The sequence below is a fragment of the Acartia tonsa genome, chromosome 1 (assembly GCF_053477335.1).
Source record: "Acartia tonsa isolate MP-2025a chromosome 1, ASM5347733v1, whole genome shotgun sequence".
In the NCBI taxonomy this organism is placed as follows: Eukaryota; Metazoa; Arthropoda; class Copepoda; order Calanoida; family Acartiidae; genus Acartia; species Acartia tonsa.
This window is the reverse complement of record NC_137260.1, coordinates 19,314,133-19,386,221: the sequence shown is the minus strand read 5'-3', so window position 1 is coordinate 19,386,221 and position 72,089 is coordinate 19,314,133. Positions and strand designations below refer to the sequence as shown.

General features: G+C 33.6%; 3 protein-coding genes across 4 annotated transcripts; 1 reads left to right on the top strand and 2 right to left on the bottom strand.

The window, feature by feature from the left end:
- Positions 1-42,197: 42,197 nt before the first annotated feature.
- Positions 42,198-44,152, bottom strand: LOC145326783 (uncharacterized). The gene is made up of 3 exons (XM_080170193.1): positions 43,067-44,152; positions 42,787-42,861; positions 42,198-42,443 (listed from the first exon to the last, which is right to left on the bottom strand). Exons 1-3 carry the CDS (start codon positions 43,103-43,105, stop codon positions 42,198-42,200), a joined length of 360 nt encoding a protein of 119 aa, XP_080026319.1. The 5' UTR covers positions 43,106-44,152.
- A 2,333-nt stretch (positions 44,153-46,485) lies between these two features.
- LOC145326775 (uncharacterized) lies at positions 46,486-55,720 on the top strand. Its single transcript, XM_080170188.1, has 15 exons — positions 46,486-46,702; positions 47,035-47,050; positions 48,523-48,818; positions 49,037-49,122; positions 49,390-49,595; positions 50,139-50,349; positions 50,535-50,697; positions 50,927-50,980; positions 51,116-51,174; positions 51,257-51,382; positions 51,595-51,922; positions 52,049-52,188; positions 52,307-52,535; positions 52,761-53,312; positions 53,409-55,720. Exons 1-15 carry the CDS (start codon positions 46,486-46,488, stop codon positions 54,029-54,031), a joined length of 3,306 nt encoding a protein of 1,101 aa, XP_080026314.1. The 3' UTR covers positions 54,032-55,720.
- Positions 55,721-56,960: 1,240 nt separating this feature from the next.
- LOC145314497 (uncharacterized) lies at positions 56,961-62,015 on the bottom strand. Of its 2 annotated transcripts, XM_080154430.1 has the most exons (9): positions 61,904-62,015; positions 60,953-61,009; positions 60,592-60,660; positions 59,928-60,110; positions 59,559-59,680; positions 58,851-59,111; positions 58,367-58,473; positions 57,687-57,805; positions 56,961-57,101 (listed from the first exon to the last, which is right to left on the bottom strand). In XM_080154430.1, the coding sequence occupies exons 4-9, from the start codon at positions 60,105-60,107 to the stop codon at positions 57,087-57,089; spliced, it is 804 nt and encodes a 267-aa protein (XP_080010556.1). In that variant the 5' UTR covers positions 60,108-60,110; positions 60,592-60,660; positions 60,953-61,009; positions 61,904-62,015; the 3' UTR covers positions 56,961-57,086. The 2 variants fall into 2 exon arrangements, with proteins under 2 accessions (XP_080010556.1, XP_080010547.1); XM_080154421.1 differs by lacking the exon at positions 56,961-57,101 and having other exon boundaries at positions 57,618-57,805.
- Between the last annotated feature and the right edge of the window lie 10,074 nt (positions 62,016-72,089).

Below are 72,089 nucleotides of genomic sequence, written 5' to 3'. Positions count from 1 at the left end.
TTTTATTTTTGGGGGGGTTGGGGGTGTCCCACCCCCCAAGAAAATAGCCTAAAACCACCACAGGACCAGTAGGTATATTCCCTGAAGAGTAGAATCCGATCGGTTCAGTGGTTACCGAGATCTTAAGGGACAGACAGACAGACGGACAGACAGACGGACAGACGGACAGACGGACAGACATCAAGCTACTTTGTATTATAGATATGTCAGTCGGCTTATAACAACATTAAATTGAAATGTAACACCACCCCCCCCCCTTTACCCCACCCTTCCTGATTGATAACCTACCTAATGCAGAATTTAATAATTAGAGAGAACCTTTTCCTAAATCCCTCCTTCCAGCAAGCAAATGACATTTATTCTATTATGGACTTATAGAGACAAAATATACCAAATTGAAAATTATTGTAATGTTATTGTATATATGTAAAAAGAATTGAGGGGTCGAAAATGTTATAATAAAGTGTGCATATAAAATTGTAAAAAAATTTCGTAAAATTTACAGTACCTGGTACAAATAGTCTTACAAAATGTGTGGTAACAGAGAAGTTCGAATTAAATTAACTAAAAGAGATTTTTTGCATTGTTAATAACACTGATTTCGCATTCTTGGACAGCTCAGCTTCGGCTCCAGTGAAAAAAAAAACATTGACTCTGAATCCAATATTTATGTTAGAAGTTTATAGCTACCGTTTCTTATAATCTACTCCAGAGAAAACTAGATGGCTCCATTTCCAAGTTGTTGGTAACAAATGAATTGAAATACATTTGCAATATTTTTTGCTGTTTTTTTTTTCATCGAATCTTTTCCCTGCAAATGTATTCATGGGGTGGGTGGCAAAGGGAATGTGTGTGAAACGACAACCAAGTTTTAAGTACCTAATTTGGATTAATATTTAATCAAAGCCTCCAAGGGAGGGAGTCTTGTGTATTTCTGTTAACTTGCCATATATACATATGTAGGGGTGGGTTTTTAGGGTTTGGCAGGTTTTTCTTTGAAAGGTTTAATATTTTTTTTCAGTGAAACTACTCTATGTACTAGGTTAGTGGGGCATGATGCACATACTAGCGTTTTGAGTTACAAATTTTTCTTTAGGGTCTTTTTATAATTAGCTAGTGAAGAGACAAAATCATTTCCTTTTATGAATGTAAATCTAAAACATTAAAATAGGAGATAAAAGGAAATACGGAAAGTGTCATGTTTGACGTCATAAAAAATCAATCTCTTTTTTTGGGTGTTTCCTTTCCCCATTCTCCTGTCATCCTTCCTTTTAAGACGTATCTTTATTACGTAACACGTAACACTTGTCGTATCTCCAATTATAAAGGAATTAACTTAATATTTCTAAGGAATTTTGTTTTACATATTGGAAATGTTTATCCAGAAAGGCTTCCAAACAGATTAATATCCGCTTGATTAGAACCAGTTCTTGGCCACATTGTAAAATTACGTATAGCATTGTACAACAGACAATCTAATTAAATAGAAAACATAAAATTAATACCAGTTTTGTTAGCACAAGCCTTCGTTTTCTCGGGGCTACAAAAATGAATTTAGTTTTAAAATTTTTTTAAAAATATTCGTTGAAAGTTGTCTATGAAACGATATTAAAAGTTAATATATGAATTAATATATTACATACTAACCCTAGTAAAATATGAAATTAATGTATCACACTTGATATTTGATAGTTATAATCTATTATTCAGCTTTACAAATAGTCAAAACATTTCTGTAAGTGCAGCGACTCTATAACTCCAACTAGTGTCAGCCGACACGCTGAACAAACCTTTAGCTTTTCCATTTACAATTTTTTAAAAGAATTTTATTGTTCCTACGATATGTATAATAAAAACGATTAGTTATTGACTTTAGATATGTTAATGGTTAGTTTTTGTTATTACTATATCTTTCAGTGAAAATGATATTTTAACGTGGTAGTCATAGTAATACAAAAATAAATTGGTCTTTAAAAGGGATCTGTAGCCGCGCCGAAGCCTCAAATTTAAATACGTTTGGATTATTAGATTTTTGTTGTCAAAATATTAACTAATTTGGGTCAGGTTTAGACTTCCAGATTATTTTTAAAATTGATTTCTAGTAGGTTTACAGGCGGCTGACGCGCTGTTGCTTACCTTTGATATTTATCCAAAGAATTAATAATGGCACTATGACTTCAACAAAGCATTAAAAACAAACCAACTAAATATGATTGTAATTTGTAATAAATATTTTCTTGTTTCTAAATTCTATCTGTTCGCTTTATTTGAATCAATGTGCAATTTCTCAAATGCGCTGTAATATAAATAAAATATAAAATGAATGATTTAGTAATATAGAAAACTCTATAAATCAGAAGAAATATGAGCAATATGTATTATGTATGCAATATTATACCAATAAAATTTTCAATAATGTATAGAGGGTAATTTTTTATGTCTATTAGTGGAAAACTAACCCAATCCTATTCCTCTGTTATTTTTCATAATTCTGAAATTCTGAAAATTAACTAGCTGCAGGGCTCTTCTAGCCATTGTTTAACCTAACCTTTAAAGGCAGTGTAAACAATATAATCATTACGGTGTCTGAGACATTTCAGTGTCTCCGGAAAAGGAATAATATCACAAACACAATAAAAAAAAATTTAATTCTGACATATTTTGTAAATAAAACTGTTTGCTTTTGTACTACACTTTATATATGTACAATGTAAATTTCAGATTTACATTAAACTTAGTGGATTTTTACAGTACATTATGCTGAATTCTTTTGTCCATTTAATATTTGTATTTTACTATAAACAACCAAGCTAATTTTGCTTGATGCACTTCTACAAGAGACAAAATGAATTGAAAATGATTGTTAAAATCGAATTAAATCTTCATAAATAAAAAGGTTGAAAAAATTTAATATTTGTATTTTACTATAAACAACCAAGCTAATTTTGCTTGATTCACTTCTACAAGAGACAAAATGAATTGAAAATGATTGCTAAAAGGACTCTCCACAGAAAAAACAACTTTGGATTTTTGAAAATCTAACCTGAAACTATTATTCTCTGTTCAATTTTAGGCATTTTTTGTTTTTGTGGCATCGCGATCGAAGCCCTTTGAAAATTTTGTCCGCCGCCTATTTGTACTACCGCTATAACAATATATTCTACACTTTACCTCCACTCAATATATGTTCGCCGCTAAAGAACATTTTCTCCATTCCAGAGATTTAACTCGCCGACCCCTATTCATTCTCATACGCAATATTCTCTCCCCTCATTACAATTCATGCTACAAATGAAAAAATAAGACAACGTAGCTTGGAGAAGTAGAGAAAAGGCCTAGAACCTGTAAGAAGCTTCACTGCAAAGGGTAACCATATTGGTTCAGTTATTAGTAAGATACTTTATTACACATTGCACAGACAAACAACCTGATACTTTTATATAAGGATAGAAGTTTACAATGCTATTAAATCTACTCATCATATCAAGGATGACAACATCCATAAAAGTGAAGATCGAAAAGCAAAAGGATGGAAGGTCAAAAGAGCAATAACACTTGTAGAGTGTTAGAACTTGAACAGCAGGACAATGATTTCTAAGTCTAAACACAATTGTACATAAATTTGTTACAAAACTGCATAAATTTAGGAAACAGTAGGGACATTCTTTCATTTGGATTCATTAGGATTTGATTATAGAGACACCTCGCTTATAATACTGTGCCATGTTGTCATTATTCCAAAAACCAGATGAATAGGATAATCATACTATATAAAAAATGTCAAAATGTTAAAAATCAGCAGATTTTAAATGGACGTACACACTTTCTGATTATCGAGTTTCTATGCTTTCTAAATGATACCCAACTGTTAGAGGAATCACCAGGCAAAATCGATAGGACTATTCTAACATGTCTTTTTTCTTTTTTAATAATTAAATAATATCCAACAATGACAGAAATAAATAAATGTAGAAATAAATTGAAGAGTTTGGACAGGGATCTAATGTGATAAGATAATGGACGAAAAATGTATTACATCCCTAATGATAATAAATAAGATTAATCCTTCCAAAGATTAAAATTATTGGTTGAAAAATTTCTCAGTCCCCTTTCCAATGACAATAAAACAACAAGGATGACAATATTCATAAAATCGAAGCTCTGAAAGGGTAAGACAAACGAATATTAACACTTGTAACTGAATAATCAGAATATAAATGTATAAAATTATAAACAAAATTTAAGTAAATTTGTTGAAAAACTACGCTAATACAGGATGATATTTAAGGACATACTTACATTTTTAGGAATTGAGTATAGAAATGCTTTGCTTATAACAATGTACTTTGTTGTTCTAGGAATCAGTATTCCAAAAATTAGATCAATCGAATGATTCTACCATATGAAAACTTGTTGTTAAAAAAAGTTAAAATTCAACTTGTTTAAAATGGACGTACGGACAATCTAACGACTATAGAGTTGCTACGTAACTATCTACTACTAACTATCGTACCTAACTACTACAGGATTCACCATGCAAATCGATAGGACAATTCTAACATGCCAGACGGACGGACGGACCGACCCTAATTATAGAAAAGCTTATAGAAAAAACATAGTAGGCTAATAGTCATAAAATAAACAGTTTATCGCTACTGCTATACGCAACCATCTTAATTATACAAAATAGTTATTTATCGCGTCGTATTATAGACAGCTTTCCGTGGATATTAAAAGGACTGGCCTAACAATACGGGTATTATTTTTATGATATTCGTGGAAAATTGTCTGTAATACTTACATTTTTAGGACTTAAGTATAGTGATGCTTTGTTGTCCTAGAAATCAGTATTCGAAAAATCTGATCAATCGAATGATTTTATCATATAAAAACTTGTTGTTAAAAAGGTTAAATCAACATGTTTAAAATGGACGTACGGACTTTCTGGTAACGATTTTAGAGTTGTTACGCTTTCTAAATTGTACCTAACTACTACAGGAATCACCATGCAGAGTTTGAAATTGATAGGACAACTAGCATGCCTAAGTTAACGAAAAGAGCTAACCGTTATGGACTGACGGACGGACTTACTGACGGACTGACAGACCGTAATTATAGAATGGCTTCGCTTTAAAAAGATATTTATTAGATTAATACAAAATTTGTAAAAAAGGGGGGGGGGGATTAATGCAACCATCTCGTAATCAATATGTAAATGGCACTTGGAATTGAAATTTTGATCTGAAAATTTGCATGAGTAATCCCTGGTAGGTCTATTTTCCCTAAATTGAACAAAAAGTTGAAAAAGTAATGGCTAATGGCTAGCTGGCTGGCTCTGCCTTTTAGCTGTTTTTTTCTTATTTTCAGGATAAATTTATCATTAATTATGTAGGAATCAACTAGGGTAGCATGGGGTTATTCTGAGCTGGATCTTTAAAAGCATAGCTGTTGCCGTAGTCGTGGTCAGAGTTACAGCCACCAACCTAATAGCGATCTTTAAATCATATTAACCACGCGTTACCGTGGCCACAAAAAAAAATGCGATCTTTAAATCATATTGGCAACGCGTAGTCGTAGTCGTAGTCATGGTTGGCCACGCTAAAAGAAGCTACAGTCCATTAGTGTGGCTAAAGCGTTGCTAAAGCCACAAAGACAGCTACTTTTGATAATTTTAATGTAAAACCATTGAAAACGTAAATTATAATTGTTAAATGAATGTATAAATAATTGTATGGGCATGGAATATTTTATTTTAAAACTATCATAAAAATATATATGTGTATATTGATAAGAAACAGGCCAAATAGTGCTTAAAGGTTGCCTAATTCTGAGCTGTGATAACTATGACTTTCACCTTGAAAGTCAGAGGGCAAGCTCTGCTCCAATTAAAGGAAGTGTGTCTGTCAAGGTCAGCGTGTGTATCAAATTATTCATACACATAATTATGACTTACTTAATTTAATTGAGAGGGAAGCTTTTCTTTAAAAGTAGCGTTCACATGTTCAATTTATTTGAAACTTAGATGCGGCATCTACAATTTACCATGAATTAAACCAAGTTGTTACTTTTCCAAATTTTTGTTCAATTTAGGGAAAATAGACCTACCAAGGATTACTCATGCAAAATTTCAGATCAAAATTCGAATTCTAAGTGCAATTTACTCATTGATTACGAAGTTGTTGTATTAACCCCCTCCCCTTTATGCTTCGTTTTGTTATTTGTGAAACCGCAGAAATTACTTTAATACAAAATATTTGTTAAAAAAAGTTTGGACTTCGATAACTTGGAACCAACCATAAAAAAAATTCAATATATAAATATCCAAAGATTTAATGCTGACCAATGAGCGAGCGTAGTTATCAACGAGGGAGGGGACATTGGGTTGTTTATTACACTAATACCCAAAGGTTGATACCGTTTTCTTATTCGTAAGCTGAAAAACTTTGGACTTTGGGAAATTTAATTTTTTGATAGGATAGTTCAATTACTATAGTGTCCAAACATTTCAACCACTAACTGTAATCTACAAAATGGTAATTTTGTGTAGAATCATTTGGATGGACATAAATTTATCGGCTATTGTCTTACCTATACCTTTAGATCCCTGGTGATTAAAAACTTCAATAAAAAAAATGAAAGTTATGGGCAACCAGGGATAAGGGATAGGAAACCTGGCCATAAATTAGGTCTCGGCCTGGTTTTGAAAGGGATCATGCAACTTTTACCATTTGCCTAATTTAATGACCTTACTGGCGGACGGCTCATATTGGCTACCGCTCTAAACCAATAGTGTTCTGTGATTTGGGCTTGTTTTGTATCAACCAATCACCAATTGGCGGAGCCAATTGGTGATTGGTTGATACAAAACAAGCCCAAATCACAGATGGCGGAAATTTTAAAAGCAGACAATTCTAGAAAAAATAATGATTTCGTCTGCTACGAAAAAATAAATATAAATGGTGTTAGATCACATTAGTTTAATTATTAAATCTGCTTAGAGTTAAACATTAAAAAAGGGCCACATAGAAAAAACAAAAAGAACGGGATTATTTTTTTGGAAAGAAGGTAGCTACGAATTTTCATTTGGTAGTTTATAAATTAGATGTTGTATTTTGAATTTTAAAAATTTAGTACGGAACTGATACAACACCTTCACCCTAATTTTTGTACAATACAACACAGTACAGATATATCATTACATTATATCCAGATAGCCTGATATCTAGTTGCCGAATGTGTACGCAGTTTCCTGGGTGTTTCCTCATCCTCGCTCAATATTTACTACTAGCTACAAATCTTCAAACTTCCCTTAAAAAAATCAAAATTTGAATGTGTAAACGATTTATACAATATACATTATAAATTTGAATTTTTTAAATTTTGATTTTTTTTTTTTGAAGTTTGAAGCTTTTTTAGCTAGTAGTAAATATTGAGCTAGGATGAGGAAACACTCAGGAAACTGCGTACACATTCGGCAACTAGATATCAGGCTATCTATATCCAGTATAGTATCCAAAGAACTTGATAGAATGTTACCCAAGTGCATATTTATTTATTTATTTTGAATTTTAATTAGCAATGAAATTTTCAAATAAAATTTTTACTCATTAATAAAAATGCAAATAATACAAACTAAAATCTGTCTGAGGGAAACCCAACGATAGCTTTCTGACAGTTCAAATTACCAAAGTAAAAGATAAAAAATTTTGGGAGAGAAAAAACTTCATTTTAGCAAAAGCCATTAATATATAGGTTTATAAAAAGTTATGTTTTTTACTTTAAACTAGCTACCTGAATTTGATTCTATACTTTATCTACACACACACACACAGCTTTTTCATTAGCATTTTATACGAACCACTGCGCTATCCCAAAACTGGTTTATTAGGCTAGAAATAGGCCTAGGCTTGAAATAGGCCTGAAATAATATTTTCCTACGTTTCCCATCCCTTATCCCTGTGGGCAACAAATAAGAATGTAACTTTTTATATAATTCAGGGATAAGACAACGAAAGTTTACATCCACAATGATGATAATTAAAATTACCCCTATTGTGGATCAATATTATTGGTTGAATTTGAACCAATCAAAATTCAATAACACAAAGTTTTTAAGATGGCAGATTGTCGATATACATTATACAACTATAAAGACTAATGTCTCCTCACTCCCTGGGTATAATTGTAATTTACAGTTCAATGTTATCTCCTCCCTGGGTATAGAAGAGTTGTCTACAGGGATAGCACAATTGACGAAAAATGTTAACATGGGATAGATAAGAAATGCAGAGAGAGATGGGACAATGGGCTGTTTATTACACTATTCCCAGCAATGTTTTCTTATTCGTTGGATTAATTACTTTTGGGACTTCAATGAATTTTGATTGGTTGATTCCTTAAGTTGAGTGTTTGATTATTTCAACCACTATTTTTGATCTACAGAAATGGTAATTTTGATTTTCCACTTTTTTACAACAATTTTTATGTTATATAATCATCCTATTTATCTGTTTTTTTTTAACATCATCTAAAATTTCTATAATATTTTCAGGGAGGGAGGAGACATTGGACTGTACATTATACTGGTACCCAAAGTTGTATTGCCACATTATCTTATTAATTGGCCCAAAACTTTACCTGAAATTTGATTGGTTGGTTTCATACCAAAAACAGATGGGGTAATTTAGTAGGTAGCAACTGTAATACAGGTACCCTAAGTTTTACAAACACTATTTCTCAAAAACTAAAAAATCGTGATTGGTTGGTATAAACTACCACTTAGTTTTCCATGCACTGATAATCTAAATCTATAGATGGAATAATTTTGTTTCTAACCATGGGGAATAATTTTGTCTCTAACCATGGGGGATAATCAATTTAATCTCCATTGTCAAATCCCTGTATATTTTCTATCTTACAGGTCTGCAAATACCTGGTACCCCCCTCCCCTTCCCTCCCACCTATCACATTCCTGCCTTCCCTTTACTATGTCAACCTGTATCTTTACTCCAAAAAACTACACACACACAACGAGAATTTGTTGGTGTGCGCCGTGGACCGCTAAAAAACAAAACCGCGTTTCCGCGGACACCGCGGATATATTAACCACGTCATATACAGACCATACACAATCTAAGGTTTATAAATTTTGCCTCCACTCTACTCATGCTTCCTAACTGCTGGACAATATTGCCGCCACTTTTTTGTGTTAACCTCCGCCCAATATAACAGCAGTTGCCGCATTCATCGCCCTTCTCCGCCACTACTTCGCTATACAATGCTATACACTGCTTACGTCGCTATACACAACACCCCCCAGCCTCCACTCAATTTCTGAACAAGGGAGAGGGGAACATGTATTGAACCGCGACATACAGCAATGAATAGCGGAGTAGCGGCGGAGAAGGGCGATGAATGCGGCAACATAGAAGCTAAAAATCACTAAAGCAGCACAAATTGAATGGCGGGAGAATTCACTTAAGGGCGGTCAAAATTTTCAAAGGGCTTCGATCGCGATGCCACAAAAACAAAAAATGCCTAAAATTGAACAGAGAATAATAATTTCAGGTTAGATTTTCAAAAATCCAAAGTTGATTTTTCTGTGGAGAGTCCTTTTAAAATCGAATTAAATCTTCATAAATAAAAAGGTTGAAAAACATAATATCTTTAAAATACTATGAGTCTTGCAAAATAAAGCATGATGAATTTTATGAAAAAAAACCTAAAATAACACTGACAAGATAAAAGTTGCATAAAAGTTGACCGATATAATTCTGAGAATTATTTGCAGATTCTAAACTCTACTTAGAATTACTAGAAGCGAAGCTTTTCTTTATTTCTCTTAGAAATGCGGAGGAATCCACTCAAAAGATATCAAAATTAATTAGTTAATTCTTTATGTTACGGATACTGTGGTATCCGCCGAGGATAAATGGCAGACACCGGAGTTCAATTAGATTACGGCAGTGTGACAGACGTGGACACCTTACTATAGAGAAGCTACGCTTCTCTAGCATTCACCAAATAATAACCAACATCTATTTCAGTTGTCACTTTATTGCAGGTCTAAAGGGTACTAAAGCTATATACAACAAACAATAACTACACAGATAGGAATAAATAATCATAACATAAAAGCATTATAATACATACACAATAGTCAGTTTGGGCAATAATGATCCCCCATCCCTGGAAAGGGTGGGGGAGAATTAACAATACAGTTAACCATAATAAACTTGGCAGATTCGATCATTAATTTTAAGCATAGGGAGGGGGTCGTCAGACCCCTTCCCCAGGACTCGGGGGAGGGCCATTGACCCTCCACCGAACCCCGGTCAGGGGTGCCATAGGCATGGCTCACGGTTGCCGAATACCACAACTCTCCCCTCGGAAGGCTGGGAGAGGGTTTCCCTACCAGACTTCCGACAGTGGTTGAGGCCTTCGGTCCGCTCCTTAGGGCTAAGATATATACAAACGATAATGATTCAATGGAATCCTAGTGGTGAGTGTTTCTCAGGGTTGATGGGCTCCCAACGTGGGGTAGAAGGCAGAGGCTGGCTTTGGTTGGACATGTTGTTCAGCGCCGGCAGGTGTCAGGTTGGCGGGTGGCACAGTTGTTGCTGGGACAGTCAGCAGTGGGGCATGCTGGTTGTTGTTGGCAACGGCTGGGGCACTGGCTGCCAAGTTGACCGTCTGGGCGGCAGCCTGACCACCCGAGGGGCCGCGGGGTCTGCCAGAGGGCGGTCCTGGCCTGCCTGGGCGGTCATGCCCGCTATCGGCTGATTGCATGGACACCATTTCCTCGGCTGCTTCCCGGCCGATGGGAATGGCATCCCAGTCTACTGAAAAGTCCCGGGACTTGGCATGGGTGAGCCGGGCTCTGGCCAAGGCTTTCCTGTACAAAGTTGGATGGTACAGGAACACTTGTGACATCGCATTCAGGGCTGCCCGGACACCTCCTTGTGCTGCTGCCAGAGAAATGATGGTCAGATCCCCCAACAGTTTGAGGATTAACAACAGCAGACACAGTATGGCTGCGCCATCTCCCCACTCGTGAATAGCTTGTCTGAACCCAGCCCAGACATCCAGGGCGGCCTCTCCTTCCTCCGCCAGTCGGTCGATGTTGTAGGACACTATCCCATGGTCACCTGTGGCCGAACAGCTGCCTTGCTGAACGCATGAGCCATAGGACAGGCCGGTCAGCATGGCGCTTTTATATGCTGGGAACGCCAGCAGTTGCTGCCAGTCATTCAACTCAGCCTGCGAATACAAGCCCCCTGAACTGAAGTCATCCAGGGGTTCTGTCAACAGCTGCTTAGGCGTGTCCAGCGGAGGTGGCCTCTTCTTAGGAGCGGGGGTTAACTCTATCCAGCCTTCCTCCGCGTGCACAGTCAGGGGGTATGTGGATGAGCAGGGAATCTTGGTGGCGTGGCCGCTATACACTCGTGTCACGGCGTCTACAAACCCTGTGGGCTCTACTGGCACTTTGTCCCAACACTCCTTGTGTTCACGGACAACATATTTGTTGCGTTGGCAGGTAAGCTGGAGCAGGACATCTCCCCTCAGCACCGAGAACGTGCTCCCCTGGACACGCACCGGGTGGGCCGGGTCTAGTTGCTGGAGCTTCCAGCAGTTGGCCGCTACTTCTTCTGCTGCTGTGCTTTTCATGCAAGTCTCCAGAGTAAATCCAATATAACCTGCATGTATCTGGGCCTGCAGGGGGACATCAACATCCCTGGCCGATACTCTGGGTAGCGCTGCCGCGGCTGGGCCAGCTGCCACGAACAATGCTGGGTGGTTGGTGGCATGGGCCTCAAAGTCGCAGTTCACTATTGAGGTGGGGTTGGTCATGTTGATGAAAAACTGGGCCTGATGGTCAACCAGGAACGCATCCATCACTAGGCTGGGCTGGAGGCTGCGGATCAGCCTCAAGGGGCAATCTCTCCCCAGGTGATCCCACACGTAGGTGGCTTCCCCAGTGATGCAAGACAGCTCTGAATGGGGACACTCCAAGGTCAGGTGGTCAGATTGGGACTCCACCCGTCCATCCTCTACTACGTAGGTCTCTTCCTTAACCAGCAGCCGTCGCTCCTGGAGCACTAATTCATTGCGGTACAGCTGGCCCTCGAAGTGGACGTCCTCCCCTTCACAACCCACCCCCTGGGGGCTGTTGACGAGGGCGCCCACCATGTCGAGGGTGAAGAACAGGGGATGGTTCAACTGGAACGTCAGTGGCTGGGTCTTGCCTGGCAGCGTGTAGACTCAGTTCCTGGCCAGGTCTCGGCACGTTTCTGGATCTATCTTGGTTGGCCTCATGAGGGTGGGGACCGAGGTCACCTTGAGGTGACCCCATACCCCACACCTGAATGTCCACTGGGACACAGTGAGCTGGCAACTGTATCCTGTTGTTTCCCTCACCTTGACTTGCTGCAGGACGTGTACTTCATGGCCCAGGGGCACCTCCTGGTGTAGGGGTTCCGTGTTGCACATCTTTTCTTTATTGTAGGCTGTGACGTGGGTGGGGTTGGCGCAGTCCCATCCCACCAGGACGTAGCTGGTTGTAGGCCACACGGCTGCCAGCAGGAGGCCCCACAGGACCATCCACCAGTGAGAGAAGCTTCCAGGCAGCCATCTACCTCGCACACGCGGCTGGGGATCTTCGGGTCGGACCACGGCTGCTTCTTGGGGCTGGACACGGCTGGGCTGCTCCTGGCTAGATACAAGTTTCCATTGAGCGTTATCTTTGTGTGGCCGGGGCACCCCGATACCCTCCCCAATGACAGACTGGCAAGCGACTGGCACTTGCCTGGGTGTCGGCTCCCCTAGCCCCAAGTGGTCCCTTCCCTTGTCCAAGGCATGCCCAGTGGCATGGGGCTGAAGTGCGTGTGGCACAGGCTCGCCCTTACTCACGTCCCTCCCCTGCCCTAGGAACTCAGGTGCATGTGGCACAGGCAAGTCCTTATTTTCCCAAATTTCAATCTCCCCAGCCTCTGGTGCAGGGGGCACAGGCAAGGCTGGGGTTTTACAATGGCTTGGATACAACACATTTATCAAATTTAACTTATCCTGGCTCGACTGGGGTTGCTGGGCAGCTGGGTTCCTTCGGCTGGCAGGGGGCTCTGGCTGGCATGTAGTTGGGCTCTCCCTGCAGGCTGGTGGCGCTGGCTGGCTGGGGGTGACGGGTGTCACCCCTTCCTCTGGGACTGCTGGCTCGTTCCAGGATCCAGGTCTCTCGGTGGCGGCGACGGTTGTCGCCCCAGGCACCAGGTTGGAGGCTGGCTTGTTCCAGGATCCAGGTATCTCGGTGGCGGCGACGGTTGTCGCCCCAGGCACCAGGTGGGAGGCGCTGGATAGCACCCCCCAGTCATCACAGGTGGCGGCGCCGGTTGGCGCCCCATACATCGATGTTGATGCGCTGGCTAGCGCCTCCTGCCTCTCTCGTTCAGCGGCCGCCAGGGCCTCCCCGTACATCGTCTCAGTGACGCTGGGTAGCGCCCCTTCACTCTTGCTGGGTAGGCTCGGCCGAGCAGGCTCCATCATATTGAGGCTAAAAGGCTGGGGCCTCAGGGCTTCTGGCTCGGCGATGTTGTAGGGTTGCACCAGCTCCGGCCCCAGGTGGTTGAGACTGAAGCCCAGGCCAACCCGGTTGGGTTCAGCCGCGCCGCCCAGTACGTTGATCCTAGCTGGAACGGTCCCAAACTGCGGCATCCCGTCGGCTCGGTCCGCGGCTTTGGGGGCGGCTGCTTGCTGTGGTGGTGCTGGGGGCGCGCTCCCTTCCATGTGGGCCACTCTGCTGGGCTTCCCGGGAGGGGCACCCTTATCGGCGGTGCGCCTGCGGCTGGCTACCTGGGCCCAGTCAGCTCTGCAATCGGCCGCTGTGTGACCGTCGTAGTGGCAACGCTCGCACTTGGCAGAACGGTCACGGCGTGGCTGGGTGCGTCTCTCCTCTAGGCTAACTTCCATAGGCGTCGGACAGTCTCGAGCTCGGTGGCCTCTCCCCTGGCAGCGGAAGCAGCGACCTGGAACCTTGTCATCTGGAGCGACCCTCCCCATCTGGTGGAGACCCGGAGCCAAGGAGCCAATCTCCATAGGCTCCGACTCATCATATTGGGGCAACTGGATGCAGGCAGATCCAGTCAGCCCGTCGGTAGAGTCCACTAGGCACACACCCTCCTTCAACTGCTTGGTAATCATGGTGACGGTGAACATGGCTCTACGAGTGTACTCAGGTACACTCGTGATCTCATGTCCCATCATGACGCGTTTCACATTAGCGTTACGAATGCCACGATTTAATTCGTCCACCAACAACTCGAGATCCTCATGGCTGTAGGCGTCCCTATACAAGGCACACTTAGTTGATATGTATGCTTGTATAGGTTCTGTCGAGTGTTGCTTGTAATCCCTAAACGCTTGTTTAAGCGTTTGGGATTCAAAAGCAGGACGAAATAGCATTTCACACTCGGCCTTGACCTGTTCGTAGGTCAAGGCTTGGCCTGCCTCGCCAAACAGATGGGACGCCATTTCCGCCGCTTGCCCTACCAGTGACAGTAAAAGGGCGTTGCGGCGGTTGAGGGAGTCATGGGGTGGCACGCGGTAAGCCGCCCATGACATCTCGAGTCTGCGGATATGTGCACTCCAGGATTGCTTGGGCGGTCCTCTAAACTCCGGCAGGTTACTCAGCATCAGCTTGCGGTACTCGGCTGGAGCCGGCTGAGGGTCATCCTGGAGCCATCCTGGGGCTTGGTCGCCTCCTGGCGCTTGCGGCTGGTCCATCGGGTCAACGGTTCAACGGCGGGACGCAAAGTTATAAAATAATAGAATAAATGGTTTGTCACTTGAGGCTTTCTAGCCTAACAGCCAACACTGTTTTTATCACTAGGTTGGTAGTTTAGTTACAAAGATATAACTTAGCTGTGCTTATCACTAGTTGGATTCTGAGGTTGTAGAGTAGGCTGGTAGGGGTAGATAGATGTTGAGGGTCTGAACTGCTGTCAGGAACTGATTTGGTTTTCCTTTATCACACTATAGATAGGAGGAGGGAGCTTGTAATTCCTTATCTTCGAAAAATACCTCTGCTAGATGCTATTGAGTAGCTCCGCTCCGGTGTGTGTGTGTGTGCGTGAAATCTCCTGCCCTTGCAACGCGCTTACGCACCGTCAAATCCGCGCACACAGGTAAAACGCGCACTTATCCCTCAACTCGCTCTCTCATTGGTCCGCTTTGTCCGTTGAATTTTATGATATTTCCGCGCTCCGTTGCGTTATCCGTGAATGGCGCTCTGTGTTCCCGGTCACTAGCTCCACACCGCGGACGGACTTAGTCTGGTGTGGGTAGGAGGGGAGAAGCGCGTGAGGGGACGGGGGTAAATCCGTCCGTTCCCCCTGTGAGGAAGGGGGGGGTGCTGTGGGTTTGAGATAACTGTGTGGTGAGGTAATGATGCCTTTTCTCCTTAATCCTAGGCTTATCTATTATATCACCTTGATTGTATTTCCTTCAGTGGAGAGTGGGCTCCTCCCTTTCCTCTGGAATAAGGGGTGTATTGTTGTTGTGCTGTAGGCTTGAGGGGATTAGATTGTGTATCAGGGTCCTTGTTATATTACATCTAGCTTCTATTTTTGTCCTTATCACAATTACATAACAGATTTGTTTACCAACCCTGTTCTATTTTTAGTTGTTATCACAATACACAATAAATCCAAGCCTGTTCTATTTTTAGTTTTATCACAACACAACAAATTGTTTGCCAATCTTTGCTCATAAATCTATTGTTTAGCCATCACACCAGGGTGGTAATCCCTGCAATGTGATATAATATCTGTTTTTCTAGATGGGTGGCTGCGTTGTAGCCTCTCAGGATACTTGGAGTTGACGTAGTTTTCTCTGCTTTGGTGCACTACACTCGTATGTTGGCTCGCAGCTCGCAGCTATGTGGCGTGTTTCAGCCTATCGGCGGCAGGGAATGTCCCGTCCTGCTAGCGCCGCTGATCCAAAACCGGCTGATGGCGGCAGGGAATGTCCCGTCCTGCTAGCGCCACTGGTTCGGATCCTGCTATCTCTTGCAGTAAAATTGGCCTATTTTCAGCCGTTTACACTTATTTGGCTTGTTTCAGCCGGTCCGCAGGCCTGTTTCAGCCTTTTGAGCGCTCAATTCTCCGTTAGATGTCGGCGCTTCTCGCGGTTCTTCGTCAAGTTTCGCTGTGTCACTTCCACAACTGCCGGATGCAGAGTTAGACCTTGCTGTCCAGGGTGGGTAATTCAGGTTGCTTGTGTCAGTTTTGCCAGTTTCACTGCTGGGAGTACCTTAGCCTCAGCTGCGCGTCTGCTCTACACTTGTGGTTCGCCGTAATCTCACACAGCTGTCACCAAAAGTTGTGGTATCCGCCGAGGATAAATGGCAGACACCGGAGTTCAATTAGATTACGGCAGTGTGACAGACGTGGACACCTTACTATAGAGAAGCTACGCTTCTCTAGCATTCACCAAATAATAACCAACATCTATTTCAGTTGTCACTTTATTGCAGGTCTAAAGGGTACTAAAGCTATATACAACAAACAATAACTACACAGATAGGAATAAATAATCATAACATAAAAGCATTATAATACATACACAATAGTCAGTTTGGGCAATAATGATCCCCCATCCCTGGAAAGGGTGGGGGAGAATTAACAATACAGTTAACCATAATAAACTTGGCAGATTCGATCATTAATTTTAAGCATAGGGAGGGGGTCGTCAGACCCCTTCCCCAGGACTCGGGGGAGGGCCATTGACCCTCCACCGAACCCCGGTCAGGGGTGCCATAGGCATGGCTCACGGTTGCCGAATACCACAATACCTCTTAACGTTACGTTGAAGTCTCCCTGATATTAAGAAAATTTTCAATTTTTTTGTCATTTCTCTTGGTAGGGTGGTGGTGGTACCCTCCCCCAAAATAGTCAAAAACCTTCCCAGGACATATGAGAATCTACCCTGTTAAGGAGAACCCGATCGGTTCAGCGGTTAGCGAGATCCTTTGGTACAGACACACAGACAAACAAACATCCTGTTACTTTAGTATAAGTATTGTCATGTACGATTTGTCCAGACTGTTTCTTTACTTTAATTGCTACTAACATATATTAGTGGCTACAACAAAAGTAAAACTCAGAGAAGTGCAAAAATACCTAAAAATTGCGTAGATTTCATGACTTTTTAAATGTTTTAGGCTAACTGTTTGTGAATTTTTAGGGTTAGTTTTGAAATTTAGTCGCATTGTGCTATGTTCTGTCCTTTTTTTATCTTTGCAATTTCGAAGAAAATATGAAATATGCTTGTAACATGAATTTGCACATAGTTTTGCGAAGGTGAAAGTTTTTCATAGAAATCTTATTTTAATAATATAGCGTTACATGCATACAGAACAAAAGTCAGTCATTAAAACTCAAAATAAACTTTTCTGACATTAATTTATAAAAATGTAGATAGAAAGATTCAAGTAATTTTTGTTGTTTTAGGCTGTAACTAAAGGGAAGTGGATAAAAAGGGGGAGAGGAAAGAATTAATTTTTTTGTAATAATCCTGGTCCCTTGTCAATGGGTTTAATGAATTGTCATCAAAAATAAAATAAACAAAACTTATTTAGATTTTTAAAAAATATGTATGTATTTTTTTTTGTAAAATTTTCCGTGCCAATGTGCATTACAAAACAATTACATAAGCAGGTCTGACTTTCAAGATTTTAGGATTATTCAAAATTTTCTTGTTTTTGTTCAAAGTTCTAAAATATAACTAACTTGGAAACTTTTCCAGAACCTTTATTAGATTTGTATAGTTATGCTTAAAATATACTTTTCAAGTTTTCATGTATAAAAAACATAGGAATAATATGAAATTTAAGATGTAAGCTAAATTTTATATAAAAGAATTTGCACGTTTAAGAATTAAAATTTGTGTTACAAGTGAAATGTCACCGATTTTTCAATGTTTTCTACATTTCTTACAAATTCTTAGGTCAATGTCAGGGACAATTTGTTTTCCTGTAAATGCAATACATCAAGAATTAAGTGATAGTGGGTTTTCATAAAAAAAAATTGACATCTGATTATTCTGTAGACAAAACACAGGGAGAAAACGTATATTTCTAACATTTAAAGGTATTTCTATCATACAGTTTTCTAAATAAGACATAGAACTCTCCCTTTCTCATTTAAATTTTATTTTGAGTGTTCCTTTATTTCTCCTTTTTTAGACTTAGTTGGATTAAAGTTGCTGGACAAATTAATTTGGAGCAATATAACTTTATTTATATTATATAAAAAATGATATTCTACATTATATGATATCATATTATTCCCCCTTTGATATTATAAAGAAATATAAGAGAGCTATTTGTTATGAAAACAACAATAATCAAAGATACCATAACATTTAATATGTATAATAGTTGGGGATATGAATATTCTCTGATAAATTGCAATATTTTAATTAGGGACATAAGTGTTCCATATTATTCAATGATACTGCAAAAGATTTGTTATGTATAATTAGTCCAAGTAAAATAAAATTTGATTTTGATTAGATATCTTAGAAACTAAATGCAGCACAGTTTTCTCATTCATTTCAACCAAAATGTATCAAAAACATATGTTCTTATGTACATGAAAAACAATTTTTTAAAGCTATGTCAGTAATGTGCATGACCGGGTGCCATTTTATCTCCAAAAACTAAAATAAACCCCCCAATTCTTATTAAAAGTCCTTTCCATAAATACTGATTCATTATCTGTTTTTTTTCTGATTTCCCCAACTGTAAACATTGTTATACATAACATAAACATAAACACTGCAACTAAACAAATCAATTCTTTATTCATTTTCTTTATATCAAGTACATAATAATAATATACCATTACCCTTTATTTACTAATATAAATTACTGGTATATTTTACTATATTATTTTTATCAGGTGGCTCTGTTGATTTGTAAAATTTTGAAATGAAAAGACGATCAAATAAGAAATAATACAAATAGACTAAAAGTTTTGTGATGTATTTCTATGAAACTAGTTTATAGTAAAAGATAAAGGATGTCATATTGTAAGTTTCTAAAGAAGGAAGAAAAAGTCAGAAAATCCATCTACTCGAGAAATGAACCACTTAAACCCCCCTTTCTCATACTTAAAATTGTTAAAAATTGTTTCTTGCCCTATTAAGACATAACTTCACCTAACATAACGTTTAAGCAATTTACAAAAATTGGAGGTTAATGGGGGGGGGGGGGGAGGTTAATAATGTCTGCTCCACTTCAAATTGGAGGGATGTTGCTATAAAGTTTTATAAATCCTAAAAGATTGATGAAAACAAACTAGGTTATTTATACATAACGAAAAGTTTTTTGTCTTAAAAAATCTGTAACCACAAGTTTTTTAAAACATAAAACATTACCTCTCCATCAATTCTTTATTATTTTTTTTGTTGAGATGGTTTAAAGCTCTAAAAAGCATAATTCAAGGTATTTTTAACAACCTTCTTATAATTATGAATGTTTTATTATTTGCAGTTTTATAAGAACACAAAGACTTAATGTTTTATGACAAATATTATTGTTTAGGAGATTGCATATAATTTGGGACAATATTTGTTCAAATTGCGTCCTGCTCAAAGTTTTAAAGTACCTTGGTACTTCCACACAATGTGCCTATTGAGCACTGTAGTTTTTTTCTATGCTTTATCCTAGGCACCCTAACCCTGTGGTGCTACCCTGTACCTAAAATAACCTAAACTAATCTTACTTAAAGTTATAAACAAACACACTAAAAACTATTATCCCTCCTTATATCAAATCATTTCAAATACAAGGAGGAGAGGGGTATTGGTGCTCTACAGGGTATTTTGAGGGACAGCGCCAAAGTTTGGTACTAAAATACATAGTTTTAGCTTTTTAAATCATTATTTCACCTTTTTACAATAAACTCAATTAAGACGAATTATCCTGAATATTCTTCATCTGGTTCAGAATACAGGAAAAGTTATATCTTCTTTTAAGTAAAAGTTTTCTTTAGAAAAACTGCATTAGCTTTGCCTAAGTTAGTAATATTCTGGGAACAGGATAAGAATGGGTAATCATCAATTTTCTAAAACAAAATTTTGATTAGGGAAATGTTTACGTTTCAATGATCAATTTACAACCAAATTTGGAACTGTATATCTGCTGCCCAATTGCTGCATAGGTTACCAAGATCTTACGCTTCAGACTTTCAGACGGATATATACAAGCATCGATTGTTTGTAATATAGTTACACTTATATGTTTTTGCTTGTTATTATGAAATTGATTTTATATGTTTTATAAGTAAAAGATTGTATTGGCAGGTATCTTTTGTACATACTTATACAACAGACACACTTTTATTCCATAAAAGCAAAAATATTTTATAAAATAAAATCTATAAGTTTCAGGTAAAATATAAAAACCCAAACAAAATTTCAAAATTTTTAATTAAACTGTTAGTTTGACATAAGAGTAGCATTTGTTATTTTTTTACTGTTTTCAGTCTCTGAATGGAAAAAAACATTATGATTTATGATGGACCCAAGGATGTAACTATGAAATTGAATTAATCTTCTCCCAGGAATCTATGCATGATAAATTCTAGCCTTGATTTTTTTTACGGAAAAAGAGTAAAAAAAATTAAAAGCAAAATTGCATAGCGATTCTTTGAAGCTGTGATTCGATTGCACTAGGACACATTCTTCTATGAATATATGACCTTTGACCTATTTGGTCGTTTTAAATATTTCTTGTATCAGGAATGTTGCTTACAGTAAAGGGAAAATCTGTGCTAATTTAGTAATTGTTACGTAGTCTGCTAATAGTTACAAGTAGCCAAGTCTACAAATTAAGTTCATACAATACACAAAAAAAGAAACATAGCAAAATCATGACATTAGTGTAAAAAATGAAACGCTTGTATGCTGTAAGGAAGTGTCAGGTTCGAGTATGAATCACACCGTTTTTTATTATTGACTAAAGCATTAAATAACAAAGACTTATAGACAAATATCATCCAATTAATGTTATGTCATCATACTTAGAAGATCAACTAACAAAAAAACAAAAAAATAATCAAATTGAAATTTCTTTTGATATGTATTATAATATTCTATAATATTTTCGAAAGTCTAAAATTTTAGGACAAAATAATTTTGTCTAAGAAAAGTAATTTTCTGAAGTGTTTGTAAGTAAGAATGAACATGTCTCTTAATATCTCCAGAAACCAATTTATTAGTTCATTAATATTAATTTAATACACAGTTCTATTTATTAGCACAATTGGGTCATTCAATATAAAACAGAGGTGACAACATCTATATGGCGAAGATTTTAAATCAGAACAATAACTCCTGTAAACCTTAACTGCAGAACATTTATTTGTAAGTCTAAACAAAATTGTAAATTGTTGTAAAATTGCATAAATACAGTGTACAGTAAGGATTTAATCTCATTTTCAGGATTTGATTACAGAGGTGCCTCACTTATAAAATTGTACCTTGTTGTCCTAGAAGTTATTATTCCAAAAATCAGATGAATAGGTATTATATCATAGAAAAATTTGTTGTCAAACGGAAAGAAATAATTGATTAGAGTGTACTTTAGATAACGAAATACAGACAATATTAAATCAAGCCACTATTTAACCGTTTTCTTAAGTTTGGTTTGTTTGGAATTTTGTTTTATTTAATGAAAAATTTTCTTTATTTTATTTCTGCGAATTAAAAATTTTCAATAATTGAGATAAATGAAAACAACTCTGTTTTTTGTTTGTATTATGTAATTTCTTTTCTCTATTTCTCTTGAATAAGAATAGTCAATTATAAGATAAGATATAATAAATAAATAGGATGTTATACACAGATTAATAAATTGATTACAATAGATCCATAATCTACATTGAATGGTGGTTTTATTTGGTGTTTGATATTTTGATTTTACTATTATTTACGAAAAACAAAAACTATGTCTGTTTGTCAGTATCCTAAGATCCCGCTAACTGGTAGTAGGCATATTAGAAGTTTTATAAATATTTTGGGGGAGGCTACTCAAGAGAGATAGCCACTTAAAACAAGTATAGATTAGAATATCAGCTAAAATCTAACCTTTCTGAGGAGGATAGCAAGATTAAAGAAGCTTTATGCACTCTAAAACTCTATTATAAATGAGAGATTAATATATATTGTAATTTACTCTAAATAGCTAAATAGATGTAATTGTATTATGCTAATATTATTCTTTTCTCAATAGTTTGTCTCTGAATTATTAAACAACAAAATCCGAGAGGCGGGATCGTAGCTCCATATTAGCAAGAAATAGAAAATACAAGTTATTTATCGCATATCGTTTCATTGACAGCTGTCTGAGGATATTAAAATGAAAAAGACCCCTGCTAACAAAACTTTTATAAAATTTATGATTTTTTTTTACAATATTCGTGGAAAATTGTCTGTAATACAATGCTATATGTATGTTTTTTTCAGTATGTCTGAGAACCGTTTCACATCCAGCGGATATTAATCGATTTCGAAGCTATACTGAAAATAAGTTTCTTAATCTTTAAAACATAATTTTGTACCTGTAGCAATTAGGAATTTTTGTTCCTTACATACCAACAATATACCCAACTTAACCCATCCTAACCTATCTACGGTATCCAAGTATTTTCTAAAATGGGTGTAATTCCGTTACATAATTTGAAACATTTGTTATATAAGAATAAAAATTTTATGAATCTGGCTGACATACTATTTCTAATTAATCCCAGGAAAATAGACAAACATCCCCAACAGAAAACAAGTGAAATAATATCCAAAAGTAGAAGAGCTTTCTAAAAACAGAAGTAAAAATAAAATGGCAGTTTTAAACATGAAATTAAACAGAAAATTCCTTCTTTTTTTAGTATTTATTATAAAGTTGATTTAAATTTTGCAAGAAAGCACTATTGAAATAAAAAATAACTACGCAATTTTCTATTTTTTTTTAAAGAAAATTTATCTCCTTCTAATTAATTTGTTTTTGTCTAGCTTACTGTCTATCTAGAATTGTAACTATCTATCTACCTCGATGCTTCTATCTATCTATGATAAATTTGCCTGAAAATTTATGTGACATAGTTATTCTAATTAATTTCTTTTTGTCTGACCTCTATTTCTTACTTATATTACATTCGTTTAATAAATTTCCTTTCTTTTTTATAAATTTACTCTATGCCAGGTGCATGAAAATACAGGAGGAGTACCTAACAATATGCGAATCTCCTCATCGTGCCTACTTAGAGCCTTTAAATTTAAAAAATAAAGCTGTTCATAAAAACAAGGATGACAACATCCATAGAAGCTCTGAAAATGTAGGACATCAACATTTGTAGAGTGTAAGAATTAAATAAGCAGAATATGAACCTATAAGACTAAACTAAATTCTTAGTAAAATAGTTCCAAAATTGCTCAACTACCGTTAAAGGATATACTTTCCTTTTTAGGACTTGTTTACAGAGATTCTTCGCTTATAACATTGTTAGTTGTTGCATTAGGAATTATTATAAAAAATCAACATGTTTCAAATAGACGTACGGAAAATCTAGTGACTATTACATTCCTTCTAAGTCGATTATACTAATACAGTAATCACTGGCAAGTTTAAAATCGTTAGGACAATTCTTACATGACTAACGAAAAAGGCTATCTATTACGAATGGACAGACCGAACCTTATTTGTGAAATTGTGTCGCTTTTAAGAATATCGACAGAACACAATATTCTTTAATAGTTATTTCTCGCATCGTATTATAAACGGCTTTCCGCGGATATAGAATGTACAATTATAAGATAAAAACTAGTTTTTTTTTAGCCCCGAGGTGCCGAATTATATTCGTAGAAAGCTGGAATAATATAATGCTAGGCATAGTTTTTTCACCCACTGGATTCGAATGAATACGAGTTAAAGTGTTCCCTTTTTATCTTATGTATATTGTACAGTTTCAGAAGTGTAATCAAAACTTTTATGTTAACTACCCTATTAAGCTTAATATTTAATGAGTTGCCCAAGCTGAAAATATACAGGGTGACCAACGAAAAAGTTAAATGTGTACTACCCGATTGGGCTTGATATTAGACGTTAAGCTTTAAATCACCTTGCAATAAGATAAGGTTAAACTATATAATGTCTAAATCACAATGCCATTATTAAGATTTTCTTCTCAATTATTGGGACACCCAGTATTGTGTATAGCACATATCTAACCCCCTTCCTATGCTCTCTTCTTCATTAAGTTTTCATTCAAATTGACACGAGATTAGCAGTTTTGTTAGAAACAAGGAAAAGCATATTTATGGTAGCGTATCTAAGTTAGTTTTGTGAAAACAGGTAAACAAAAACGGGTAGAAAGAAGAGCAAAAATCTATAATTAAGGACTTAAGAAAATACAGTGAAAAATTTGTGTTATCACGTAAAAACTACAGATATCTCAACACGGGTGACTTGTAGAATAGCGTTTCATCATTTAAATGAGTCATATATGTAATAGCTAAAAAATAGTATAAAAGGGGGAATAAAAAATTAGCTATTGAAAGCTTCTCTTTAACAAAGATGATAAAAAAACATCAACATACTCTACATTCAAAATTCAATAATACATGCAATGTATAAAAAGTATTCGATCGATTTTAATGGCTTTTAATATATACTTATTTTATACAAAAACGAACGGCTTTACGTAGAGGGCAGCTTTCTAAAACTTATAATTAAATAAGCCTTTCAATGTCATAATATAGGTAAAATACGTTTTTGCTTGGTGTAAAGATTTTGAAGATTTCAATCTTTTTATCTTCATTTTCCTCTGGGATTATATCTTATTTAAAAACTGTATTACAATTTACTGTACCGCAGCCATAGCTTTTCTATGGCCCTTGAGGTGGGAGACGGGGAGGGTGGGTCGACCCTTTAATTTAAATTTAAGTTTTAAAAAGAAAAAGTAAAAAAAATTATGGAGGAAGAGTATTTTTTTAGGTTCGATTTCTGTTTAGAGGCCGGTGACATCATCCCCAAGAATAGTAATAAACCTTCTCCTTACCTATGAGAAGCTCTCCTATGAAGGAGGACCACAGTTAGACCCTTCGCTAAAAACCGACAGACATCCTTTTTTTAAATAAGAATTTGTTAATCTCTGAAACTGCTTTTTGTAAAAATGAAATTTACCGCAAATTATATTTGCTTCATTGGAGGAAACTATTCATCAACCAACCACAAAAATATTAACTTGCCTTTTTCTTCAACAAGGATGACAACATCCTTAAAAGAAAAGATAAACAAATCAGACATTATTAAATATTACATCATTTAGTAATGCATAAACAAAGAAATTGTTCTAAAATTCTTGAAATGAAGGTTTCATTTGAAAAAAAGGTACTTATGTATTGAAAATTAATTATACAACGGTAAAAATGAGAAATTATATGTAGGGGTATTTAAAGTAGTGTAAAAGATAAGGAGAAGTAGATTTACTTTTTGCAAATCGGTTTTGTTTTGCGGTTTCCAAATTATTTTTTGAATAAACCGTAACAGATCCTTTTTAAGTTTTGGCGGTTTGTTTGTCTTTTTACATGTTTGTCTGTGGGTCAATTTGTCTGTGTAATTATGAAAGAGAAGCTCCTCTGTGAGTTCCAATAATTTTACATGAATCGAATGAATTGATACATTAGTTTGTAGCTATAGGTTTAGAAGATTCTAATATATATAAGAAATCTTTTACAAAAGTAACATAATGCTTGTCTGAGTACTGTAGGATTTCACTAACCGCTAAATCCACCAACTGCAAATGAGTCTGTACTTATTCGTCGATAGGGGGGGGGGTGACTCAATTCTTTGCCCTTATGTGGTCACTAAAGGCCTCTAGAGGCATAACAACTAGTTTATAATTAAAGTTAAAACATTGCTTACAGAACTGCTATTTGCTCTTGTTTTGTTTACTTCCGACTAATTGTGGTTTGCAAATAAACCTAAATAAATTTACTTGGCATAACCCCTTATATTGTCATTGCTAGCAAAACTAAAAACCCAAAGGGCTAGTTGAACTCATACGCGTGCGTAAGTGAAGTTTTCATATCCAACTTGACATTTTATATCACCTCCCCTTCCTTTTCTTTGCCCCCCTTAAAGGTTTACACAACTCTGACAAAGACCTGTGCACGCGACTGAAACTTGTATTTGATGTCATATTTCTTTTATCAAAATATCTCTTAGGTGGTTTGACCTATACCCATTACTTTAATAGCATACAACCTGCACCTATCCAATAATAATCACCTTTCAAATTTATTGAACTTTCGGTTTCCGGGATTATTCCTGTCAGACACTTGGTCGCACATATTCAGCCACTATAACAAAAAAAAACATGTGGGTAATATTAGTTTCAATGGTAAAATAAGGGAATACAACATCTATCTTTACCTTATTTCTAAATAAATTTGTGTTTTTGTCAGTTAGACATAATTACATACTTTAAATTAATTGGATTTATCATTGTTTGTGATGGTCACACAGCAAATTACCTAAATGCGTACTACAAGTTGCCTTAGTTCAGGAAAAAGGCTTAAAACCATCAAAAGCCTCCAAGAAACCTATTTCTGAAGCAAAAAACGTACTACTTAATATTTTATCTTTTAATATTCCTGCTTTGAAATATTTGTAATCCAGACCACGCGAAGGAACAACATACAGACAGCACAACTTAAGAAGTAGAAAAAAATGTTTATTGAAGATATGTATTTAAAATATGTATTTGAAGTTTGAAGTTGAATTATAATTTGATGAGATACCTAAAATATTTAAATCTTAAAAACTGAATTTAGACGAAGTTAAAATTAGTAAAATTTTCAAGAATTTAAAACCAAAAATTTCACAAAGATGCTTCATTCCATGTTTATTTTTTTTACAAAATTTGTCTCTATCACAGCGTAGGTAAAAAAGAGTTGAAGGACAAGTTTATTATCTAAAATTAAGGAGGATTTTGTTTCAACTTTTTTATCACAATTTCTTATTCACCCAAATTGAAATTGGACACTTTTGTACACATCTTCAAATTTAAGAATACTTTTTTATTTTGCGAGTGTTTCCTTAAAAGCGAAGCTTTCTGTAATTTAAAGTGATCCGTAAACTGTTAGATCTGGTGGTAAAATGAGTCATGTTAGAGTTGTCTTAATCAATTCAAACCTTGAATAAAGATTCTCTTAAAGATTAGGTACATTTAGATAGCGTAGCTACTCTAAAGGATTAAGGAAAGTAAGTAGTCTCTTATATATGATTTATTTATTTTGTTATTGAATTTTGACATGATGGAATGTTTTTTTTAAACGGTGAATTCTATGAAGATTAGGCAAAGTTTGACATTTGATAGATTAATACTTTACAATTGTTACTATTTTTGTGTTCTATGTCTGATTAGTTGGGCTTTGTTTGTTTTCTGTGTGTCTACCACTAAAGTAAATAATATAGGTGTCAGGGTTTTTTTTCCACGGGGTGGGTTCCCCGTACTGAATTTCAATAGGGTCATTGATTGTCAGCCAGGCCCAATAGGATCGGAAATATTAATACAGCCAAGTCGCTACAAAAGACGAAAAAGGTCCACACAACTAGGTAGTTGTCTGGGTTATACATCTATACTTATATATTTTTTGCCTATTTTATGTTAGAAACCAACATACATTAAATAGGACTTTTTTACAGTGATCCATTAATTTTTAAAGTGCAACTATGTTAGATAATTAGGCACGGTTGTCGCACATATGATGAATGGCACACAACTAAAAGTAAAACATTAAAACTCTTTTTGCAATAAAATTTCTCTACAGAAAACAACAGGGTTTGAAATAATTACGCTGTTTTTGCAATTACAACTAATGATAATATGAATTGCAATTGTAAATTTTTCTAAAAGCGCTATTTTTAGTAACTTCTTCAAAAAAATTTTTTTAATAATTTGATAATTTTCAAAACCTGTAAAGTATAAAGTTTGATTAAATTTGCAATAATCAATCACTAGAACTTAATGCATATTTTGACTTCTAGTTAAAAACATTTGAGTTAAGATTTGATTTACATTTTCATATCAAATTTTACATTTCTAGAATTCTAAATTCGCTTTGAATCATAATAAAGTTTATTCAACAAGATCACTAAAATATTAAAGGTATAGATTAAAAGTTTTGTACTCTGTGTTTTAATATAATTTTGTAAACTAAAAAGTAATTTATTTTTGACTTTTTTTCGGGGGCTTGGGAGGAAGGATAGGTTGGATATGGATTTGAAGATAATTTTATGTTGCATTGTTTTCTCTCTTCCCTGTAAAATTATCATTTAAGCCCACGCCCAAACTTCTCAACAAAACTTTTTCAATCTATCTTTTACTATCAGATATGTAATCTATCCCATAATAATAGAATATACAGGTATAGATCCCAGGTTTAATAATTTTTGTTGGAGGAGGAATTTTTTTCGTGTCAATCTCCAAGAGGGGACTAGTCTCTTCTGCCACCCCCCCCCCTTCCAGCTTACTTTTCGCCCTCCAAAAAGCCAAAAACCTTCTCCTGGCACCAGAGTGAACTTTTCATAATATTGTGGAATAATCGGCTCAGCCTTTTACGACATCTATTCGGACATAAATACATATAGTCAGACATCCTGTTACTTTAGCATATAGGATAAGCTTAATTTCATCTTTATATTTCTGATTTAATATTTTTCATATTTCAATCAATCTTTTCTTTTTTTATAAAAGTTTGTCTTGATTTTATATAAGAACATGGATGAGAATAATTATGAAAGCGAAGCTAAACAATTGAGACAGCATTAAAAAATATAGAGTAGCAGCAGCTGCATTAATTTTGAAGAAACAGAAACTGAAACATTGTTTTTAGTTTGTGCATGTGTTATATCTCGTAAACGGCTGAGCCATTAATTATGCAATTTTAAATGGTATTAAGGCTAATGAACAGGAGTTAGAAACAAAGGGCCAACAAAACTGGTATTAATCTTTTGATTTTTGTTTTAATATTCGTGGAAAATTGTCTGTAATTTAATGCTATACATGGCTGAGAACAGGTTCTAATACAGTAGATATTAATCGGTTATAAATAAATCACTGCCCTACCAATATGGTAAGGTCCTCAGAAAACATTCCTTTAATTCCACAACCTTTATTTTGACCATGTAATAAAATTATTCCCCATATTTATGTGGTTGTTTTATAGTTGACTCAATTTACAAATGAAATCCAAGAGATTCAGACAAAACAACAAAAATATTTTAAGATATATTAGGATTTATTTTCTGTATTAAACCTATTTAATCAACTAGTAGATTCGCCTCTACCACCTGAGGCCTGAGAAACTCTTTAATTTTTTTTCATTTTAAAAGAAAGATAATGTTTCTCGGGGGGTTAAGGTTGTTGCACCCCACTACCCAATGACCTATATGGAGTGTACCAATAGAAAACTTCTCTAAACATTGTTGAACAATCTGTATTGTTGTCGTTTACGAGATCTTTACTGTAAGATATCGAAATCAAAAAAAATTATGAATAGTTTGAATAGATTTTATCAAGGAAGTCCAAGGGGGGGGGTAAAGGGGTGATTACCCCCCCCAAAATATTTTTCATTTTACCCCACCCCCCATTTAAAATTTACCCCTAAAAATAAAATTTACCCCTGCCAACAGATTAAGGGGGGGTAATTACCCCCCCCCCCCAAGCAAATTTTACCCCCGGGGTAAAAATTTTGAGGGGGGTCGCGCGACATTTCCTCCCGCCCCCCAATAACAAATTAACTCCCCCTTAAAAAAAATTTTAACCCCCCCCAAAAATATAGAAAGCTTGGACGTCCCTGGATTTTATTTATATTACTTGAGAATTGCACGTATGTTCGTCCTTTCGAATTTTATAAAAATGAGTGTTACACAACATTTGAGCAATTAAAATACTAAATAGTAAAAAAATCAATAACACTACTATTCATTTTTAACTTCATTATGAGACTACTTGTCTATAGTAGTAGTAGTAAAATTATATAAATACATACCACACTGCACAGTTTTTAAGCTACATAAAGTTCCCCAATTGATCACCAACAATTATTTCATATATATTTACATTGCACTTTTTCTATTGAAAACTAACTTTGAATGTAAAAATGTGGTTGATCAAACTTATTTTTAGGGGACTTTTACAGCCGATTTTGAAATCTTACTGTACACACACACACACACATTTCTTATTACTTTATAGTATAGTACTGTTGACTAATAAGATCAAAAATAAAAGTACAAGTTCTACAGTGCACAACTGCAAGAAATGAGTCTTGGCGGTTATATCCTACATAAAGTCGCAGTTTTATAATAGAGTAGAACTATTACTTTTGATGAGATGTAGTTAGACTATGGTCGCATAAAATTAGGGGAGATAAGAGAGTGGACAATTGAAAGATTATTTTTTATAAATATCGCCAAAAGCTAGGTAGCATGTGTTTTATGTGCTGTTATCATGTAAATAGAAGACTATAGTTAATCAACACAGTCATATTCATTATGTGTCGACAATTCTCAAATATGAAAACTCTGAACATTTTTATTTCAAGCTATTAAGTCAACATAAACATAAGGAACGTACATCGGTGAAACGCTTCTATTTTATAGTAATACTATACTAGTCTTCTAATCTCATACCTTTAGTCAAATCATATAAAATTTGGATATCTATTTCATAAGTTTATTACAATGTTAAATATGGAACATTTAATTATTATATGTTTGGAATATCTTTTCTTTATAGGGTCCAATCCTGTATCCCTTACAATTAAAATAATTAATCACAACTACATGAACCACTTTCTATTATTATTCTGAACAAGGATGACAACATTCACATGTAGCAAAGCAATAAGATAAAAACAAAGTAAAAGGAAAGACAATCGGAGCAAACTATAGAGTAAGTGGTCATTATTATAGAGATTCTTCAAAAAGTGTAAAGAGTTTTTTCCATAAACTGGAAGCTAGATAAAATACATTATTTGGACAGAAGACCCTCATCTAAATAATTTACTCTGGTTTAAAGCAGCTATGTAAATTATAATTCTCCTTCCAAGGCAACATGAACGGACGGATGGACGGACTGCATGGTTAATAATAGAATAGTTTTGCTGTTGATAAATACTTGGTATTAATATCTTCTATTCATGGAGTAATTGTACATTTAATTAACACACACATACAATTAGCATTCAAACAATAGATAGATAGATAGATAGATAGATAGAAGGACAGTAATAGATAGATAGATAGAAAGAAGGACAGTAATAGATTGATAGATAGATAGAAAGAAGGACAGTAATAGATAGATATGTAGATAGATAATACATCGATATAGATAGAATCAGAAAATCAGATCAACAGATTAAAAAAAGGAAGGAAGATAGATAGAAAAAAATACATATAAAAAAAAAGATTTACAGGTATAAATGATATAACCTGACCAATATAATTAAAAATCAAACAAAAGAAACCCATAAAGACAATAATTAATGATGTGCATTCACTTCCACACATGTTTTAAAGAAGTTGTAACAACTTTTTCACTTTTTATTTAAGATAGCTAGCCGGCTCTTTTAGTAATTATTAGATGTAAAATTTTTCATAGAATTCAGATATGCAATCGGTTTTTTTGTAGACCTCTTATTTTTTAAGTAATTTAAGTTTTTTAAAAAAATAATTAAGTCGGTTTTAAGGTACTAAAACGCAACAAAATAAAAGAAGAAAATGGCCAGTATGAACAAAAATAGTAAGATCTTTAATTTGACACCTTACTTTTAAAATTCTGTTAAGTAATTATTGAAAAAATCTATTTTGTTAACCTCGGATTAATCAAAACTTTGAGGATTAATCAAAACTCTCACAGTCATAAAAAGTATGTGTTCATATATACTTTTAGAATGAGAAAAATAATACAAATCCAGTCTAAGCAAAATTGAAAAACTTTTATAAAACTAAAGTAAAAAATATAAGTTTATTTTAAGAATCATAATTTTCGGCTTTAAAGGGTTAGCTTGAATAAAACCTGAACAAAACCTAAACAAAAGACAATGCAATGTAGCAGATATTTTTTAAACACAAGAAACAATAATGTATTTTTAACTGCATTGTTTTTAAGTTTATAAAAAGACTGATGCATATTTGTACATAATTTTTCATTCTTTACATGTTCTGTAATATCACTATATTTATTGTAGTATCTATTGTATATATTGTATGAACGTTCTCCTTTTTTTTTGGCAATTCTATTGGTTAACTTTATAGGTTAAGCTTTGCGATTCATCAATTTTCGCGATTTGTGATTGGCTAGTTTAGTAGTTACAATTCTTAAAATAAACTTTTTATTTTTTTTATTTTTTATTACAATTTTTTAAAACTTTTTCAATTTTGCTTAGAGTGGATTTGTAATATTTTTCTGATTCTAAAGGTATATATGAACCCATATTTTTTATGTCTGTTGGATAAAATATTTAGGTTTAAAGTTTTTAATAAACCGAGATTAAAAAAATTGATTTTTTCAATAATTACTCAACAGAATTTTAAAAGTAAGGTGTCAAATTAAAGATCTTACTATTTTTGTTCATACTGGCCATTTTCTTCTTTTATTTTGTTGCGTTTTAGTACCTTAAAACCGACTTAATTATTTTTTTTTTAAACTTAAATTACTTAAAAAATAAGAGGTCTACAAAAAAAACGATTGCATATCTGAATTCTATGAAAAATTTTACATCTACTACTTACTAAAAGAGCCGGCTAGCTATCTTAAATAAAAAGTGAAAAAGTTGATACACCTTCTTTACATTATTACTGAATATTATTACAACAGCACAAAATTAAATTGTTAAAAGCGAAGCTTTTCTATAATTAGGGTCGGTCCGTCCGTCCGTCCGTACGTCCGTCCGTCCGTCCGTCCGTCACGGATAGCTTTTTTCGTTAATTTAGACATGTTAGAATTGTCCTATCGATTTCAAATTTTGCACAGTGATTCCTTTAGTAGTTAGGTACAATTTAGAAAGCGTAGCAACTCTATAATCATCACCAAAATGTCCGTACGTCAATTTTAAACATGTTGATTTTTTACTTTGTTAAATAGCTTTTTTCGATAATTTTGGCATGTTAAAATTGTCCTATCGATTTCAAATTTTGCATGGTGATTCATGTATTAGTTAGGTACGAGTTAGTAAGCGTAGCAACTCTATAATCATTACCAGAATGTCCGTACGTCCATTTTAAACATGTTGATTTTTTTACATTTTTAACAACAAATTTGTATGTGACCTAATTATCCAATTGGTCTGATTTTTAGTATACTGATTCCTGGGACAACAAAAAACAATATTATAAGCGAAGCAACTCTATAATCAAGTCCTAAAAATGTGAGTATGTCCATAATCATTATCCTGTATCAAGCAGTTTTTCAACAAAGAAGGTGTATCAACTTTTTTGCTTTTTATTTAAGATAGCTAGCCGGTTCTTTCAGTAAGTAGTAGATGTAAAAAAACTTAAATTACTTAAAAAATTAAGAGGTCTACAAAAAAAACCGATTGCATATCTGAATTCTATGAAAAATTTTACATCTACTACTTACTGAAAGAACCGGCTAGCTATCTTAAATAAAAGGCAAAAAAGTTGATACGCCTTCTTTACTTACAATTTTGCTTTGACTCTTATACATTCACATTCTTATTATTCAGTTCTGACATTATACAAGTGTTAATGTCCATTTGTCCTACCTCTCCAGAGCTTCGCTTTTATGGATGTTGTCATCCTTGTTTAACTATTATTGAGCATCCCATCTTATTTATTTGCTATTATGTCTTTTTGCAAATATGAAACAAATATGCGAAAGTTATATTAAACATAATTAAGAAAGAGAAAGTGTTTTGCATAAAATTGGACAACAGAATGGAAAGAGAGACAGACAGACAGACAGACAGAGAGAAAGAGGGAGATAGAAGAATAGTAGAAAATGAAAATTTGCATTTCTGCAACAGTTGCAATTATAATGGGATACATTGATTAAAGAACAAAAGAAAAAGAGAGTAAAACAATGTAAATAATTATAAAGAGAAACAGAAGAGAGAGAGAGAGAGAGAGAGAGAGAGAGAGAGAGAGATAAAAGAATGAGAGAGAATGGAAAAGAAAAAAACACTAGGTTATCAGTTTAGGCATAATTCAGGAATAAGACTATTTTTTCCATTTATATTTTTAAATTTTGGGATCATTTTGTTTATTTTTTACTTTAAACCTCTTCAGAACTTTTAGAAATACTTCCTAAAAACAAAACAAAATCTCAGTTGCAATTTAAGAAATATCTTGGTGAACAGACTGATGTCCTGACTATATGGGTAAAATCTATGCATATTATGTCTTGAACAAGATTAATGATACAATTTTGTTTCCATTTGATTTTCAATATACAAACATTATAATTGATCCTCATAAATTTACTCTGTTGGTTTGTTTTCTCATGATACCGACTATTTTCAGCAAGCATAACAAGGATAATTATGTCTTTAAGTAGCGCAGGATTGGAAGTTGTCAAGGAACATTGATAAAAAAAAAGAATAGTAAACAGTTTTAACTTTTTAAAAAGTTGGTAAAAATTAGAAAATAATGTTAGCAGAATTAAATGAATTTGAAATAAAAAAATCGCTAACAATAAACTAATGTTATAACGAAGTTGAAACAGACATACGAACGGTTGAACGACGTTTTTACATACTCTAAACATAGAGTAGCTGCGTTACTAAATCTAGAATCGATATCTAATGACATCTTAGTGTCTTGCTTGAAAAACTGTTTTGCTTTAGTGACTTTTAATACACAATTATTCCTGACAATTTATTCTACTACGCTTCTATTTAAACCAGACATATGTCTACTTGAAATCTATTCAATAGATCTTTGACGATGGAAATTTGAAACTCTCGGGTCAATATTTCTTTAATATTCCCCCTATTTTCTAACTGTCCAAAGACGTTTATAATAATTAGGGAAAGGGTTGAATTTGGACAGGAAACCTAAATATTAAAATCTTTTCTAAATTTTTACGATCCTGAAAGTTAATATTTACTGATATTTTCCAATAAATTTTTTCGTTTCGTCAAAATTTGGAAAAATAGCCAATATGGCTGTCTAGAAAAAACACGAAACCTCTACACCTAATATTTTCTCAGTGTTTTTTTTTACTTTTTATACAATTTTTTTTAAAAATTAAATATTGATGAGTTTTTTATTTTTATAGAATGAATTATAAAAAAAATAATATTGGTTGATTGGTTTTTGCGATATCAGAACTCAGAACCATATCAGTTTTACTTTTAAACAATTCAATAAATATGAAAACTTTAAAAATTAAATATTGATGAGTTTTTTTTATTTTTTTAGAATGAATTATAAAAAAATAATATTGGTTGATTGGTTTTTGCGATATCAGAACCATATCAGTTTTACTTGTAAACAATTCAATAAATATGAAAACTTAGATATAAAATTTGTATAATAGATAAGACTTTTAAATAATTTATTCTCCCCTTTCTTTATTCCAAAAATCTCGATTTTTCTTTCATTGTCATATCCTAGTATTTATTATGTGTATTTGTATTGTCGTGTGAGTATGTGAGAGGGTTGTAAAGGATAGATAAATTACCACCCCCCCCCCTCTCCCTCACATAGCTGTTAAGACTTAAGATTTTTTGTTTCAGGCTTTCAGCGTATCTACTCTATAATAATCCACCTTCCAAAGATCCAACACCCTACATTATCCAACCCTCCACCCTGCTTACTGTCTTCTACATTTCAACTCAACCATATATCAAACTTGCTAATATCATAAAGTGAAAGAAAAGTTAAAAAATAAACCACCAATAACCATTAAATAATGTATTAATCATTCTAACTCAAGTAATATGTACTAATTTATTATTTAACCTAACATACTAACAAAACAATAATCATAACTTTTTTTACTTTAATGAAATAAATAATCTAAATAAATAAATAAACTATGTTGACTTAAATAAAATGAAAATAATATTTTTATTTTATTTGGATTGGAGTTAGTTTTGTAAATTGTAACGATTTGTCCTTGTTCTCTAAGGTCTCATATTTCCTGTATCATGAGTTGACCCTTAGCTTTATGCGGTCATAAATGTTCCCCCCCCCCCCAAAAAAAAAATGCTTTTATCAATATACCTTGTATATTGGGGAATATTAACAAGGATTAAAACATCCATAAAAACTAGTACTGAAACTTTATGACAAACGGATACAGGAAGCAAATGCCTACATTACCAGAAATGAAAAAAGCTATCCGCTTTCTTACGGAGATTGACCAGCCCTAATTATAAAAAAGCTATTGTTCTGTAAGATTAAAACGATTTCTGAAACTGTATAACAAACGGATAATAACACTTAAATAGTTCAGAATAGTCGACAAATAGTCGACGGACAAACTGACCCTAATTATAGAAAATTATTGTTCTGTATGAAGATCTCATATTTCTCATGTGAGTTCAGTTAAGTTGACCCTTCCAGTTTCCCTTCCTTAATCAGGTGACATAAATTTTTCCTCCCCGCCCCCCCCCCCCAAAAAAAAATATTGTACAGCGATTAAGCGAAGATATGTTAATTTTATTTACCATAAAAACGAGATTCAGATTTCAATTTGAGATCCTTGGTAGAGAGATATTAACAGACATCCTATTATTTTATTTTTTGGTTTTCAATGATAACTATGACATATATAGAGTAGACAGAACAGAAAAAGAGTAGTTTTTATTGCAAATCAAATATAATTTTTTTCATTTGTTTTTTATCCGTGGAGATTAACAGACATCCTATTATTTTATTCTTTGGTTTTCAATGATAACTATGATATATAGACAGAACAGAAATGTACAATCGTTTGATTATTAAAACCAGTTTTTTTAGCCCCGAGGAGCTGTTTAACTATGAAAGAAATAGCTATCTGTCTTAAAGAACGAACGAATTAAAAAGTAAAAACTTTGTATATTTGTTTTATTCAAAAAGAGTAGGTTTTATTGCAATTAGAGTCTTCCAACTAATTCACTTACAATTTTGCTTCATATCCGTGTCATGTTATTTAGTTGACCCTTTTTAAAAAATTTAAATTTCCCTTCCTTGCGAAAGAATGTTTTTAAAACTTAAAACATATGAAATGATATTATCAGATATTATCATCAATCTATAATATAATTGGCCAAAAAGCCTTCATAAAGTGTTATAAAGAGAATATAGTATCACTGAAGATATCTATATTCCAACTTTCAATATGTAACTTTGAAGCAATTTTGTTTGTTTTCTACATTACCGAATACTTTGTGAAATCAATTCGTCTCAAATGTAACTTTTCTTAAAAATAGGTTTCTAAAACTTGAAATATAATTTTTAACTTTTCTTACCAATGAATGATGAAAGTATAAATTTAAGAACAATTTGAAATATTTACCCTCTAACGGCTAATTTATTTACTATAATTTCATCGTATTAAATCCAAATTTAATCTTGTTTCTCCCCCCCCCCCCCATCCCAATTATTACCATACCATTACCAGGTTGGTTACGATATTATATATTTGTTTTTTATCCGTGGACCGTGTGACATGAAAGATTAAGCATCAAATCCTCCCCCCCTCCTCAAAGGGGAAATTAGCAGAATTCTTACATGTCTACCTAATAAAACATACATAAGTAGCGAAGCTCTAAAATTATGAATAATAAATAGACCATTTGGAACAATGTATGGTTGTCTTTTGAAGCATTAAGCTAATAGAAAAACGTTAAAACTTAAACAATTGAATTTACAATTACATAATCCTAAATTTGCCTAAACTTAAAATTGTTTATTAATTATTTCTTATCAGTTCAGCATTTTGATTATTATTTATTATTGTCAACTGTCCTATCCCCTCCTAATATTTATGTTTTTCCCCCTTTTTTTTTGGGGGGGGGGGGGAGCTAAACAGATATCCTATTACCTCCTAATATTTATTACATACAACACCAACCCCAATTTTAGGGGGTTACATGGAGAAAATGTTAAAAATTATGAGATTTTTACAAATTACACCTCTAAATATATAAAGATAGAATATAGATTATTATTATTGTCCACTGTCCTATCCCCTCCTAATATTTATGTTTTTCCCCCTTTTTTTTGGGGGGGGGGGGCGCGCATTACCACTCCGCCCATATTCATAATGAGCGGTGAAAATGGACAAAAAAATTGTAAAATACGTGATAAAACATTTATAACAATCTTTTTCTATATATAACAATATAGTGTATTTCCGTAAAAAGACTCGGACGGAGGGACGTATGGACATACCTTAATTATAGAGTAACAAGGATTCCTATAATTTCATTTTCACTATGTTTATATATATGAGAGGGGGGGGGGGGTCACGATTAATTTTTAACTTGGGGAGTGGGTAAGATTATAATTTATTATACTAGTGTAGTCTCACCCCTCCCCTATTTGAAGGTTGACCGTTACAACTTACGATACAAATATTGACCCCTCCCCCCCCCCCCCCCAAGAAATAAGTTAACAATTCAAAACATATGGAAAATAGGAATTAGCGAAGCTTTTCTATAATTTGTGTTGGTTATAAACGTCAGTTAGTATTACTATTTTATATAATTTATAGACAGAATACTTACTTTATAATTATACTTATGCATTTATGTTAATGTTCCCCCCCCCCCCCCAAGAAACAAAAGAAAACAAAACATATGGAAAATTCAAAATACTAGGAATTAGCGAAGCTTTTCTATAATTTGTGTTGGTTATAGACGTCAGTATGTTAGTATTTATATAATTTATAGACAGAATACTTACTTATAATTTTGATTATACTAATGCATTTATGTTAATGTTTTGCTTTAATGGATATTGTCATCCTTGTTAAAAATATTTCACACATCCCATTCCCTTCATATTTGAAGATATCTAGAATATTATAAATCTTAATAATTTCTTGGAAACCAACAACAAAGAAAAATTTGTAGGGGGTAATTAATGATTCCTTGAAATTTCATTTGCTTACAGACCTTTGAAGTGACAACATTTGAACATTTGTTTTATTTTTGCTATCGTTATTATGGCGGAACAAGGACAGAGAGTCAGAGTTGGGCGCAGGCGCAAGCCGGTAGCGATGGATGACTTGGTTCCTTACTTCCCCCGTACTCTTACCTGCACAGATCCAGAACCAAGTTTATACCCCGACCTGATGCCTGGATGGTACGCCCATTATCAGGTCCAACACAGATCTTTTAAAGATATATCTAACCTGCTTTACAGGTCGGGGTTTCAGAGTGTTCGTAATATGCAGGCGATCAGACTATTTAGTGAAGGAATTGGTATATACCAATTCCTTCACCAAGCCCTTCCATCTTCTCAGCGTACACGCGAAGAAAATGAACTTGTTCTGCAGCAAATGGAAGCCAAATGCAACGGTTACCGTGACGACGTTATCCAGGCGTTAGCTGTCTATGACCGTGCGATTAATTTAGATGGCACAGTAGATCTATCATCAGATGAAGACGAATATCCCGATATCTCCGGCGATGTAAATCCATCTTCCGATAATGACGATATTGACGCCATCCTGGAAGTTCTGGAACACGAAGGTGGCGCGAGCGAAGGTGAAGGTGATGACTCTGATGAGTCTGTGATCATTATGGATTGATCATTGATGTTGCGTTGAGTTGAGATCGCATTCCTGTGAATATTTAGTTAGATTCCACATAAATAACTTGACATATATATGCTATAATAATAAAACTATGAAAAATAATTTTCTTATTTTTATTTAATTTAATTTGTAATTGCGATGCTGCTCTATAATTTGAATTATAATTGAAGAAGTAAGCTCTGTTTGTCTGTAGCTAAGGATCTCGCTAACCACTGAACCTATATGGTTCTCCTTTACAGTACAGCTTCGTATAGGTCCTTAGATGGTTTTAGGCTAGAGAGACGTTTGATATAGTTAAAGTTTAGTTAGGTCGTTAATTAATATATGTTTACGAAATACTTATGTTTCTGCCGTGATTATTTGTGTACTTATTTTAACTTTGAATTGAAGACATAAATTTAAAATTATCAATAGCTATAGTATTAACTTTAACAAACAAAAACATTTAAAGTGCCACTAGAGGCCTCTAGGGGCGTAGCCGCTAGTAAACTTATAAAGAAGTAAGCTCTGTTTGTCTGTAGCTAAGGATCTCGCTAACCACTGAACCTATATGGTTCTCCTTTACAGTACAGCTTCGTATAGGTCCTTAGATGGTTTTAGGCTAGAGAGACGTTTGATATAGTTAAAGTTTAGTTAGGTCGTTAATTAATATATGTTTACGAAATACTTATGTTTCTGCCGTGATTATTTGTGTACTTATTTTAACTTTGAATTGAAGACATAAATTTAAAATTATCAATAGCTATAGTATTAACTTTAACAAACAAAAACATTTAAAGTGCCACTAGAGGCCTCTAGGGGCGTAGCCGCTAGTAAACTTATAAAGAAGTAAGCTCTGTTTGTCTGTAGCTAAGGATCTCGCTAACCACTGAACCTATATGGTTCTCCTTTACAGTACAGCTTCGTATAGGTCCTTAGATGGTTTTAGGCTATTTTTCTGCCCTTTCATATCCCTTCGAATATAGAGCCTCTAAATGCTAGGGGCGCAGCCGTTTGTATCCAAGGAAGAGAGACGTTTGATATAGTTATTTGATATACTTAGGTAGGTAGGTAGGTAGGTTCGAATATAGAGCCTCTAAATGCTAGGGGCGCAGCCGTTTGTATCCAAGGAAGAGAGACGTTTGATATAGTTATTTGATAAAACTTAGGTAGGTTAGGTAAGCGTTCCACGTATTTAAAATTATCAATAGCTATTTCTTGCATCGTTAACGAATAAAAGCTAACTATCTCGGACGAAAAATCAACATGTTTAAAATGGACGTACGGACATTCTGGTAATGATTATAGAGTTGCTACGCTTTCTAAATCGGACGGACCGACCATAAGAATGAATAAAAAAGTGTATTATTTCGAGTTTCTTATCACATTTATTTTTATCACGAATATGAATATGAAATGAAATGAATGAAATACAAAATGAAAATGAAACAATGAAATTGAAAAACGAAAAAAAAACAGACAGACAGACAGACAGACAGACATATTTACATTTAGAAATATAAAGTAGATTTGCTACTAAAAAATGAAAATGAAACAATGAAATTGAAAAAAAAATTAAATGAAAATATTAAAACTAAAGAAAAGGGGTAGTTTCACGAAATGCATTTGAACTTAATTTAGTGAACCGCATATTTTATCCTGGTTAAATGGGTAAACTACATTTATATGGCATATATTTGAAATGAATTCAATTTTCTACCACGTAGTTTTTAAAATATCAAGACCTTAAAATTGTCTTTTTTGTGATATATGCAATTTAAAAAGACGATTTTCAAGTCTTGACATTTTAAAAACTATGTGGTAGAAAATTGAAATTTTTTCAAATATATGCCATATAAATGTAGTTTAACCATTTAACCAGGATAAAATATGCGGTTCACTAAATTAAGTTTAAATGCATTTCGTGAAACTACCCCTTTAAAAAATCTGCAAATTTAGTAAATAAAGTATAAATATATCAAAAATAGTATATACAAAATTTGAAAATACAAAATAGATTTTTACAATTTTTATCCCCCCCCCCACCAATAAAAATAACCGCGGGCGCTCGGCCCCCTAGCCATATAACCTAACCTAGCCTAACCTAATCCAGTCATTTAGTCGGGGGGGGGGGGGGGGGAGGGGGGTATAAATTTGAGAAAAGCCTAACCTAATCCAGTCATTTAGTCGGGGGGGGGGGGGGGGGATAACACCACAAAATAGAAAAATAGTTAAATAGTATATACAAATTGAAATAATATTGCAAAATTAACAATAATCAATTTGAATTCTATTATGAAATAATATTACAAAATTATAAATATTAATTTAAATAGAATTCAAATTGATTATTGTTGATATTGACTGTTGCGTGCGCACCTATAGTTAAATTAAAAATAGCCGGTACGACACGCTCACGACGCTCACGAGGTTCTTGCTGTGGGGGGGGCTGTTGGGGGGGCTCTTGGGGGGGCTCTTGGGGGGGCTCTTGGGGGGGGTTTGGAATGGCGTCTGGTTGTTGTGGGGGGTCCGGCTGTTGTTGCGGGGGCTGTGGTGCTTGATGGGGAGCCGGGCCCGGAGCAACACCAACATTATTATGGTTCCCCATCTGGTAAACCTGTTGAGCATGACCTTAATAAATTAAATCAAAATTAAAATTAAAATCTCTCAGGAGGGTGGTCGATAGATCGATGTACATCCCCAGTGATTTTCCCTTCTGTAGATTACAATTAGTTCCATAAAAGCCAAAAAAAATACATTTTAATTAAAGAGCCAAAAAAAATACATTTTAATTAAAGATCCAGCTTAGATTTTTTGACGCATTTTTTTGGAGCTTCTCTTTTATGCATGTTTTCATCCTTGTTTTATAATAATCATGTAAGCAATTCTGTATGATATTTACTATTAATTTAAATGGTTAATTTTTCAAAATCATAAAATATCTCAACGCAGGAGTCCCAATTATATATAATACCTTGTCCTCTTGGAGCATTACGGCGTCCTCGACGATTCCCATCAGGCTGGGGTTCAACAGGAACGGCAGCCACACCTTAATGAATTAAATCTTATTTATTATTTCAAAGTAAGGGGACTGGACAAACGCAGGAGTCCCAAACGTCGGAGTGGACAAACGCAGGAGTGTTAAATTAAAATATTAATTTTAAGTATTTCTGTACAGGTTAGGTTAGGTTAATATGTACAAGATATATAAGACTTGGAATAGGTAATAATAAAAATATGATTATATATAATACCTTGTCCTCTTGGTTGAACAACCCGTCCATGGCCATCATCAACAGCAACAGGAGGAACAGCTGCCACACCTTAATAAATTAAATCTTATTTATTATTTCAAAGTCCCAAACGTCGGAGTGGACAAACGCAGGAGTCCCAAACGTCGGAGTGGACAAACGCAGGAGTCCCAAACGTCGGAGTGGACAAACGCAGGAGTGTTAAAGTATTACAACAGCCACACCTTAATGAATTAAATCTTATACACTAAATAAATTTATTAACTTAGTCCTATAGTTTATACAAACGGACAGTTTAACTTTAAAAAAGTTTAAACTTTACTACAGTAATATAATTAAACTAAAGAGTAGCTATACTTAAAACAACGATGACAACATCCATAAAAGCGAAGCACTGAAACGGTAGGACAAACGGACATTAACACTTGTATAGTGTCTGAAGTGAATAATTTAAATATAAAGTATAAGAGTCGAAGCAAAATTGTAAGTAAATTTATTGGAAAACTGCTTCATACAGGATAACCGATAATGTTTATGGTTATACTTACATTTCTAGGACTTAATTATAGAGTTGCTTGCTTCGCTTATAATATTATTCTTTGTTGTCCAAGGAATCAATATACCAAAAACCAGATCAAACGGATAATTAGATCACATAAAATTTTGTTGTTATAAAAGTAGAAAAATCAACATGTTTAAAAGGGATTTACGGACATTCTGGTAATGATTATAGAGTTGCTTCGCTTTCTAAATCGTACGTAACTACATCATGCAAAGTTTGAAAGCGATAGGACAATTCTAACATGCCTAAAATTAACGAATAAAAGCTAACTATCTCGGACGAAAAATCAACATGTTTAAAATGGACGTACGGACATTCTGGTAATGATTATAGAGTTGCTACGCTTTCTAAATCGGACGGACCGACCATAATTATAGAAAAGCTTCGCTTTTAAAAAGGTAAATTAAAAGGTAAAAAGGAGAACCCGATCGGTTCATCGGTTAGCGAGATCCTTTGTATAAAGATTATTTATTCATTATATTACACTTGGAATAACTAAAAATAAATAGAATTCAATATATATTATACCTGGGTCAAGTCGTTGACGTCGTTCAAGTATTCGCTGGCTCCTTCGTTTTGTGCTGCTGGGTCTAGATTTCATTATTCGTTCGGATATTTATACTGAAATAAATTATTAAGGTAATAAATAATAATTTAATAATTAGTATTTTTCATAATGCAAATGCAGATATAATTAATTTCAATTTCAATTCAATTTCAAAACGTTCACAATATACGTATAAAAACACTGCAAAATCAAATATTAAAAAATAATTAACTTTATAAGTTTATTTTATGCGTATATAAAAACTAATTACGCATTAAAAGAAAGAGAAAGGCGGTCAAAAGGTAGAGAAAGCCATTAAAATAAAGGGGTTGTATGCAAAAATGTAATTTCCTCATTACCTTCCGATAAGCCGCTGAAATTTATTTTGCCTTTTCTCGGCAGTTTTCGGCGGTTGCGCCGCCGTTTCTTCTCCCCTTAGTATCCAAGTAACTTGAAGTTGGCTGGCCCATCTCTCGTTCGTCGCCAACCTACAATTTAACTTTAAATTACAAATTTGTAAAATGTAAATTATCTTTATAAACCAACCTAATGCCGTAAAATCAATCTTCGAATAAACCAACCTAATGCCGTAAAATCAATCTTCGATATTTATTATTTAGAAAATGTTAAGATTTTTAATTTGTTAATACTAATAGTCTAATAGCATGAAAAAATTTTATCTTTACATACCCTTTAAAATAAGTGGCATCCGCATTTAGAGCCTAGAGGTCAATATCATCAAACATATATGGGTGGGGGAAAAGGGTTTTACATGTAAGTAACAGTTAACACCTTTATAGTCCCCCCCCCCCAAAATAAAGGGAAGGGCAATGGGCTGTTTATTTTACACTAGTCTCCCCCCCCTCCCCTATTTAAGAAGGGTTGCTATATGAAAAGAAAGGGTTGAACTTGATTTTGAATATAACCCCCCCCCCCCCAAAAAAAATACAAAGAATAATCCCTTTATTTATTTAAATTTTCCTTTATAAAAATTTTCCATAATATATATATGACACCTTTATTATAACCCCCCCCCCCAAAAAAAAATACAAAGAATAATGAATAATCCCTTTATTTATTTAAATTTTCCTTTATAAAAATTTTCCACTAATGCTGGGTGACGGGAGAGAGTTTTTTTTTTAACTTTTAAGAAAGGTTTATATATATGACACCTTTATAAATTATAACCTTATATTATAATGGCCGATAAATTGATGTACACTCCCAATGATGATGCACAAAATTACCCCTTTTGTAAATAACAATTAATAGTTGAAACGTTTTTACACTCAACTTAATGAAGCAACCAAGTCTCAAAATTCCCCAAAATTGTTGAGCAAACCAAAAAGAAAACGTTGGTATAAAACTTTGTTTTTAAAAGATATGAAATGATACAGATATTCATCATATCATTATCATCAATCTATTCTATAATTGGCCAAAAAGCCTTCATAAAGTGACATCAAAGCTGACAATAAAAATGGTAATCCTTGAATGTTATGTAACTTCCAATATGTAACTATGAAGCAATTTTGTTTGTCTACATTACCGAATACTTTTTTAATTCTATTCATCTCAAATGTAACTTTTCTTAAAAATAGGTTTCTAAAACTTGAAATATAATTTTTAACTTTTCTTACCAATGAATGATGAAACTTAAGTATAAATTGAAAAACAATTTGAAATATCCAGCCTCTAACGGCTAATTTATTTACTAAAATTTCATCGTATTAAATCCAAATTAAATCTTGTTGGTTCCCCCCCCCCCCCCTCCTCCTAACCATTACGTTATGATGGGTGGAGAAAAAAAGATTACATATAATTATATTCAAATAAGAAGTGTTGAAAAAGGGGGGTGGGGCAGGTTTCAAATAATCTTTAATCTTTTAATCTTTAATCTTTTACGGAGGGTAAATTAAGTGTTAAATTACCCCTTCTGCAGATTAAGCATCAAATCCTCCCCCCTCCTCAAGGGGAAATTAGGAGAATTCTTAGTCTTACATGTCATATAAATATTTTCCAACACATCCCATGATTTCCCTCGTACTTCGTAGTAATTGGATACGGATTATAGTTATACCCCCCCCCCCCCCCCACACTTTCTTTTATGTGTGTTTATTTTATCCCTTACTATTCCAAAAAATAAAATTATGGGTGGAGTTACTGTTAAGTTGTTAACCCTTTTCTTCCCCCAATCATCCAATGTAAGCGGTAACCTGGCCATTTTCACCACCTTAGGCTTAAAGTCATAAAGTCATAATTAATATTAATCTTTTTATTTTAGTTTTAGTTCAGTTACAACATCGTTAGAGAATGGCTGAGCCTGACTCTAATAAAGTTATAGGTGACGATGATGACAACATGTCCGATGTTTCGGATGTTATTAATATCGACAGTGAGGTTGTCCAAGCTATGCCTGACTCTTCAGTTACGCGTACTCGTAGTTTGCGTGAACGTAAGACGATCGACGATGCAAGCATACCCGATATTTTGGATGAGGTTGACCTTGATATGTTGGAGGAAAAGGAGGGTTTGGGGTCCCCCCCAAAAAAAATAACCCCCAGTGATAACATTAGGTAATAATAATATTTTCATTTTATATTTAATAATGTTATAAAAAAACTAAAAGGGGTAGTTTCACGAAGTTTATTTATTAAGCTCAAATGCATTTCGTGAAACTACCCCTTATAAAATTAGTGGGTTTCGTCGTATTTTTACTTTTTATTTACTATTAAGCTCAAATGCATACCCCTAATAAAATTATAATAAATGGGATTATGAAAAGTAGTGGGTTCCTTTGTATTTTTACAGTAACTTTTTATCTTAGGGTAGGTAAATGTTATTTATTTATTTAATTTTCAGTTGCACTCCAGGGTCGGTAATGTTGGAGGAAAAGGAGGGGTTGGGGACCCCCACAAAAAAAATAACCCCCAGTGATAACATTAGGTAATAATAATATTTTCATTTTATATTTAATAATGTTATAAAAAAACTAAAAGGGATAGTTTCACGAAGTGCATCTACCCATGCTAAAAAAAGTATAGAAATGGGATTTTTACAGTAACTTTTTATTTATTAAGCTCAAATGCATTTCGTGAAACTACCCCTTATAAAATTAGTGGGTTTCGTCGTATTTTTACTTTTTATTTACTATTAAGCTCAAATGCATACCCCTAATAAAATTATAATAAATGGGATTATGAAAAGTAGTGGGTTCCTTTGTATTTTTACAGTAACTTTTTATCTTAGGGTAGGTAAATGTTAAAAAAATATCCTTACTTACTTTTGGTCAGGTTAGGTTGGGTCGCATTGAGTAATCCATCCTCCGGGGCGAATTCCTTCCATGTTCAGCAACTCTCGGTGCTCTACACACCAAGAGAGGCCATTTTTTTTTAGAATATAATCCCAAATTTGGTAAATTTGGTGGGTTCTAAAAAGAACCAGAGAAATTGAAAATTTATTTATTTATTTAATTTCAGTTGCACTCCAGTCACTTCAAAAATAGCTGATCCACAACGGAAGCGCATAATAACAAAGTTGTGTTCACCTCCAAGGGTCAAGAAAAGAAGAAAAGAGTCTTCTCCCCAATCGAGGTAAAAAAAACAAGTAGCCAAATAATTTTTTTTTTTATTTTGTCCAGAGGGCAAGGGAAAAATAATATTAATTAATAATTAAAATAATAGGCTATTTTTTTAAGGTCAAAACCTGACAGCCCAGAACCTGAAAATCCAACTTCACCCCCCAAACCTTCTCCCCAATCGAGGTAAAAAAAACAAGTAGCCAAATAATTTTTATATTTTGTCCAGAGGGCAAGGGAAAAATAATATTAATTAATAATTAAAATAATAGGCTATTTTTTTAAGGTCAAAACCTGACAGCCCAGAACCTGAAAATCCAACTTCACCCCCCAAACCTTCTCCCCAATCGAGGTAAAAAAAACAAGTAGCCAAATAATTTTTATATTTTGTCCAGAGGGCAAGGGAAAAATAATATTAATTAATAATTAAAATAATAGGCTATTTTTTTAAGGTCAAAACCTGACAGCCCAGAACCTGAAAATCCAACTTCACCCCCCAAACCTTCTCCCCAATCGAGGTAAAAAAAACAAGTAGCCAAATAATTTTTATATTTTGTCCAGAGGGCAAGGGAAAAATAATATTAATTAATAATTAAAATAATAGGCTATTTTTTTAAGGTCAAAACCTGACAGCCCAGAACCTGAAAATCCAACTTCACCCCCCAAACCTTCTCCCCAATCGAGGTAAAAAAAACAAGTAGCCAAATAATTTTTATATTTTGTCCAGAGGGCAAGGGAAAAATAATATTAATTAATTAATTAATTATTTTAAGGTCAAAACCAGCAAGCCCACAACCAGCTTCACAAACAACACCAGATACATCACCAATGCGCCCACTCAACGTAACGCCGCCGCTGTCTCCATCACCTACAAGTACAACAGCCACACCTAAAGCCGCAGCCACACCTAAAGCCGCAGCCACACCAACAACACCAGCTGGAGACACACCTTCTTCAGCACAGTCATCCCCAGCTGGAGAAAAGCCAAAAGGGAGAGGTGGCCGTAAAGCAGGATCCAAGAATAAACCCAAGATGAACAGTGACAGTACGGAACATATGTTCATCAAAGGTAAGCTTAAATTAGTATAATTAATATCAATAACATAGGTAGTAACATTAAAAATTTAATTGACAGGATGTCTATTTGTCTGTACTTAAATAAAATACATTATATTATATTTATAATTAATAACCATACAATCTCAACCGTAAATACATAAATTTCTAGAATACTAGTTTGTTTTACTTTACCTATATATTAAATTAACTGTTCTATTGATTACCTAGACTGCGTGGGTACAGTACAAGGGGACACACACTCGCTCTATGACCGCCTTGATGGGAAGAGGATAACATATAGTAATGGTGATAAGGTACAAACATAAATACTAAAAATAATAATAAAATGTAGAGGGGGGGGGGGGGCAATTCTTGATGGGAAGAGGATAACATATAGTAATGGTGATAAGGTACAAACATAAATACTAAAAATAATAATAAAATGTAGAGGGGGGGGGGGGGGGCAAAAGTGACACTTTTTGAAAGCAAAACTAAAAGTCAAGAAAGGAACACAACTAAAAAAAGAGTTACAGGTGTGAGATTATTAAATAAAATGTTTAATAAAATTAAAATTACTTCAGGTTTATGTCTATTTGGTTAAAGTGCTTGAAGATCATGCTTACATGATCCCCAACTACCCTGGAAAGGGTAAGCATAAGACCCCGTGGGGGCGGGGGTGCAAATACTGTAACTTCAATACCTGGGATGGCACATACCACGTGAAAGAATACCCCACAGATGGAAAAGCAAGAGAGAAATTTATACTGCAAGAAACTAACCTTCTTAGGTAATAATATTAAGTTGACATAAAATAACATGATGTATTAACGCAACGTGCCGGAGCCGTATAATTTTGATGCGGCTCCGGCTCCGGGGAGCCGTATTTGGAAATACGGCTCCCGGCTCCGGCTCCAGCTCCGGCTCCTACCTTAAAATTAATATATCAATTTTTTTCCATTATTGAATTTGATAAAATAAGATAAATAATATAAAATATTTTGCTTTTATTTGATTAAAGCTATATAAAAGTAGAAGGATGTGTGTCTATTTGTTAAGTAACAATAGTTTTTCAGTTTATTATATGGAAATAGACCGTTGCCAAATTATAATATTACTTTAAAAAATCATTTTTACCTAGTCCGGAGCCGGAGCCGTTTTTAACAAAAAATACGGCTCCGGATCCGGCTCCACAAAAAATGTTGCTGCTCCCGGCTCCAGAACACTGGTATTAAGTATTCATAAACATTGATTAAAAATATATACTGACGGACAAGGTGAATTATAGAGTAGCTTTGCTAAAAAAAATAATATTAATTGCTTACCTGTTTAGGAGGTTTACCCGTCACTGGATCATTGACCACAGAGATGTTTACCGAGAGTATAGGAAGGGAGTGAACCTGGCCAGCTTTCAGAGGAAGTTTCAACAGGCCCAGGCAGATGCTGAAGTTATCCATGAAGTCAAAATATACGTCACTGCCCTAGAAGCGCTGCGCCACATAACAGGAAAACTGGTTAATAATGAAAGTTTCCTTCGCTTTAAGGTAAATGTATGTTTAATATTTTTGATCATATTTGCTGTTATCTAATGTCTCATACCTATATTTTTTTAAACAAAATTAATTGAAAATGATTGCTAAAATCGAAATATATCTTCATGTCAGTTAGAATAGTGTATTTTTTAAAAATAGGTTGAAAAACATACTAACTTTAAAAAATTCGCTTTAAGGATAAGGATGCCAATGCCTTTGACCATCTCATCGCCAAGCAGGTCGGTTTACTTGAGAAAGGCAAGAAGCAGGATGCACCCACCAGCAAACAGCTTCATAACTGGCTGCAGGGGCAGCACAAGTATTACATGGAATCCTTCAAGAAGATTTTAGAAAATAAAGGTATTAATAACTATTAACTATTAAGTATTATATTTTATAAACTAAAACATTACTAAATAATTTCAAAATCTGAAAGAAATAACAAATAATTAATTTAAATTATCTTCACTTCCGCGGGTGTGTACATTGCCGAAATCGAAGGAAAGGTGCACACCTGCGGAAAAAATGTTAATATTTAATTATTTTAAATAACAAATAATTATAATCAATGTTATCTTTGTTTCCGCAGGTTTGCACCTTTCCTTCGACTTCGGCAATGTTCACCACACCGACTTCATTGCAGGTAACCTAAATAAAATAAATAAACTATTATTATTTATTAATGCAATTACAACTGCAGCAGCTACATAACCTGAATTAAATAAAGTAAAGTAAACTATTATGAATGAATAATATAAAAGAATTACTAATTTTTCAGTAACTGCAAACTATACCGATGCAGACGGTCCCAAAGAATTGTTGCTCGCCTGTGAACAGGTATAAGTTTAAAATTAATTCTTAGAAATTTAGAATGACCACAAATACCTAAATGATAATTTGATTAATTACTTATGTTTAGATGCCTAAACCCGATGCTTCCGGCCGCAGCATCTACGAATATTTCGAAGAACTGTTGAAAAGGTTTGGGCTTGAGCATTATCAACTTCTCAGCTCCACATCCGACTCGGCTGCCAACTGTGTAAAGGTAATGAAAAATTATAAATTATAATTATAAAATCATAACTATTTAATAGTTTTTTCTCGCATCGTATTTTAAATGGCTTTCCGCGGATGTAAAATGTACAATTGTAAGATAAAACCAGTTTTTTTAGATGAATATTTGAATGAATACGAGAAATAATATTCTAAAACAATACCATTAGAAAGTAAATCATTAATTTATTTTTCATTCTTTAGTCCGTCAAGATACTCAATGAAGAGCACGGGAAAACCCCCACAGAGTATACAAGTTTCATGAACCATGAGGATGAAGATGAGGGAGTCAGTGATGATGATGATGATAGTGATAAGGAAGACACACCTGAGGCTGATAGTGAAGATGAAATCCCGTTGGATATGGTTATAGAAGATTTAGATGAGGTTGAGGATGGTGTTGTAGAAGCCGAAGGTGAGGGTCAGGATGGAGGTGAAGAAACCCTGGCAGGAACAAGACAAGGCGATGGCGGCATATCAAGTGCGATTTTCTACAGGTCCATCGCCATCAAAGATCCACAACAAAGAGAGGGTAAGTAAAGTTAAATTAAATTCATTCCCAAAAAATTCAATGAATTACATTTAATGATTTACAGGGGTAGTTTCACGAAATGCATTTAACTAAATTATATTAATTTATTAAATTATTTCTTTTCAGCAATCACAAATTTCGGGAAACTAATAGAAGAGAACATCCAGAAAACAATGATATGTGATGAGCAGAAATGTGGACTTATAGTGGGAGGTGTTTGCCTCAACCACCAAGTGGAGTTGGCGTTGAAGCAGGCTGCCAAAGTTGTAAGTAAATTAATTAAATGATTAATAGAACCAACTAAATAACTTATACAGTAACTTAAAAAGTTAAATAATAAATTATACAAAAACGTGAAAATTAACAAATATTATATTTTTTTAGAAAGGGAAGGGGTACAACAGAACCATAATTAACCTGGCAAAGCTGGTCAGTAAAATTATGAATAACAAGAAGCTGCGTCGCATTTTGGTAGAGAGTGGACAACGTATGCTTACCAGATACGTGGAGACGAGATGGAGCTCCAGAATGAACATGATAAAGCGGTTCTTAGAGTTGTTTGACAACAAACAACTACTTCAGAAGGTGAAAAAATCCGTGCAGGATCAGAAAGGTAAACCCAAAAAAGTTAATTATAATTTAAACAACAATTTAAAACTAACAAAATTACCAACTTAAATTTCTCTCTGTCCCTTAATTAAACAAAAGAGAAAGGTAACAAATAGAAGTTTATTAAAATTTAAACTAAATAAATTATTTCTTCTCTCGTTCCCTTAATTAAAAATTAGAACTGTATATATCAATAGAATTAATTTTTAATTTTTAATTTTTATTTTAGTCAACAAGAAGTTTGACAATCTGTGGCCAACACCTGACCAGGTTCTTGCCCTCAGAGAAGTCCTGCAAGTGTTGGAGTGTGTGGATACCATGCTGACAATTCCCGCACAAGCCCATGAGGCCACAATCGTCCAGATGTTCACCATGCTGGATACGGTGTTCTTTACCCTACGGACAAGTATGCCTGGCAACTTATTCGCTAGACGTGTATTCAAGTTCCTTCACCTGAGAGTTAACAAGATTGTCCGTACTAATGCAGGCTGGCAAGTCTGTCTCTACCTACACCCCCTGTCACGCAGTCATTTGGAAATGATTGCGAGTGGCACACAAAGCTTTACGGTGACACAGGATGAAGCAAAAACAATTTTACAACAAGCACCCAAAAATTGTAGGTTGTTGGGTGAACGGCTACACCGAATCTCACTGAGAGCCAACCTAAGTCCTGAAGAAAAGGCAGATGAAGAGGCCGACCTGCGTAGAGCTAATGCGGATGCCGACAATGAGGATTCCGAAGCTGACGAGTACGAATCTCCAGAAACTGCACCTCCCACAGGTAAAGATATACAATATTAATTAAAATAGATAATAATAATAACATTAGTTAAATAATTCAATTATCATTTTTATTAATTATATTTATGTATTACAGGCATGATGACACCCATCCAAAAGATGTTATGGAACAAACAACAAGAGTTCAAAGAAATTCAGGCTCAAGCAGCAGCCAAGAAGAAAAAGAAAGAACAACGTGACAAACAGAAGGATCCCCTGGACGTCATGAAGAAACACCTGAAAGCTGGGCTGAAGGATTGGAATAACATAGAAGAATCCAAGTTGCATGCCTTGACATACGGTTACCAACGTGAAGTCGCTAAGATAAAGGAGGAAATTGCGAAAGTCAAAAAATCTAAGTCCAAGGATTTCGATGTTGAAGAACGCCAGAAACTGTACAAACAAGGAGCAATGACCGCAAGCCACAGGATGCTTACTGCCAGGTATGAACATGTTGCAGAGAAGATATGTTATCCACCTGGACTTGTCAGTTTGATGACCAACTTCAACAACTTACCTGTTTCTAATGCGAGGTGTGAGAGAATTTTCTCACACCTCAAATTAGTTTACTCATCGAGGCGCTATAACCTAGAGAAAGAAACCATCCACGCCATCATGTTCTTGAAGATGAACAAGCTAGTCCCCAAGAAGTCCCAAGCATTTTGGGATAGGCAGGTAAAAGTTACCAAGAAGACAGCAACCAAGGAACTGGAAAAGTGAAATAATTTTTGTAAATATGTTTATCATATTAATTATGTTGGAAAGAAATAAAGTAGAAGTAAAAGTAAAACAAATAATTTAATGAAATAATTTTGTGTTTTTTAAATATCTGTATCATTACCATTATAAAATAAATGTTGTAATAAAACCCAAAAAACTGTTTATTGATATATTTATTTTTTTTGCAGTATTGTTATTTAATTTAACAAGGATGAATAATCAATAAGTAGCGAAGCCAAAAACATTACTCAAATCATACTTGTCTTGTGTCTTTATGCGTGGATGGTCTCTTGCTCGAGGTTCTAGAGTAAATAAGTTGGACATCAAATGAAAGTAAATACTAAATATCCAAAAATAAATTTGAATTTCAATTAAAGGGTGATGGAAAAAAATAAAAATGCGTACTTGCCGCTTCGCTTATATTATTGTACATTCAAACATCAGTAAACCAAAAATCAGACCAATCGGATAATTAGGTCACATAAAAATTTGTTGTTAAAATGTAAAAAAAATACGGACATTAATGTCAGAACTGAATTATCAGAATGCGAATATATAAGAGTCTAAGCAAAATTGTAAGTAAATTTGTTTAAAAACAGCTTGATAATCAGGTTTAATATGAGCGTACATTTAAAACCGAGTTTCAACGCAAAAAAACGCGGAGCCGAATCTAGAAATACGGCTGCGGATGTGTGTATATTTGGTAACATATGGTTTTTAAGTTTAATTTAAGGAAATAGACCGTTAAATCATATTATTACTGTAAAAACTCACTTTTAACTAATGTGGAGCCGAGCCGTTCTGAACGACGTAAAAAAATGCACGGAAATTCTTTTCGAACACAGGGATTCAATATTTTTAGGTAAGACTTATCGATAAAACACACCCGATACTTTGTAATTTTGGAACGATATAAAAAAATAAAAAATAAACATAATTAAAAACAAAGTATGGAGCTTGCCGAATTATTCACAGTATAAAATCTGTGCGTTTAAAATTGAAATTACCAAAAGGCAAAATAAGAATAATTAAGTTATAACGAACAGACTTATCACTTTATATTTACAAATTATTACAAAATCCTTACCTTAATATACAGTAAATGATTATGTGTACTGCCTTCCGAAATAGAAAACATAGCCTATTATTTTGACGTGTATGTACTCTTATGACATTCACACAAAACAATAGACTACAATAATTTTTTTCGGACGACAGTACAGAATTAGATCTTCTTGTGTTGACACTTGACTTTGTTTCTTTCTTCTTTTTTTTATAACTATGCAAATAATATTTATCACTTTATTTTATTGTATTAATATAATTCCATTTGAAGTTTTCACATTGAATATTAAATTTTTTATTATTTTTCACTTTTCTTTGTATCTAACTAACGCGTAGTATGACGTGTCAATACACTCTGAAATTCAAATAAGGACTGAAGAACTATGTGTGTGTGCACGAGGTGCACGAGGTAGAAATGTACATGGGTAATTAGAAACTTCAATATAATTTATTTCGTTATATTTACATTTTTTAAAATAAGATTTTTTAATATGTTTTGACCACGGTAAATAATAAAAATTTGTTGGAGGAATTTTTGTGTATATATTTATCCCTGATATAACAGCATACACCGGAAACGGATGATATCAAATAACAGGGAATCTATAAATATATTGTTACAAATACAATTACAAACTATTATAAGTTAACTTTAATATATTTCATTATCGTTATATACTTTTTTTACGTAATGCAAAATTATCCTTTTTTAATATTAGGAAGAATTTTTATTTTACCCTGTAAAAAAAGCAATGAAAAAAGTAAGACGTCTAAAATGTCGTATTCTTAACAGGTAGACTTTTTGGAGTAAGGAAATTATGTCATCACATTAATTTCATAGAAAGAACCTAAAAGTCTAATATATCTAGTAAATTTTATTTCGGAATTGTTTAACGAACATACTTAATTTAAGATTGCGTGATTTATTTCGAAATAGAAATATAAAACGTAAAAATTTATTATTTTTCAAAATCTTCTATTTATTTACCAAGTACTTCGTATATAAATATTAAGAAATTTGAATATTTAGAAAAATAGAAATAGGGATGTATTTTTGAACGAAGGGAGAGGGGAATAAATATCCTATTTTTGAAATAGAATTCTTGCACACGTATATAAATATTCCCCAATTTCAATATTTTCATATCTCTAAATTCCCTTCCAAATTTTCTCGAAATACGATACGTTTAGGGTTTAGAATAGTTAATATTTTAAATATCTAGTAGACACATCATTGATTTAAACAGACATCCTTGTTTCAAAAGTTTACATTTGTTATTCCTATGAAAAGAAAGGTATTAATGGCATTTACAATAGAACATAATTTACATAGACCGTTTACTAAGGGATGCAGGAGTTGTCCCAGGACACAATTAATACCATAAAAACACCTAGTGTTTACCACTTTTATGGTAAAATTTTACCAGCCTATACGATTTAAAAGGTGGTAAAATTTTACCGTAACCGTGGTAAAAACACTTTTTGTGGTATTTTCTCACGCTTTTTACCAGCGATTTTTACCACAATTATCGGTAAAATTTTACCAGATTTCCGGTAAAATATTACCATTTTAGGACGCAAATTTATACCAGATTTTGACCAATTTTTACCACTTTTTTGGTAAAATCTTACCGCAAATTTCTGTAAGATTTTACCGAAAAAGTGGTAAAACTGTTCAACACCTGGTAATATTTTTGCCCTAAATTGGTAAAATTTTACCGGAAATAGGGTAAATATGGTAAAAATTGACCAAAAATTGTGGTAAAAACGGGTGGTAAAAATCACGAGAAAGTGGTAAAAAACGACTGACCTTAATTATAGAAAAACATCGCTTGTAGAAATCGCAAAAATAAAAAAAAAATTGTTTTCATTTTTATCTTTATTGATTGAAACAACACTTAAACATATTTTTCTTGATTCTACTGCTCTGGCCGAAAACTGTTGCGCAACCTCCTGGATTTGCTGGGCACCGGCCCCATTCGACCTCGTATCACTGATATTCAACCTGGAATAAAATTGCTCATTAGTTAATTAGATAATTACAGGGATATAAAGGGATAAGACAATGGCTGATAAATTGATGTTCATCTCTAATGATGATACACATCGTTACCCCTTCTGTAGATTACAATAAGTGATTGAAATGTTAGGACACTCAACTTAATGAACCAACCAATAAAAAATCAATAAAAGTACCCAAGGTTGTTAGGCCAAAGAATAAGAAAATGTTATTTGAAAACTTTGGGGGCTAGTGTAATTTACAGCCCAATGTCCCATCCCTCCCTACTAAATATCTAATCTATAATACAAAGTAGAACGATGTCTGTCCGTCCGTCCGTCCGTCCGTCCCAAAGATAAAGCCTATACTCGCTGTTTACGCAAATGTGTCAGAACTTCCCCCCCCCCCCTTACTCTCACACCTAAATTTTTTCTTTTGAAAGCAAAAATAAAAGTGTGTAGGTTCGACTCCCCCTCTCCCCCCTCATTCATTTCCTACAGGCATCTTGACACGTGGCAAAAAAATCAGCAAACTTATCTAACTAAACATCTTTGAAAACGCAGAACGAGAAAAAATAAAGGGAAAGCTTACCTGGAAAACATAAGCAGTAACAACATCCGTGGCTAACAAGAACAGGCTGGGGCCATAGTACTCGGCATTACTGATTATATGCTTCACGTGGCGTATGGAGTCGTGGAACGCGGGGTCCTAAGTTATGGAGGATTAAATGAAGGAAGGAAGTGGACTGTTTATTACACTAGTCCCCAAAGCTTTATTTTCTTCTTCGTTGCTTTAACAACTCTAGGGACTTTTATTGAATTTTGAATGGTTGATTAATCAAGTTAAGTGTCTAAAGCTTTCAACAACTAATTATACTCCACAGAAGGGGTAATTTTGTGTATCATCATTGCTGATGTACATCAATTTATCCGCCATTGTCTTGTCCCTTTAGATCCCTGTCCCAAACAAGTACTAATATTAGATAAATTTAGACCTAAACCCCAGGCAGGGAGGGTAAAATATGGTGTAAATATCATAATGGTATCCAAAGTTTCAGAAACAAGTTTACTTATTCGTCAACTCAAAAACTTTGAGTACCTAATTTTTATTAGGTAAATCTTGATTTAATTTCAATACTTCGTCTTTAGTCCTATCCCATAAGAACCATGTTTCCCGTTGTGTCTACAGAAACATAAATTATTTTAGTACAATCTTTTTTTAAACTTAAACAATATTTTACTTCGTCTTAAATCATTTAATAACCCATTCCTGAATAGCCTTGGTCCCTGGTCCACGTCTACCCGGGGAGGGTGGAGGTCCCCTGCGTCCTGGAGAATAGTCACCTGGTGGCCCTTTGGATGGGGGTGGTGACATGTACCTTGAATATTCAGATTAGTTTATAATAAGTAAATGTTATGTCGTTATCTATTAAAAATAACATATATCATCAAAATTCTAAAAAATACCTATTAAAAATCAAATTAGGTAAAAAAACTAGGTACTTTATGTCATTATTGAGAGGAGACAATGAACTGTTAATTTCATCAGTCCCAAAAGTTTTATTATAACGTTTTCTTATTCATTGGCTTAGGTAACTACTTTGGGGAGTTAATTAAATTTTGATTTATTGTTTCAATAAGTTGAGTGTTCAAACGTTTTTTAACCACTAATTTTATGTATCATCGATGTTGATGTTCATCAGTTTATCGGCCATTGACTTATCCCTTTACATCCCTGATATAAATTTGATTTTACCTTGGGGGTGGCCGACCTCTTGGTTCAGGTGAGTAATCCCTGGGTGGTGGGCCCCTACCGGGAGGTCCCCTCCTGGGTGACGGGGAATATTCTCTGTGGTGGGGGGGAGGAGGTCCGCGGGGGGGTCCTCCTGGCGACATATCCCTCATTGGCGGTGGGGGGCCTCTGTAACGTTGTTGTGGAGGGGAGTAGTCGCCCCTGGGGTGTGCCTCCCTTGTGAAGTAATGTGAGGGGGGTCCGTAGCCATCTCTCCTCTCATACCTGAAAAAATAAAAATAATTTACTTAAAAAGTTAAAATTCATTAAAAAAAAGGTTTTTAAAATTTTTTGATTGGTAGAAAAGGGAAGAACTAATAAAAAAGAGCATATCTAGGTAGGAAAGTTATTGTAATTTTAGAAAATCTTTAATAAAGCAATAAAAGAGATGGTAGGCATTTAAAGTTAGCAAATTTGGAAATTACACTAATATATTTTGTTTATATACTAAATTGTTTAAAGTAAAAAGGTTCTTTGTCTTTAGCTTAAGATTTCGATAACTACTAAACCGATTGAGTTCTCCTTTATAGGTAGGAAAGCTTCTCATATGACACGGAATGGTTTTAGACTATATTTCTGTCCCATATCTATCCTTTTTAATACAGAGCCCCTAAATGCTAGGGCCGCAGCCGCTAGCAATATCTAAACTAATCTTAAAATTTAAAATTTTACCTTGGTGGAGGGGATCTACCACCCCCTCTGCCACCACGTCCTCTGAAACCACCCCTGTCCCCTCCACGGCCTCTGCCTCTAAAGCCACCCTTATCACCTCCCCTTCCTCTAGAGCCACCTCTGTTATTTTTAAATGTTTTCATTTTGAAAAAAAAAATTCGATGATTTTTAGTAAGTATTTTGGAAGATTAATTTTAAATTTTTTTATCTTAGGTACTGCTGTTTTATTAGCGCAGCAACTTTATAACAAAACTGTACGTCAGTCCATGGCGAAATTACAAAAAATGCATTGCTTTTAAACGTTACATTTAATAAATAAGCCTACCTAGAGATTTTCTAACTTTTACTTTTTAAAACAAAAACTTTCCTAGAGTAATGTGGGGGGCTGCGTCTTTCATACCTATCCCCGCCCCCACCCCGGCCTCTACCTCTGTAAGAACTGCGCCCCCTATCACCTCCGCGTCCTCTATCACCGCCTCCACGTCCCCTGCCTCGTCCCCGGGATATTTCCACTCTCAGCCGTTCACCGGCATATAATGTACCGTTCATTTCCTTAAAAAATAAAGTGAAGTGAAAATAACTTCAAGACCTGAAGTTTGTTTAATAACAATAAGGTAAAAATAAATCAAAACAATTCCCTATAACTTAAAAATACCTCCTACCCTTGTGGAATATTCTAAACCCTTCTTGATCTCCCTAAACCTAACTAAAAGCAGTAGTGAAAGTTTCTAACCTCTATTAATGGGAGTTAAAAGTTTCTTATCGTATTGTGTACAACACTCAGCGATTTTCTGCGGAGAGTAAAAATAAAAGGGTTCCAGTTTTGTTGGCTCTAGGGTCAGACCAAGAAAATTAATTAGGCCAGGAATTAATTCTGTTATCTATATTTCGTATAAAATCATCTTCAATTCGATTCGATATGTATGTTGCTTTTCTGTGTGGCTCAGAACCGGCTCTAATCTAACGTAAATTAATCGGATTTGGAGCCAAAGTGTAAGAAGATTGGGTACCCAAAGTATCAAAAGAATGGTACCTGAACTGCTTTGTCAGCTCCGTCGGGATGATTAAAAGTTATAAAACCATAACCTTCACCAATAAATACCTACAAAAATACTTTTATCAACGTCGAAGTTATTAAACATTAAATTTTTGGCATTATAATGAAATGTTATTGAATTTAAAAATAGTAATATCAATAAAACTAGGTACAGAGACCACATACATTTATTAGAATGGTGTCAGCTTTCAAGTAATGAAAAGGTGAAGGCAAGCCTTGACTTTTGAGGGGGTGGCAACACCCAGCCATTTTGTTGTAAAGAAACCAAAATATTGTTTGTATTATTATACAGATCTACAAAGATAAATATAAGCTGCGAAACTTTTCTGTAACTTACTTCTTCAACTGCCCCCTATGTTTCAAATGCTGATCTGAGGTCTTGTTTCTTTACAATCTATCTTGTTATAATCAAAAACTATAGGTATGAAACTAAAAAAATACGACAAAAGTAGAAACCTTATACTTTTTAGCTAGACCAAAATAATCAGTAGGTAACAAGTTTGAAATAGATAGGACAATTCCTACATGCTTGAATTAATGATAATAGCTATGAGTTTCGTCCATACAGACCGGCCATCCAACACTAATTATAGAAAAGCTTCGCGTTTACAAAAAACATAATTCCCTTCCACAAAATAACAATGATAACGTTTATGAGAGTAAAGCTCTCAAATAAGACAGTGGGACAAACGGAATTTTGTTGGTAAAACTTCAAGGATTTAAAGGGATAAGGCAATCCCCGATAAATTGATCCACATCACCAATGATTATTAACAAAATTACATCTTTATAATTATAAATTTTTTTTCAATTTTTTTCAATTTTGTAGCCCCCCCCCCCCCCCCCCCCGACTACCGATGAACAACTATTTTAGGTTAGGTTAGGTTTTAGGCTAGGGAGCCGAGCGCTGCGGCTAGGCAGGCAAGTGGGCCGAGCGCTGCGGCTAGGCAGGCAAGGGGGCAAAGCGCTGCGGCTAGGCAGGCTAGGGAGCCGAGCGCTGCGGCCAGAGTTCATAGTTCGCTGTCGGGGGGGGTACTCAAATTTTCAATATTGAAAAAAAAATTTCTAAGAGGATAATACCAAAAAATCAATTTAATGGACATTTTATATAATACGGAAAATTTCTTCCTTTCCCTGTACCTTATAAAAATCGTCGGAAAAAGCCGTTTTTTAAGCAAACAAAAGCGCGTTTTGCTCTATCTGTGAGATATTATGAATAAGATAATGTTAAGATTTGATATTAAGATGAGAAAAATTTACGTTCACAGTCCCTTTAAAGACACAATACCTGTAATAATAATGTACAAACTTTTCAACCAATAATAATACCCTGGCCTTTCTAATTATAAGCCTAGGCAGAGCCATGCTGGTGATGCTAGCTCAAGCGTGGACCGTGGTTTATGTAGAACTGTACTTCTGAAGCCAATACCCAATTACAGGGTTACGAAAGTTTAAATTGATGTTTTTTTTTTTTAATGTTAATATTAAATGTAATATAGTTTTGTAATGACATATAAAATATATATTCGATAGAATATAAAAAAATATAGTGCATTCAATATTAAAAAAAAATATTTAAATATATATATAGTTGTTAACCATATATGAATCTATTTCCGGCCGGGTTCTTAAAAGATATTGCCGCGTTTTTTCGACATTTTTTACGCTATGAATAACAAGCGCGACATTCGCGAAATCTAAAAGAGTATACAATGATTTATTTAATTATTTCGCTTTTGATGGTACGGCCTTCATAGAAAAAAAAAGATTATCTTCAATCCATTTTTGCTGCATATTAATTAATGCATCTTTTTAGAGCTGTGTTAGACATTAGAAAAATTGCTAAAAAAATAATTTAAAATTCAGTATTTTTATGTTATATACTCTGTTTGAAATTCTATCGTCAACGTTCAATCAATCAATGTCTAAAAAACGCCGAAAAAAGGGGCATTCATCTTTTAAAAACCCATCTCGGTGGTATTTCCGGTTGGCAAAGACAACATAAATATAGAAATCATGAAACATTGTTGTTCCACAATTTTGCCACATTTTTAAACATCTTGCTTAAAAAAAATCTTCCAAACAAATTGTAAATTCTACAAATTTAAATATTTAGAGAAAATTGAGTAGTAATTTACTTCTTGATTCAAAATATTTGATTAAATTGAATCAAAACTAATAATTATTTTTGGCACTCTATATTCAAATAATCATAAGCTTATCAATAGTGCGCATGCGCGCACAGAGGTGCCATAAATTTCAAAACTTAAAAATATAAGTTTTGTAGCGAAATTACTCTATAATTCGAAATCTCTGTCTTTCTTTTAGAAACATTCAGGGGAATATACGAAAGCTTATATTTATATTAAAGATGAAAAATCGATAAATTCAAATGCACACGGCACATCTGCGTAAACACACACACCTGGATTTTTTTTCTTTTAATTTTAATTCGTATGAAGCTAGCTCAAATAAGTAAATATTAAATTTGATATATTTTTGACGATGCGGGAGGATGTTTTAAAAGAAATGATGAAATAATTTTCAAGGTTTTAAAAAAAAGTTAGCTTCTTTTATGCGAAAAAATTCAATAAAAAGTAAAAATTTTTACCAAAAAGTTGGTCAAATTTTACCAAGTTTTTTTTTTGTCAAAGTCCAAAAATCTGGACTTAGCCTAAAAATTTACCTTGTCAATTTTTACCAAAAAGTTGGTCAAATTTTACCAAGTTTTTTTTTTTGTCAAAGTCCAAAAATCTGGACTTTTTACCTGCATGATAGTTTGAAACTGAATAACATGTTGAGACAATGATTCTCCCCTGACAAGGCTAACTTGTGCTTTATCCATAACTCTATTCAGAGCATAGGCAAGATCTGCCTCCAGACCACCTCCAGATTTTTCCTACATACAATTTTAAATGCTTATTCTTTCATTAACAACAAAAATAGTATAATTACCGCATATCATGTAATGATATATCATAAACATATTTAAAATAAAGATCTTTACATTTTAATACCTTTAACAATAAAAATCTGGACTTAGCCTAAAAAAATACCTTGTCAAATTTTACCAACTTTTTGGTAAAAATTGACCAAATTGCGTTTTTTTGTCTAAGTCCGAAAATTCGGACTTAACCTGAAAAATAGAGTTGTAAAATTGACCACATTTTTGGTAAAACTTCCAAATGTGGTAAAATTTAAAAAAAAAAAAAAAATTTAAATTTAGGCTTCATTGTATAGAAGTCATTATTTTAAAGTACTACAACTGATTATGAAGAGCTGTTTTTAATTTAAAACACAAAAAACGGGGTTTTTTGTTTCGTCAAATTTTACAAAAAAAATGGTAAAATTTTACTAATTTTTTGGCTAAAATTTTTGCTGGTAAAATTTACCACGAAACTGGTAAATTTTACCAGGTTGACCAGCTTTACCACTTTTCCGGTAAAAAATTTTTTTTTTGTGGTATTTCGTAGAACCTGGGGTTATAACGATATGTTTCTAAAGCTTACCTTTGTGGAAGCTTTACTGTAGACAATTGGCTTATCCGACCTTGTACAATGATTCCTGTTACAATAAGGTATAATCGGAAAACCACCAAAATGTGATTACTAGAAAGTCCTTATTAGTCCATATAATGACAGTATGGCATCTAGAAATGATAAATCATATCTAATATAACGTCTCATCATGTACTTTGATTTTGTGCTTCTAAAATAGGCCTTTTTCCATGTAGAACAATATATCAGTAAGAAGATAGTTATTTCCTATAAGTTGTTCATCGTTCTAATGATGATTTTTCTACTAGGTTGATAGGTTATTTATTTAAAACTTTTGAGTCAGAAAAGATGAACCGTTTTCCTTTTCTTTTGTTACAGAAGATTACAATAGAAACATTTTAAATTGAATAAGAATCAATATGTCTCACTCGTGATGGTTCTTTAAACCAATATGAAGCTTCAAAATAACACCACGAAATGCGCCTCATGGGTTTATATATACTGTTATCAAATCAGAAAGTATTTTGTCTGTTTCTATACCGCATAAGGTCTCGTAAACAGCTTGGCCTATCATTCAGGAAAGTTTGATATTAGTTTAGGACAGGTTTAATGCTATTTGGAGTTGGGGTCTTCAAAAGTAAAAGTTGACACCCCCCCCCCCCCCCTCCAAAAAAAACTCTTTGGGCTAGCCAATAGTAATCATAAGTTTAGAATTTACATAAATACGAAATTAATAGTAACAAAATAAGAAATAACGATGATCACCCATAGAAGTTAAACATTAGTTAAATTGTAATCTTTTCAGAAAGATTAGATGCTCAAGTATCCTAATTACAGATTGTAGACTAACAATTACATTTCCCTATCAATCGTTATATTATTAGTTGGATGTTGCACCAGATTTTCATGTACTCTAATAAAGTATTACTCGAAGCTGCCTAAAATAGTGATACCCCCATCCATCCACTTTACCCTCCCTTCCTACTGTATGAACGAACTGACCAATAGATCCATTTTAGCAACCTAAATTGACAACAAATTTCCCCGTGTCAAGATATCCATGTATTATATATCCATTCACCTATAAAATTCGAAATACAAGGCAAAAAAGGGTATTTTTACAGCTGCTTACGCTATCGATTGATGGATCACTATGTAATTCTGGTCTAAAAGTGTTAGTGGATGGTAGCCTAAGTAATAAAAAAACTACTTTTTTTATTATGCAATGAATTATTTTTGTTATTTTTTGATTGATTGAGTTGAAATTGTTATATAAAGCACATTCTTCTTTAAAAATAATACTTAAAAGACACAATCATGTAAAACCAATTATAATATTTTATTAAGAATAAATTATTTTATATCTTTTTTTAAATTGTTGTAAAACTTAAGTATTTCTTAGTCTTACCAATTTTCATTTACGAAAAATCACGAAACCTATATCAGAAAATCGGAAAGATTTTATTAATTGATAATTTGCTATTACCTACAATAGGTTTCCCTTTAAATCTAGTGGTCATGGTTTATAAGGTTTTAAGAATATATAGACAGACATGCAGACATCCTACTAATATTATAATCAAAATTATTTGTAGTTATTAGTGTGAGAAACTGATAAATGTAATTGTTATCTTTAAACCATAAAAATAATAAAGATTAAGTTAAGTGACTTTTAATACTTTTCTCACTGTGACTGCGTCCATAGCTTTTGGGGACTTTGTCTTATTTACTAAGTATATTTGCGATAACTTTTATTTAATGAAATCTTCCAATTTTTAACATGTACAAAACGGCCTGCTTAATTGCTTCAAGATCCATGTCAGATCTATATAGGAAATAAATGTCTATAAACGAGCTCAAGTTTTCCAAGGAATATCTGTATAAAACTCATATTGCTCCAATAATCCATAATTAAACTCTCATTGCCCAGAACGATAAGACCCATTATTTTACTTTATTAATTATAAATTCCTTTTTTTAATTTCATGTTGCTATTTACCTTATATCAATGTATTTAATTTCTAATCATAAAAAAGAAAATTTAGATTTACAATATAATAAATTTAAGAAAACTCTATTTTAAAAGAATTCGATTGTGGCGACACTTTGTGTGTTCAAATATTAAACTAAAATTGTAATCATCATCATTAACCCTTTGGTGATGGTAATGTAAAGAAAAAAATATAATTTAAAAAATCTTTTTAAAATCATTTAGATTATTAAATATTTACTTTCTTTTAGATAGTAATGCCGGGTGAGGAAATTAGATTTATTGAGAAATAGATATGCATATAGAAAACTAGCCAATAGGGAGATGATTATATCGAGCCAACTCTAGTATGATAGATAGTAAACAACCACGTTATTTATTTTTTAGTATATAAAAGAAAGAAATTATTTGTAGCTAATATTATCCTTTGTATTCTTTAAAATCTTAATCATCAAACGGACAAATAAACCTACTTAATAATTAACTACTTGAGCTTCAAACAGCTGTACTTAAGTTTCTTGAAATTATGTATAAAAATTAACGAAAATCCACAATTTTTATGCATGGTATGCCTTTTTTGTCGAAGCTAATCTTTAAGGTTTGTGTGTATCATTGTGAAGTTATAAAGCTGAAAATAAAAAAAAAGTCACACAACTAGGAACATGATATATAAATGGAGAATGAAAACATTTATTAGCAAAGAGTTTTAATGATTTATCTTAATGAGTTAATGCAAAAAGTACCTCTACCATCTACTAATACTGAAATTGCCATTCTTGTTTAAATTTAGGAATGTTTATTATTTTAAGGTTTACTAATAGTCATCATAAAGGAAAGACATTCCAAAAAATATAGAGCCTGAACCTTAATATTTTAATTTGTGAGGTTGTTTGAAAATGGTTGTCCAACAGACTGATCGTCATTTAACAGCTCGATATTTAATAAATTCAGTGACACTTTACATAGCTTATTTGTTATCTTTTGTTATACTTGTATACTTGTGTATATTATTTTTTAAGGCTCTAGCTCTAACTCTAACTGGCCACTAGGTTGGTAGAAAGATGAGAATAGTTAAAACAATAAACCCTGCCTCCAAATACGGACATAACTCTTTATACTTTAATAGCCGTCATTATTTAAACACTTTAGTGGATGTGACATATTTAACATTTAACCTTCTCGTTGCATTAACTGCACCGGTTAGGTGGGTTGGTGCTCTTTTAATACTCACGTATTTTTGTCTACGCCTTGCCTACCATTCAAATCATTTCATTTGTGCCTGTTCATAGGTCACTGTATTACCCCTACTATTGTTCTCAAACACCATACGTAGCAGAAGTGTGTTTTAATCAGTGGCGTGCACAGGTTTTTGCCAAGAGGGGGAGTGTGACTTAATTCAATCTTTAACTTAACTTTTGTTTAGGGAGGTGGACACTTAGAAGATGTTTCCACCACCCTTAATTTTACCAGGGGGTTGGATATACCCATCTTATGCACGCCTCTGATTTTGATAGTTTATCATCAAACAAAGAAATAGTGTCATACCTAGTAAATCTAGTAAATGTTAAAACCTATGCTATTATACATTTTTGCTGAATTACAATATAGAATCTGGTAGGTTATGATTATGTCTACTTCGTTTAACCTTTCCTATACTATATACTGTGCATTCCAAGTAATTAATTTGGTTCTAAATATTTGTCTGCTATCAATATTTATTTGTTTTGATAGGAATAAACAGAGAAGACATAGATTTTTGCATTGAATATAAGTGATTTGACAGTAAGAACTAAGACACTCTCAATCTTTTGATGCAAGTATAACAACATCAATATGAAGCAAAGCACAAATGCAGTTTATCCGTGGCCATAAAAAAGGGGAGGGAAAAGAAAAAGGGGCGGATATGATATAATAACACGAAATCTTTACGTATAACTTTTTTGTTTCTTAGCTGAAAGTGTGATTAACCATGTAAGTTTTGTACTAAATACTTTTGAAGGGGTGGGGTATCTTCACAAAAATCGTAGATAGCAGCCTAAAAGAGTTACGAATTGATGGACGGACGGTCTTAAGGTTGGCAGCTGAACAGCCAGACAAAGTGAATTAAAAATTAGCTTCGCTGTACTTACAATCTAAAGTAAAAAGTTCAGATATAAATATTTAATGACTATAGTATCAAAATTTAATTTTAGTAATGAAGCAAAGTGTCATTTTATTAATTAATTGTGGTTAAATGGTTATCTTTAAGTACATCATTAAAAGCACTATAATAATTATAGGGTGGTTTTACTATTAAGCTAAAATTTAGTTTAAGCTAGATATGAAAATCAAAATAAATCATTTTTGAGCCCAATTGTTTGTTGTCTTTACGTTAGAGTGCATGGCTGTTTTAAAATAAATTTTTAAAAATTATATTAAATTTTAATAACTCGTGGAAAAATATAATATTTTTCTTAAAGTTTTAATATTATCCTTATAGCCAGATATTAATTTAATAAAGAAGGTTTAGAGATATTACATACACGTAGTTGTTGCTTTATTGTATTCACGTCTAATTGATGGTTAAACAATATCCTTTGACACCCTTTAATAGATTTCAAACCATTAACAACATTCTTCTAATTTTATTATGGGAAAAAAAATTGACATTAAAAATAGATTGCCTTTCGTTTCCACACAACGTTAATTTAATGACCCCTAAAGAATAAATTAGTTTTCATCTAATCTCATGAAAGATATTTTAGGATAAATTAGAATAAAAACTGTTGAATTTACAAACTATTGTTTTTAAAGTCCATTAGTTTATTTTATGTAACTTTAAAAATGTAGCTAGATTTTATGAAAATAAAATTAGTATTAGTCATCTATAATAAAAATCTCTTACATGGGAAACGGTGGTTTTTAATTTCAGAGTTAGAAATCAATACATATTGCATGAGTCTAGTTTTATTGCCATTTTAAAATAATTTTTGTTTTGCAATATTTAGCAACAGCAAAATAAATCCTTCCACATTAGATTTTTAAATGAACAAGGATGACAACATCCATAAAAGTTAAGCACTGAAACGGTAGGACAAACAGACATTAACACTTGTATAGTGGCAGAACTGAATAATCAGAATAAAAATATATAAGAGTCGAAGAAAATTGTAAGTAAATTTGTTGAAAAACTGCTTGATACAGAATAATGTTTATGGACATACTTACATTTTTAGGACTTGATTACAGAGTTGCTTCGCTTATAATATTGTACTTTGTTGTCTCAGGAATTAGTGTACCAAAAATCAGATCAATCGGATTATTAGATCACATAAAAATTAGTTGTTAAAAAAGTAAAAACATGTTTAAAATGGACGTACGGACATTTTGGTAAGGATTAAAGAGTCGCTTTCAAAATTATACTTAACTACCACAGGAATCACCATGCAAAGTTTGAAATCTATATGACTAAATTAACGAAAAAAGCTATCCGTTTGTGATGGCCGGACGGACGGACCGACCCTAGTTATAGAAAAGCTTCGCTTTTAACAACTAAAGACTAGACCCTTCAAGATGTATTTGTTGTGTCTACTTGTTGATGAAATTAGAATGATTATGACTATTTCTACTTGAAGAATTTTATAAATTACATGTTGACAGCATATATTCATATCTTGATAATTTAGTTTGTGTATAGCTTACGAGTTAAAAGCAAAGCCTTTCTACATTCAAGGCATCTGTTATTTCGTCCGTTCTTGAGTCTAAAAACGAATAGCTCTGAGAGGTCAGTATGTTTCTTTAAATTGAATTATCATTATGATACAAATTTTGAAATATTTGTTCCTAAAAAGAAGCAGCATAAAATTTATAAGCAGAAGAATTGGTGCCCTGTTGAGATAGATAGATAAAAAAAAGAAGATAGAAAGATAGACAGTTATGATAATTTATAGTTGCTAGACATAAAACTTGTCACACCTTTCCCTGAAGAAATAGATTAGTTTTCTTGATAAAAATAAGACATTTATAATAATTACATATTTCATTAAATAGTTTTATATAAGAGATATAAAAGCAAGTAGAGATTTCCATCTTGATCAAATAACATATCAACAAAAAGTCATTAATATCATTATTAGAATAGAAGTTACAGATCATTTGAAATATAATGTAAATTTTAATACTTTTTTATCCTTTCCACAAGTCAACATAATGCAATGACAACATCCATAAAAACAAAACTCAACGGTAGAACAAACCAACATTAAAAGGTTAAAATCAACTTTCGGACTTTCTGGTAACGATTATAGAGTTCCTACACTTCATTAATCAAACAAATTCTTAAATGCCTAAATTAACAAAAAGAGATAAGACAGACATACGGACATACTTCTAAAATACATTTTGTCAATAAACTATTTCAATTTTTTATTCTATGTCTATTAGTGTAAATTTCAGCAGTTCTGTGGCTAAAAATGGCCAATAAACCGTGACTTCAATCATATTCAAAGTTCTAATTTGTGTCAAATATCAAATAGTAATTTTATTTGATATGATTTAGTCATTTTAAAACCGTAACATTTCTAAAATTAGCTGTGTAAGTCAGGAAATCTATATGTTTAGAAAAAGACATAAAAAAATGATAGTTTTTTGTCATTTATTTCATAAAAAGAAGGAGGACAAAATCTATAAAACCTAATTCTTAAAATAAGACTGTATGACTAGCTTTATTACTTTTAAATTGGCAGAACTTAATATGCAGAATATTAATTTAAAAGTCTAAACACAATAATATTTAAATCTGTTGCAAAATGGCATAATAGTTATTTCTCGTATCGTATCATAAACGGCTTTCCGCGGATATAGAGTGTACATTTATAAGATTAAAACTAGTTTTTTTAGCCCCGAGGTGCCGGAGGCACCGGCTAAAAAAACTGGTTTTAATCTTATGATTGTACATTTCTATATTCGTAGAAAACTGGATATAATACGATGCTAGACATAGTTTTTTCGTATGGATGAGAACCGGTTCCTATCCACCGGATTCGAATGAATACGAGAAAAACAATTCTGGGATAATTCTAGCATGCCTAATTTTACGATAAGAGTTATCCTATACAGATCGTATCATTATTCTGATTGCTGCTCTGACACTTTGTGCGTTCCTTTTGTGAATAATATTACCCTTGTTTTTCTTAGAAAATTAGATCTAATAATATTTCAACAAAAATCAGCAATAAATCTGGTATCTAGCTGCCATGAGATAGGGATTGATATTCATGAAAAAAGATTTTTTAAAAATCTTTTATGGTAAATGACTTGTTCTTATCAGCAACGAAGCTTCACTAAAATATTAGCTTGTCTGTTCGTTAATTGATTTAAATTATTTTTTAAGGAAACTTTTTCCTATTTGAAGTGAGAGCTAAATTTAATTGGATAATACCATATTGGTGTTTATAGAAATAGCTGGTTCTAGAGTCATTCTAAGACAATATTATCACACCACGAAAGGCTTCATATAAAATAACAAATTTATTTCTCTCAAAAAGATGGATTATCTGTTTAGGAACAGGTTTAGACATTAAACTGAACTTTAAAGATATAATATGACGATTTCACTGAGGGTTACACGCTGATATTAACTGTGCTATTAATGATCAAACATCTCTAGAACCCACTTATGTTCCACATAACTGTTCCTAATAATTCTAATCTAGAAACAACTTTAAATTTAGAATTGTTAACATTCAATTCTTATTAAATGCAATTCTGTTTAGATGATAGCTGTAAAATTGTAATTATGGTGCTGATATTTTGTAATTAGTTTTGCATAATTATATTCAGAAACAAGGAAGATAGGATCCAATTCTCAAAGCCAAAGAATAAGATCTAATAATAAATGTATGGATATATATGTATGTACCGATTTTGACTTTAGCATAGGAAATATCTTATACACTTGTATCAAATTATTACAAAGTTGTGTTTTTAAGATTTGACTTGTAGTTTGA

What these genes read in the sequence shown, in the direction of transcription:
- LOC145326783 (XM_080170193.1), bottom strand. Translation starts at nt 43,105, where the DNA reads ATGATGGCCATGGACGGGTTGTTCAACCAAGAGGACAAG. An exon ending in TGTTCAACCAAGAGGACAAG is followed by an intron (nt 42,862 to 43,066) that starts GTATTATATATA and finishes TAATTCATTAAG; the next exon opens with GTGTGGCTGCCGTTCCTGTT. An exon ending in TAATGCTCCAAGAGGACAAG is followed by an intron (nt 42,444 to 42,786) that starts GTATTATATATA and finishes TAATTTATTAAG; the next exon opens with GTCATGCTCAACAGGTTTAC.
- LOC145326775 (XM_080170188.1), top strand. Translation starts at nt 46,486, where the DNA reads ATGGCTGAGCCTGACTCTAATAAAGTTATAGGTGACGATGATGACAAC. An exon ending in CATATAGTAATGGTGATAAG is followed by an intron (nt 49,123 to 49,389) that starts GTACAAACATAA and finishes AAATTACTTCAG; the next exon opens with GTTTATGTCTATTTGGTTAA. An exon ending in CAAGAAACTAACCTTCTTAG is followed by an intron (nt 49,596 to 50,138) that starts GTAATAATATTA and finishes TTACCTGTTTAG; the next exon opens with GAGGTTTACCCGTCACTGGA.
- LOC145314497 (XM_080154421.1), bottom strand. Translation starts at nt 60,107, where the DNA reads ATGAACGGTACATTATATGCCGGTGAACGGCTGAGAGTGGAAATATCC. An exon ending in GGTAGATCCCCTCCACCAAG is followed by an intron (nt 59,112 to 59,558) that starts GTAAAATTTTAA and finishes TTATTTTTTCAG; the next exon opens with GTATGAGAGGAGAGATGGCT. An exon ending in AGAGGTCGGCCACCCCCAAG is followed by an intron (nt 58,474 to 58,850) that starts GTAAAATCAAAT and finishes TGAATATTCAAG; the next exon opens with GTACATGTCACCACCCCCAT.